This window comes from Cornus florida, unplaced genomic scaffold, assembly GCF_030987335.1.
Source record: "Cornus florida cultivar Cherokee Brave unplaced genomic scaffold, ASM3098733v1 CherokeeBrave_3.0.0_Hap2_Chr10, whole genome shotgun sequence".
NCBI classification, from domain to species: Eukaryota; Viridiplantae; Streptophyta; class Magnoliopsida; order Cornales; family Cornaceae; genus Cornus; species Cornus florida.
In genome coordinates this window covers 78,241,123-78,302,228 of record NW_026775580.1, presented here as the reverse complement: position 1 = coordinate 78,302,228, position 61,106 = coordinate 78,241,123, and the positions used below count along the sequence as shown (strand labels likewise).

The window sequence follows — 61,106 nt, the reverse complement described above, 5'->3', positions numbered from 1 at the left end:
TGGTGAGTCTCAGTCATCACATCCTTCCTCAAATCATCAGCAGAAGGTACCACTAACCGTCCCTTGTACCTCAAACCTCCATCAGCCCCAACATAGTAGAATGAAACCTCTCCGGAAGTTATCTCTGCAACCTTGTCAATGCACTGCTAATCCGTGAGTTGTGCCTTCAAAACCTTGTGAATGATAGAAGGTGTAACTACCATGCAAGCCAAAAAAGCGTCCGACAACTCATCTATATTCTTCAAAGCATTCCACTCCGCGGTGAACAAAGCAGAAAGACTACTAACAGGTCGGCGATTGAGTGCATCCGCCACCACATTCGCCTTCCCTGGATGGTACTGTATGGAGAAATGATAGTCTTTCATAAACTCCAACCATCTGCGCTGTCTCATATTCAGCTCCCGTTGAGTGAACAAATACTGCAGACTCTTGTGATCACTAAACAACCTGAAGGACTCACCCAACAGATAATGCCTCCAAATCCGTAAGGCAAAGACCACAGCTGCCAACTCCAAATCACGTGTCAGATAATTAAGCTCATGAGGCTTAAGCTTCCAAGATCCATAAGAAATCGGTAGCTCCTCTTGCATCAAAACACATCCAAAACCCTGCAACGAAGCATCCGTGTAGACAAGATACTCTATGAAGTAGCTATAACCGGTGTAGAAGTCAACTTCCTTTTCAGCTCATCAAAAGCTCACTGACAGTGCTCATCCCACACGAACTGTACACCCTTCCTGGTCAGATGAGTGAGTGGTCCTGCTATCTTGGAGAACCCCTGGATGAATCTCCTGTAATATCCTGCCAGACCGAGGAAACTCCGAATCTCAGTAGGTGATGTAGGATGTCCCCACTCAACCACTGCTGAAACCTTGGCCGGATCCACCGCTACTCCCTTTTCTGACACCACGTGACCCAGAAACTTCACTTCCCGCTGCCAAAATTCACACATCTCGAACTTGGCATATAACTGGTGCTCATGAAGCATCTGCAAGACTATGCGAAGATGTCTAGCATGGTCGTCCTCAGACCTAGAATAGATCAAGATATTATCAATAAAGATAATAACAAACTGATCCAAATAAGCCCGAAAGACTCTGTTCATTAAATCCATGAACACTGCTGGTGCGTTAGTTGTCCCAAACGGCATGACACAAAACTCATAAAAACCATATCTCGTGAGAAACGCGATCTTAGGAACATCCTGCTCCCTAACTCTCAGCTGATGATAACTAGAACACAGATCAATCTTGGAGAAGTACGTGGCTCCCCTGAACTGATCAAACAAATCATCAATCCTAGGTAAAGGATACTTGTTACGAATCGTAACCTTGTTCAATTCCCTGTAATCTATACACAGACGAAGTGAACCATCCTTCTTATTCACAAATAACACTAGTGCTCCCCAGGGTGATGTACTCCTGTGAATGAAACCCTGGCTGAGTAGCTGCTATATCTGATCCCTCAACTCACGCATCTCTACTGGTGCCATCCTATAGGGTGCCCTACCAATAGGCGCAGTGCCTGGAGCTAAGTTTATCACAAAATCGATCTCGCGACTAAGTGGCAACCCGGGAATCTCCTGAAATACATCCGAAAAATCTTGTACAATCGGTATACTATCCAATGATACAGTAGTCCCCTCCTCCACATGAAACAAATAGGTGCTAATAACTCCGCTAGAAAGCAGCATGGCGACGACATACATGTCCTGACTAGGTATGGTAAATACAATAGACCTATCAAAACAATTAACTTGGGCATGGTAGTGAGACAACCAACCCATCCCAAGTATCACATCATAAGTGTGCATGTCCAGGACCAATAGATTGGCTAGAAATCTGAGTCTGCCAATATCTAGTGTCACAGGCCCATCATTCTCATGTAAAATGGCTGTGTCACCCAACGGTGCCGAAATACCTTGAGGTCTAGTGCATACCCTCGTCCTCATCCCAGATAAAGCAACAAAAGTCCTAGCTACAAATGAGTGTGTAGCACTCGTATCAAATAAAACACGTCCATGCAAACCATGAATAGGAAACTTACCCGCAACAGCCTGGGTGCCTGAACATCCGGTGGAATGGGGTTGTACACCTTACCATAGTGCAACTGCTGCGATGCCTGTCCCTGAGTCTGCGGCGATGCCGGTAAAGCTAGATGTGTCTGTCCCTGAATCCGTGGAACCTGTGGAGCTGGTAAAGGCACTGGCGCCCTCTGCTCCTGCTGCACATGCTGTCCCTGTCCCTGTCCGTGTCTGGCTGTAGGACACTTCCTGGAAGTGTGACCATACTCTCTAAAAGTGTAACAACTACCCTGGAAAGTACCAAATGGCCTCCTTTGTCGGTTAGCCTGTGGTAGACCCTGTTCTGACTATGGTCCCCCATCCTGTTGTCGCTGAACAGGTGCAACATCCCTGGGAGTATCCGAACCACCCTTGTGCTTCTTCCAAGGTTGTTGTCCCTGGAACTTGCTCTTGTCATTCTATCGGTGATCGTTCCCATTCCTTGTCTCAGCTGACTGACTAGCAGAGTCTCTGTCACCCCGCTTCTCACCCTTGGCCTGTCTGATATCCACAGTCAGCTGGTACTGCTGTAGAGCGGCATTTACCACCTGAGCACAGGTAGTATAGGCTGGACTACCTGTAATAGCTCTCTTGATAGACCACATCAGCTCCTTGATGAAACTGTTGCGCTTCTTCTCCTCTGTATCCACCTCCTCCGGTGCAAAGAGAGACAAGCGTGTGAACTGTTGCTCATACTCTGCCACTGTCATGTTTCCCTGTTGCAGGTTGAGAAACTCAGTTTTCATGGCTGCCCTGACTGCATAAGGAAAATACTTTTCTGCAAAGCGTGCACTAAACTCATCATAGGTCAAAGCCATCCTCTCCTCTATGGTGGTAACTAACTCCCACCACTGTAGTGCATCCCCAACTAGCTTGAAAGTAGCAAGCATCTGCTTCTGAACCTCCGTGCACTGAACCAAGCGAAGATGTCGCTCGATGTCCTGTTTCCATTGGTGAGCTGCTCTCACATCGGTGGAGCCTGTGAACTCAGGTGGGCTCCCCTTTGTGAAAAAACTCCTAGCCTTCTCCCAAGTATCAGTTTGAACAACTGGTGCTGGTAACGGTGCCGGTAACAGTGCCGGCTGTACCTGAGGCTGATTCCGAAGTGCAGTCGTTACCCCTACTTCTATAGCCCGAGCAATAAGGTCACTGAGGTGAGGAGGAAACTCTGGATCTCCTCCCTGATCCCGAGCCGGCAGAACCTCCTCCTGCTCCTCATAGTACTGGCCCTCATCCTCCTGACGCTGCCTACGGGCCGCTTCCCTTCGTCGCTGATTGTTCCATCTTGTTCTTGCGTTAGCCATTCTATCAACACAGACAGACAGACATCAGCACGACTAAACCGAATCGTAAAGAATATAATGAATCTTAATACTTAAGCTCTAATCAAGAGAAAACGCTACGCGGAAGTCTTATATGATAGAATTCTAGAGACACTTGAACCTGGAGTGCTCTGATACCAACTGTGATACCCTTCGGATCCGAGACGCGGGTTGATCAGGCCCAGGCCTAAACCCGAGGGAATATCAAACAATCAATATTTTATAACGAACCCAGATGACAAAATGAATTAAAGAAATAAAGTTTAAGCTGAAAAAAACTAAAATAAATCCTTTAACAACAAATACTTAAATTCGGTAATCTAAAACCTCCATAAGTTTATAACTTGGGAATCCATCTCTAGTGGACCCCTAATAAAAATCCCAACCCGAACGAAAGTAAATAACCGAAGATAAAAATCCAAATATAATATCTGAAAAGAAGTCCTACGTCGTCGGTAGAATAGAAGATCGTCTCTGGCTCAGCTCGAACAAGCCCTAAGACTTCAAATGTCCAATACCTGAAAAATGATAAGTGGGTTAGGCCCACGAGCAAGTTCCACATTACTATTACCCAAGCAGAGACCCGATACGCATGTACATCCTAACCAATCCAACAATATCTAAATAGTCCGTAGATATATATATATATTTACACTACAGGACTCTCACTGGACTATAGGCCCGTCTCAAGCTGACTAGAAGGCACCATGCAAAACGTACCTGAGGTGGGCATGACTACCTAGGTCTAGTAGGGTACACATCCAACCATCATAGCCAGCTATGCATTCCAACGCATATACGCTCCCTAGCCAACGACTCTGAGACTCAGGCTCATATCGTGGCACCATAAAAATATATTTAAAATCCATTCCAAACCAAAAGTGTCACTCAACTATTTAGTGATCTGACACAAAATACAGGTAGGACTTAACTTTTGTAGTTAATCCATCCCTTAATCTAGAGTAGGTAGAACTTAGCATTTTTGAGCTAATCCCCCTAATATGTCACCGTCCCATACCGGTGCATACAATACATCCATCCAGTGTTGATATTATAAATGACAGTAAATATCAACATAACCAATTTAAGCATTACAAGATTGTATAAATAGCATGCTTGTTCAATACATCCAGTATACAATTCTCCACAATTTAGAACGCAGAGAAAGAAATAAGTATAATCATTCTGTAACTCACAATAAGCATAATAATAACAATAACAGTATATACATGCTTACTTGTAATTACTCCACAACATCCCATAAGTTGATACAAACAATGCTTGGTAAACATCAACTAGTTTCTTATTAAGCATTAACTGAATTTATATTAGTTAATAGGCTTAATCTCATACCGCTGTTACATGACTTACATGTCAAACTCCTATTTCAATTGTTAATTTAAAATTAAACAACTTGAATCGTCTACAACATTGCAACCATGTAAATTTCCTTAAAAGTTTCTTACTGTCCCTTATAAATATATAATCATTCTGTAATCTAATATGCTTAATTTAAATTACAGAAACATGATTAAACAATATTTCCATTCCCCAATAAATAGCAACTCATAAAGTTATGCACTTAAAATCCTCTGCCTCCAAAAACAGTCTACCAGTTCTTTTGAAACTATAACGGTTCAATCTACCGATTTCTTTGTAATTTATTATGTATTAACACACTTCCAGAAGTTTTAATAGGACTTAGATGCTACTGAAACATCCCTGTATAGCTCCTAACTGCATCTGGAGACACCCAATTCTGAAACCCGTAGCCAAAACCATCACCGAAAAAGCGAAAAACTGAAAACTGTTGAAGGAGCCGGCTCCCTAAACATTGGAGCCGCCTCCAATTGTGATGGAGCCGCCTCCACCCATAGTGGAGCCGCCTCCACTGATCCTTGAGCCGGCTCCACTATTGGTGGAGCCGCCTCCACCCTTTGTGGAGCCTACTCTACTCAAAACAGAGCCGGCTCCTCCCCTGTTGCGTGATCTTCTCCAACTCCGGCGATATCCAGCAACCTTGTTCCTCCAAACCAAGTTTCTAACTGATTAAAACTAAGTCCTAAGGTGTTCCAGAGTTAATTAAATTCTTTACTTATTAACCAAATTCAATCGGAACAAGAATCAAGCAAAACAGATTAAAATCGAATGAAAAACACATACATGAACACATACTGTTTTGAAACAATTAATTGTGCAATCATATTAATTTAACTTTATTACTTCCTGGAACTGAATTAGCGATGCAAAGAACATAGGCCAAAGAGATAGAGTTAGTTATAGAACTTGCCTGTGAGATTCGGTTCAAAAATCTCAACGTCTTTCTTCTAAGTTTTCCGATGAACTACAGTAATTCTCCTCTGTTCCTAACTCCCCTGATTCTTCTGCCACCAATACGTGGTTAGGGTTCTAAACCTTTGGCAGCCTTATACAGATATATATATATATATATATATATATATATATATATATATATATATATATATATATAGGCCAACTAAACCTAGGTGCTGTTAAACCCTAATCCTAATACTAGACAGAAACAAGTCGGCTAAATACGTGGCTTCCCAAAACTCCTAATTTAATAAATAAAATATTTAACTTAATTCAAATAAATATTAACTAACATAAGCAACCAATTTAAAATAAAACAATTTAAAATAAAATAAATAATCAATTTAAACAATTAAAGCAAAACAAAAATTCAACTAAATAACAATTAAATAAACAAACAAACACAACAATTACAATAACCAATTAAATAAACTGAAAACACAATTAAACATTTAAATAAATTTTAGAACTATCCTTTTTAAAATTAGGGGTATTACAGCAGATACAGTCATTCACTCATCCGACTGCGTAGGATTTCCTTTCATATTTTAGTGTTGGATTTTGATTCTGTATTTCACTTTCATTTGGGATTATTAGGGGTCCACTAGGTGGATTCCTAAGTTGTACGGATATTAGAAAGTTTAAATTGTATTAATTTATAATTTTGAGGATTTTAATGTTTAGAACTCTTTTCAGCTTTTATTATTTTATTTATTAATTCATTTTTGTATTCCGTGTTCAATTACATATTAGTTGTTTGATATCTCCCGAATTTGTGCTCGGACTTGATCTCCCGTGACTCTAGAATCGAGGGGTATCACAGTTGGTAACAGAGCACTCCAGGTTCAATGTCTCTAGGATTCTATCGTATAAGACTTCCGCGTAGCGTATTCTCTTTTAATTAGAGCTTAAGTTTAGGATTCGTTGTATTCCTTTACGGTTCGCTTAGAACGTACTGATGTCAAGTTTATTCTATAATTTCAAAATGTTTGGCACTGGGAAAAGGATGTGGTCCACGATGAAAGCAAAGAAGGACCCAAGGAAGAAAAAGGTTATTCCGACGATTCCCCTACGAAGGCCGACCAAGAAGGCAGAATTGGAGACCAAGGAATTAGTTCCAATAGGTGTTGCTTTGGAGTACAAGTCAAAGAAGGTTTCTAGTGTGCGAGATTGGCCACTATACTGTGGACCTAACACAACTTTGGTGGTGCTCGAAACTGAGCCAAGTAGAGAGGAGGACCCCGAAGAAGATCATGATGGAGAAGATACCGGAGCGTCCAAGATTGAGGGTACCAGAGTTCAATGATGAATGCTCTTTTAAGAGTAATTTTAATTACTAGTAGTAGTGGAGGTCTTAGTAAAAGTGTAGTACGGATTTAATCATGTACACTAGTAGTATGTTAAAGAATATTTTACGATTATGCTTTTGACAGTTTATAGTTTAATGAAGTTCTTAATAAAGTGAACTGGTGGTTTTGGTTTTTCTCTAGTGTTTTATGAGAGCATTTTGGTGATAGTTACACATATGGTTTTATTAAACTGTATTGAATGTGTATGTTGCGATAATAAAGGATTATCACAGTGGAGGGATTGGTATTAGGACAAGCAAACAAGTATTTGCTTGTAAGTACGTTGTGTTGAGACAGGATGATTACCAAAGAGTTTATAAAAGAACTTGTATAAATCAACAGGATGATTACCAAAGAATTTATAAAAGAACTTGTATAAATCAATATGGTAGTTTGATTTCAAAGGAAGAATTCTTAGGATAGAGCGATAATCTAAAAGTGAGTAGATTTCGGAGCAATTTGTATTACTTTACGTATTTTACTCTACGGAGTATTCCGAAATTTTGGGTTTTTTATGGTTAAGTTAGTGGCATAGGTAAGCAATAGACCTCAAGGTATATCTATACCTTTAGGCGATACTACTATTTTGCATGAGAGTGATGGCCCTGTAACACTAGATATTGGTAGACTCAGATTTCTAATCAATCTACTGGTCCTGGACATGCACACTTATGCTGTGTTACTTGGGATGGATTGGTTATCTCACTGTTATGCCGAAGTTAATTATTTTGATAGGTCTATTGTGTCCACCCTACCGGGTCAGGATATGTACGCTGTCGCTATGCCACATTCTAACGGGGTTACTAGCACTTCTTTTTTTATGTGGAGGAGAAGATTAATGTGGTATTGGATAGCATACCAATTGTATAGGAATTTCTGAATGTATTTCAGGAGATTCTAGGGTTGCCATCTAGTCGCGAGATAGACTTTGTGACTGATTTAGCTCCAGACACTACGCCTATTACTAGGGCATTATATAAGATGGCACCAGTAGAGATGCGAGAGCTGAGAGATCAGATTCAACAATTGTAATACCCCTAATTCTCAAAATGATATAACTGGAATTTTATTATTTGTTATATGTACATTTTAATTGATTATTTGTTGTATGTGCATTTAAATGTGATTATCTGGCTATGTGTTTAATTGTAATTGTTGTTTATTGTATTATTTGCTTAATTGATTAATTGTGAATTTATTAATTTGTTTAATTATAATTGTTTATTTATTTTCATTTAATTGTTTCATTGTTGTTTAATTTAATTAGTTGATTAATTGGTTATAATTTGGACGTGTCGTATATAGCTTTGGTTTAGGGTTTTACTTTATGGAGTTGTGGTAGCCGACTATAGTTTTGGGTGAAATTAGAAGTAGGGTTAATACAAGCCTATATATATATAACAATATACCTCTGTTTGGGTTAGAAAATCCTATGCACGTAGTAGTGGTTTGAAAGGCAAAATAAAAAGGGTCTTGAGAGGCAAGGAATTTATAAAGGGAGTTGCTCGTGGGTTGAACCAAGAAGCAACACAAAAAGAGAACAGTGGTCAAAGAAGGGGAACAGTCTTGGGGTTACCGGAATTTAGAGACGGTGGTTTAGGTTTCAAACCGAAACCTAAAGGCAAGTTTCATTCTATCTCTTTCCTGTAAACTTGTGTTCTGTGCATTTTATATAGTCTCCAGGAATCTAATTAAACTTTTAAAATGGACGTTTATGTATGTTAGACTAAACTGTAAACTGTTTTATGTTCTTGTAACTAAAACTGTGTATCTTGCATAAACTGGTTTAATTCGGTTTTAAATTGTTGATTAAGCAATGTTGTTGCAAACAGAGGAGTCTTTAGGACTGTTGAGACTTAATTGAACCCTAAGAACTTTTAAAAAAAATTCGGAACAGATGGTTAAACTTCGCCGGAGGCGAAGAAGAAGACCAAAGGCGGAGAAGTTGAGCTTTCAGCGAGAGAACCGGCTCCTTAAGTGAGGGAGCCGGCTCCCTAGGTGTGATACCCCCGGATTTTCGGATGCGGGTTGGCCAGGCCCACGCCCGATTACCCGAGGTTATCAAACCAATTAGCAATAATCGAACACATAATATAATTCAAACAAATGAGATAAATAAAATTTGTTGAAATGAAAACTAAAATGATAATCCAATAATTGAAACCTCAGAATAATTAATTCCATTGATAAATAAACTGTTCTGTTACAACTGATCCCCCACAAATACAAATCGTTCCCCAAATTATACAACTCAGGAATCCATCTAGTGGACCCCTAAAATATCCCACTGAACTCAGATGACTGGAAAGAAAACCCAAGCCTAAAACATGAAACAAAATCCTACAGTATCGGTGGAGTGAATGACTGTATCTGCTCAGCATAATCTAACTCTAAAACTGGAACTAACGAACACCTGTAAAAATAAGAGTGGGTCAGGCCCACATGCAAGTTCTTCTCTAACTACAATCCAAATAGTGACCCGATACGCAGATACACCCTAGATAACTCAACAATATCTATATAGTCCGTAATAGATAAATATATATCCAAACTACAGGACTCTCACTAGACTATGTTGAGGGTCTCAACCTGAATAGAAGGCAACATGCAATACGCACCTGAATGGGCATGACTACCTAAGCCTAACAGGGTATACCTCAACCAACATAGCTAGCTACACATCCTACTGCATATACGCTCCCTAACCGTCGATTATGAGACTCAAGCTCATGTCACGGTACCATAACAATATATATAAAATCCGTTCACATTCATCCATAAGAAATCCAGTAAGTCGTTCGGCGTATTCAACCGCTCCGACTCATATATATAAAGAGGATTTTATTTAACGACCCGTACCCTTATTCCAAAATAGGTAGGACTGAGTATTTTGAATCAGTCTGTCCCCAGTATGCCCCCATCCCATACCGGTGCATACAATCCATGAAATCCATATAATTGATTGAACAGGTAGAACTGTTCACCAATTAAAATCCATAAGGTAAGAATTAACGTTTTGAGCTAAACCATACCTAGTATGTCACCGTCTCATACCGGTGCATACAATCCTCCATATCCATGTAAATTACAACATATAAATAATAAGCAAGTAATTTATAGTCCAAAACCAAATATCCAAATAACTGCAGAATAGTTTATGCGATACTACAACATGTACAGTTCAAACTAATAATCCAATTAATTGTAGAATAATATATAAGATTCCACAATTAACATCCAAATTATGTAAATTACAACATATAATTAACAGTTTAGCAATTTACAATCCAAAACCATCCTAAATAATTGCAGAAGAGTATTTAGTATTTCAGCAATTTAAATCCAAGAGTTAAACCATATAGTTGCTGGAAACAATTAATAATTCGGCAACTACCATCCAGGGCATGCATAGTTCAAATCTAATTATCAATGACTCTATCAAGCATTAAAAATAAATTCTATAATCATATTATAGTCCAATAAATCGCTACATTAATTTAAGCAATTTAATTCCTTCCATCCGTAACAGCGTACTAAGTTATATACTTGTATTCTGTCTTATCTTTTAGCACAGAGCCATGCCCTATGCCCCAAGTCCAATTTATTAATTTAAAAGACTTCACTGTGCTTTTAAGCTTAATTTAGAATCATTATATAGCACCCTAAATTGCCAAATTAAAACTAGACAACAAATCTCCTTCCAGCCGTTAACCGTACGCACAGTTGTTAAATTAGCGCACTGTTAATTTCATTCACTTAAAGGTCAACCTTACTCAATTTAAGGACTTAATAACACTCAAAGCCAACCTTCTAATCCCTCTGTAAAACCCCAGAGTCAACAGAAACGTTCTCATGCTCCAACAATAACCAAACAATTCGTAGAAAAAAAAATTCAGAAACCACTATTTGAAAGAGCCTGCTCTAAATTCCAAGAGCAGGCTCTTTTTGAGCCTGGAGTCGGCTCTATGGACTTTAGAGCCGACTCAATGAGTGTGGGAGCCGGCTCCCACATCCATGGAGCCGGCTCTCACCTCCTTTGAGAGCCTCTGTCCCCGTTCTGCTCCGTTCCAACTTTCTGCTTCTTCTCTGGCATGTTTCTACCCTTCAGTTGGTTTCAAAAACTAATCCTAAGGGTCTTATTAATACCAAATAGCATCCCAAATGTTTGATAACAACCATTGGAATCAAATCTAAAAATTAAATTTGTTACCGAACTAAACATGTTTTAGGAACAGACTGAAATTATTTTGCAACCATAGCTCCATTCCAACCCCTCTATTCTTTAATAATACTGAACCTAAGGTCTTCTATCACCCCATTAACATCCCCATGGTTCGTTTATAGAATATGGAAGCAAGTACAGTAACAAACATTACAATAGAACTTAATATGCTTTAAAGAACAAAACTAGGAGCAACCATACATGAACTGTAAACAGATTTTAAATCTACGGCAAACAGATCATTCATATAACATATATTAAATATATAACTTCTTGTTATTGATTGATTAAACCTTAGAGATTATCTAGGTGTACAGAACACGAGCCAAAGAGAAGGAGAAAGAGAAGAACTTGCCTCTTTAAAGGTTTTGATCTGAAACCTGTCACCATCTTCTTCAAAAGTTTTTCCGGCGACCTTAGTTCCATTGAACCTCCTCTTCCACCCTTGGTTTAGCCCACAAACATCCCTCAACCTTCCTCCTTGGTCCAGCCTACAATCATTGGCTAAAAACTCCCAACTATGTCTCTCAGTTTCTCTCAAAACTCTCTATATTTTCACTGTGCCGTGAATAGGGCTATCAACCCTAGGGAGACGTATGATATATATATTTATAGACTTTACTCAAAACCTAATTCCAATTAACCCTAGTCGGCCCAACATAAATCTCAAACGAATTAAAACAAAACCCTAGATGATAATCACATACTTAATTTATTAAAACAGTTACCCCCATGCTAGAAAAATAATTAATAATTATAGAAAAACAAAAATACAATTAAAGACAACAAGCTATTTAAATACAATAATTAAATAAAATATAACAATTTGACACATAAACATACAATCACAAAATCAATAGACAAAAATGCACATAGAATGAAATTTAAATCCTAATTTTATCCTTTTTAATTTTAGGGGTATTACACTAGGTGAGATAGCTGGCTATCCATGAGGGAGAGCCGGCTCTTGGAGCTTAAGAGCCGGCTCCTATGGTAGGGGAGTCGGCTCCCTTGATGAAACACCCCTACGGGGTGATTTCTGATATTTTTGTGAGTGCAGGGGCTGAACTGAACTTCTGAAATTAAACTAGGGGGTTTTTAAAAGATGTTCAGAACTTATTTAAGACCCTGAGATGTTGGTTTAGGCTGGGGTAAAAGACATCATGAATTATACACATTTAATAAACATGCTGTCAAGGAAGGAGGAAGACTTGGATTGCTAATTTGTCTTAGCAACTTAAATGGACTAGGATGAAATTACTTATGGGATGTTATATGAATGATATATATAATGTAATAAAAGCCAGAAAGGTCAGTTTAGGATATAGTTATAGACATCATGAACTTTAGATACTAAATTGTATGCTGTTAAGAGATGTATAAATTTTAGTTGCTAGATTGGTTTAGCGAACTAAATGGACTAGTATGGGGATACTGTTGGGGTCTCATATAATATACTTCGTGTAGACTTCAGAGTGTCGTCATATCAAGCACATGATTTATAGTTGAGGATGAAAGAGATGCCATGTAATCTAAACATAATTTGCATGCCATCAATTATTGAGGAGAATTTAATTACTAGTCTGTGCTTTAGTAATTTAAAAGAACTGGTATGAGAGTATCGTTGGAAATTTTAGTATAATGTGCTCAGTGTAAAATTCTGAAAATCATTATATCATGCTATAGATGTAATTGATGAATTGTTATATTTTTCTGTTTTATCAATTGGATGGATATGGATGGTTTAAATTGTTTATCAATACTTTAGCATTTTAAACGGAAGTTCTATGATTATAATCATATATTGGATGCATGATAGGATCTTATTTATATCTGATTTCTATTATGCTGGTTTCTGGATGTACTTAATGTTCATTTAAGTGTGCATCATTTATGGATCATATGCATTATATGCATCGGTATGGGACGGTGGCATATTGGAGATGTATTAGATCAAAAAACTAAGTCCTACCTCTTCATACATACGGAATGGATTAACTAAAATAGTTAAATCCTAAATGGATGCATGTTATGTCAACTAAAACAGTTGAACGACATAACGGATAGTTGTTTTATTTTTCTGTACTAGGAAGGATTTATATATATATTTATGGTACCGTGATATGAGCTTGAGTCTCCTGATCACGATTAGGGTGCGTATATTGCCTTGGATGGATAACTGGACCTAATGATGTTCCCTGGTAGGTCTAGGTGTGTATGACTACGCTACATGCGTTTTGCGTGTTACCTTCTACTCAGGTGTGATAACTATAGGTTAGTGAGCATCCTATAGTGTGCATTTATACATATATGGACCACTTTAGTTATTACCGAGTTATCTAGGATGTATCTGCGTATCGGGTTTATGTATGGATTGTAGTAGGATGGAACTTGCATGTGGGCCTGACCCACTCTTATTTTTCAGGTATTCGTCAGTACCGGGCTTAAAGCTTGATCGTGATGAAGCAGATATAGTCACTCACTCTTCCAACTACATAGGATTCCCTTTCTTATTTTAGTTTTGGATTTTGGTTTTGTAATTATTGTTCATTTGGGATTATTAGGGGTCCACTGGATGGATTCTCGAGTTGTAAGGATTGAAAAATTAAATTAAATAAATCTATAATACTTTATTTGGAGGATTTTCGTAATTAGAATTCTTTTCAGCTTATTATTTTATTTTTAATTCTTTTGTACTCTTGCTTGTTTATATATTAATTGTTTGGTATCCCTCGGATTTGTGCTCGGACTTAATCATCCGTGGCTCTAGAATTGAGGGGTATCACAGCAATTACTTAGCCAGGGTTTTATTTGTAGGAGTACTTCACCCTGGGGAGCACCAGTTCTGTTTGTGAAGAAGAAGGATGGTTCGCTTCACCTGGGTATAGATTACAGGGAATTGAACAAGGTTACTATTCGTAATAAGTATTATTTGCCCAGAATTGATGATCTTTTTGATCAATTGAAGGGAGCTACATACTTCTCTAAGATTGATCTGCATTATGGATATCATCAACTTCGGATTCAGGAGCAGGATGTTCCGAGGACAGCGTTTCTCACTAGATATAGTTCTTATGAGTTTCGTGTCATGTCGTTCGGGTTGACTAACGCACCAGCAGTCTTCATGGATTTAATAAACAGTGTATTTAGGGCTTACTTCGATAAATTTGTCATTATCTTTATTGATGAAAGTTTGATTTATTCTAAGTCGGAGTACGATCATGCCATACATCTTTGCACAGTGTTGCAGACGCTTCGTGAACACCAGTTTTTTTGCCAAGTTCGAGTAGTGTGAATTTTGGCAGGGGGAAGTGAAGTTTTTGGGTTACGTGGTGACAGAAAGGGGAATAGCAGTAGATCCAGCCAAGGTTTCAGCAGTGGTTGAGTGGGGACAGCCTACTTCACCTACCGAGATTCGGAGTTTTCTTGGATTGGTAGGATATTATCGTAGGTTCATCCAGGGGTTCTCAAAGATTGCGGGACCACTCACTCATTTGACTAACAAGAGTGTACAGTTCGTATAGGATGAACACTGTCCGAAAGCTTTTGATGAGCTCAAAGGACTAAGTTGACTACTGCGCCGGTTCGGTCTACTCCACAGAGTGGGATAGAGTATCTTGTCCACACAGATGCTTCTTTGCAAGGTCTTGGATGTGTTTTGATGAAGGAGGAGTGATCGATTTCATATGGATCTCGTAAACTTAAGTCTCATGAGTTTAATTATCCAACACATGATTTGGAGGTGGTAGTTATGGTCCTTGCCTTACGCATTTTGAGGCATTATTTGTTGGGAGAATCCTTCAGGTTATTTAGTGATCACAAGAGTCTGTAGTATTTGTTCACTCAGCAGGAGCTGAATATGAGACAGCACAGATGGTTAGAGTTTGTGAAAGACTATCATTTCTCTTTACAGTACATCGAAGGAAAGTGAATGTGGTGGCAGATGCACTCAGTCGCTGACCCGCTGCTAGTCTTTCTGTTTTATTCGCCACTGAGTGGAATATTTTGAAGATGGTAGATGAGTTGTCGGATGCTTTCATGGCTTGCATGGTAGTTACACCTTTTATTATTCACAAGGTTTTGAAAGCACAACTCACGGATTAGCAGTACATAGACAACATTACAAAGATAACTTCTGGGGAGGTTCCATTTTACTATGTTGGGACTAATGGAGGTTTGAGGTACAATGGACGTTTAGTGGTACCTTCTGCTGACGATTTGAGAAAGGATGTAATGACTGAGACTCATCATTTTAAGTTTTCTGTTCATCTAGGAGGAGACAAGATGTATCAGGATATGAAGCAGCAGTTTTGGTGAGCAAGTATGAAAAAGGAAATTACCAATTTTTGTCTCTCGGTGTAGTACTTGTCAAATGGTCAAGATTGATCATCAGAGGCTGCCAGGAGCTCTACCGCCACTACCGATACCGGAGTGGAAATGGGAGAGCATTTCTATGGATTTCGTAAAGGGATTGCCTAATTTCTATAAGGATCACAATTCCATTTGGGTCATCATTGATAGGTTGACTAAAACAGCTCTTTTCTTACCTATTCGCACTGACTTCACTTAGGAGCAGTTGGCGAAACTTTACATTACAGATATTATAAAGCTGTATGGCATTCCGTTGTCTATTATATCAGATAGGGATTCAAGCTTTGTGTCAGGATTCTGGGAAGAGTTTTCAGCAAGCTTTGGGTACAGGGTTGCATCTTAGCACTGATTATCATCCTTAGACTAATGGACAGACCGAGAGGATTAATCAGATCATGGAGGATATGTTTCGTTCGTGCGTTCTTGATTTCAAGGGCCATTGGGAGGATTATTTGCCACTAATCGAATTTGTGAATAACAATAATTTTCAAAAGACTATTGGTATGACACCGTTTGAGGAATTATATGGCCGACCATGTCGATCTCCTGTTTATTGGATGGAGGTTGGAGAGAGCAGATTCTTGGGTCCTGAGTTTACTAAGGATACTTTTGAAAAGATTTCTCTTATTAGGGATCGCATGCGCACTGCCCAGAGTCGGTAGAAAAGTTATGCTGATCATCGTACTCATGCTTTGGAGTTTCAGGTTGGGGATCAGGTTCTACTTAAAGTATCTCCTATGAAATGAGTAATGCGCTTTGGGAAGAAAGGGAAGTTGTCATCACTGTTTGTCGGTCCAATCATGATTACGGATTGTGTTGGAGTTGTAGCTTATTGGTTACCACTTCCGGATAATTTGGATCGCGTGCACAATGTGTTCCTTGTTTCCATGTTGCAAAAATTTCTGCGAGATGAGGTTCGGTATCAGCGTATCGATGTTGGGGAGATTTAGTTGCAACCGGATGCAATATATTTGGAGCCACCGTGTCGTATTGTCGATCGTAGGGATCAAATCCTTCGTAATAAGGTTATCCCTTTAGTACGTGTTCCGTGGAGTCACCACAATGAGGCTGAGCCTGCTTGGGAACGAGAGGATGTCATTCGCTCGCAGTTTCCTGAAATATTAGAAGAAAGTAAGAGCGAATTTCGAGGACAGAATTCCTTTTGTTAGGGGAGAAGAATGTAATACCCCTAATTTTAAAAGGATAGTCTCGGCATTTTAATTATTGTTTAGCGCATTTTTCTTTGATTATTTGCTTATTGGCCTATTTGTTAATTGTTTTCATTTAATTAAATTCTTTGTTAATTATTTTATTTAATTGTGTTGTTTATTTTAATTAATTGAGTTATTTGTTTTAATTCTTTGTTTTCATTAATGTTATGGCTATGTGGCAGTGTATAAATTATGTGCGTTATTTCTTTATTTGTTTAATTGAATATTAGATTATAATTGTTTTCGTTATTTAAATTAAATGTCTTTAATTTAGGATTTTTACGGATGAAGTAGCCGACTTATAATTAGGTTGGAATTAGGAGTAGGTTTTATAGAAGCCTATATATATATAAGTTATGTGTCTGCCAAAGGTTTTAGAACCCTATTCACGTACTGTGAGGCAGAGAGAAACAGAGAGGGGATTGGGAGGAAAAGAGAGAGAAACTTGAGAGAAACATAGAGGGCTCAAGGAAGAAAGAAAGGGTGTTGCTTGTGGGTTGAACCAAGAGGCAACAGAGAAGGAGAACAGTAAATAGAGGAGGAGAACAGTCTTGGGATTTGTCGGAACTCAGAGACGGTGGTTTAAGGTTTTAAAACTGAAACCAAAGGCAAGTTTTATTCTAACTCCTTCCCTTAAACATGTGTTCTGTGCATGCTATATAGTCTCCAGGAATTAAATTAAACTTTAAAATGGATGTTTTATGCATGTTAAATTAAACTGTAAACTATTGTGGTTTTGTTTAAACTGAAACTGTTTTGTCCATAAACTGTTATCAATTATGTTTTAAAGCTTGTTAACAATTCGTATTGGAATTTGAGGAGTTTCTGGAACTAGTAAGACATGATTGGAACCCTAAGAACTGTATTAGACATCACAGTAGGTTCGGTAAAGTTGTCAGAGGCGAAAAAGACGAACCAGAATGGGTAACGGCTCTCTGTGTGAAAGAGAGCCGGCTCCATGGATTGAGGGAGCCGGCTCCCAAGGTGTGGGAACCGGCTCCCAATGGTTGAGAGCAGCCTCTCAACTTGTGAGAGCATGCTCTCATGCCAAACTTGGTACTGGACGGTTTGATGGACTGTTTTGGTATTTTTGAAATTCCTAGACTGTTTTGGGTGATTAGTAAGGATTCTAAATATTATATTATGCTATATTAGAACTCGCATAGCATAATTAATGTCTTTATGCTAATGGATTTAATAGTAGGGAAGTTTAAACAATCTGGCATGCTGTTAACGGATAGAGGATATAATCGCTTAATTTTTATTCTAGCAATTGAACGGACTGTAGCATGATTTTAGACATTGTTTTGGACGCACCATAGGGTCATATACATATCAGACTTTAGCTATGCTTACTCTTGATTTATAGTTGAGGATTAAATGGACATCATGAAATTTATTTATTAATTTGCATGTTGTTAAGGATTGTGGAAGATTTAACTGCTAGTTTTGTTTTACCAAATTAAATGGACTAGTATGAATGTATTTCTGGAATTTTAGTATAATATGCTCAGTTTATATTTCTGATTATCATTATATCATGCTATGAATTTTAATTGATGAACGATTATAATTTCTGTTCAGTCAATTATATGGATATGGATGATTTAAATTATTTATCTTTACTTTAGCAATTTAAATGGAGGTTATATGATTATAATCATGTACTGGAATACATAAAAAGATCTTGCATATATCTGACTTCTATTATGTTTGTCTCTGGATGTATTTGATGTTTAAATGAGTGTGCATCATTTATGGATCATATGCATTATATGCACCAGTATGGGACGGTGGCATATTAGGAATGGATTTATTCAAAATGTTAATTCCTACATATTCATACATACGGAATGGATTAACTAAAACAATTAAATCCTACATGGATTCATGTCTTGTTAACTAAAACAGTTGAACGACATATTTGATGTTTGTTTTATTTTCTGTATTAGAAAGGATTTGTATATATACTTATGGTACCGTGATATGAGCTTGAGTCTCAAGATCATGGTTAGGGTGCGTATATCGTCTAGGATGAGTAACTAGATATAGTTGATGTTCCCTGGTAAGTCTAAGTACACATGCACACCGTAATGTGTGATTTACATGTTACCATCTATTCAGGCTGAGACTACACTATAGGCTAGTGAGCGTCCTATAGTGTGTATTTATATCTATATGGACTACTTTAGTTATTGCCGAGCTATCTAAGATGTGTCTGCGTATCGGGTTTCTGTATGGATTGTAGTAGGATAAAACTTGCATGTGGGCCTGACCCACTCTTATTTTTTAGGTGTTCGTCAGTTCCAGGCTTAGAGTTTGATCGTGCTGAGTAGATACAGTCATTCACTCCTCCGACTGCGTAGGATTTCCTTTGATATTTTAGTGTTGGATTTGATTCTGTATTTCACTTTCATTTGGGATTGTTAGGGGTCCACTAGGTGGATTCCCGAGTTGTACGGATATTGGAAAGTTTAAATTATATTAATATATAATTTGGAGGATTTTAATATTTAGAACTCTTTTCAGTTTTTATTATTTTATTTATTAATTCATTTTTGTATTCCGTATTCAATTACATATTAATTGTTTGATATCTCCCGGATCTGTGCTCGAACTTGATCACCCGTGGCTTTAGAATCAAGGGGTATCACAGTTATCGATTCAGTTTTCGGGTTAACCGTTGACGTACCGAGTTTTGAGAATCTGAGCCGTTACAGCAATGAATTCCAACTTTGTCAAGTTTGATATTTTCAGAATAACTAGATGTGATAACAATATAAGAACACGATTTTAGCATAGTATAAAAATAAGCGTATATCTTAATAATAATATGGCATTAAGTGAAATAACAAGATAATATGAACTATTATAATTTAAGACGATATAACCAGCCATTAAATCATTAAATGATAAAGGCGGTTAAACTGACCATTAAATAATAAAGACGGTCAAACCGACCATTAAATTAGTAAATAATAAAAGCAATTAAACCGACCATATTGTGAACACATATATCATATAAGTGGACAAATTAATTAATGAACAATAATAAATAAATAAAATTTTCTTACCTTTCGGAGTGAGAAATACAATATTCTTCAGTAAAGCAAGCAAATTCAACAATCTATCAAAACTAATATCACAAGATAGATATATAGAGTTGAGATAGAAAGAGGGAAATAAAGCGCCTTTTTTTTTTTTTTTTTTTCCTTCCAAGTCTCAGATTGTTAGAGTTCGGGCTGATAACTTAATTTAAATATAAGAAAAAATATAATCTAGGGCGAAAAAGAACTGCAAACAAGGAAGAGAGAGAAATCTACTATGATTCAATTCTTTTCATTCAAGTATATCCATACAATACAACATTACCCCTATTTATAGGGGATGATGCCGACTATAGCAGTTAGTTGCACCAATTGTATTAGGTTCCTTCCTCACTTCAATTTGGGCTCCATCATTACTTTTGCTCAAGTTGCCTTCCAATTTACAATCTAAATGCATGTACTGACAGTGAATTTAAAGAATGTGGAGCCCACAAATATGATAACATTTTTTATTATAACAAAATAACAGAAAAACTCATTACAAATATTGAGATAGGCCTCATTTTCGAGAGTGTGTTGCATGGTTCGTAGTATCTGTTGTGGTAACGATTGCAGTTACGGTGCAATGGATTCAGATGAATATCGGTGTAAATCGACTAAACTGAATGGTTAACGATATTGAACCCTTAAAAAATTATTACGAACCAGACGATACGTCACGTGTCGGCTTATACGATGAACTATGGTGTGTTGTGTTGTTTTATTCTAGTCTACAATCTACGTTCTTCTTTCCAACTAGGTGAAAGGAAGTTAATTCACCATTTTTTAAAAAAGAAAAATGGTATGAAGCAAAGTCACAAGATGTTAAAGTAAAGATAAGATGTAGGCATTTTTTTTTTTGGCGTTTTATTTCATTCTAAAACAAAACAAGTATTTTGAATAATAATCGAAAACAAGTTTGGTAACGTTCATTTGTTACAAGAATTTTTTAACCAAAAACATGAGATATGTTTTGTAAAAAAGTGATGTAAGATAGAAAAATATAATAGTAGTTTAAAAATGTCATTTAAAAGTTTTTTTAATTTTTTTTAATTATTATTCATCGTTACATTACTCGTTACTACAAGGCTGAAATATGCAAAAATATGAAATTAATGTTTCAATTTTTTATCACTATTTATGAAATATTTTGGTACTATACAAAACAAAATATTTTTTACTAAATATATTTTTTTCACCTATAATACTTAACAAAAATAAAAATACCAAAAACAAAACGCCTAAGAAAAAAAATAAAGAAAGAAAGAGACAATACTGCAGCAAAGCTGAGTAGAAAACATGGTTGCACGTGGGCAAAGGGCAATGAATGGCACGTGGGCTGGAGTGGGAGGCCAACACACACAGTCCTCTTGATGGGTTTGGGACCTACCTAGTACCCTTACCTTGACCACTTGATTTGATTTTGATACATACAACCAACGATCCATATGGCGCTTTTTTTTTTCTTCTTTTTACAAGGGGAGACTTGTCCCATATCGGATCCGGATGGGAAGTGATGTGGGTATAAATGGGTGGGTATGAAGCACTCTCCAACAGTTCGAACTTTTGGATAAATGAGTAAGCGCCCACCCGTTACAATTGGTATCAGATTCAGACCCAGTCTTTAATTCGGTGCCACGCCAAGCGCCTGACCAAGAAGGCGTTCGGGTGACCTACCCCGGGTATGCAGGGTGGTCCAACCGCAAAGAGGGCGTTGCGAGTTCGGGTGAGGGATAATGTTACAAGGGAAGACTTTTTTCACATTGGATCCAAATAGGAAGTGACGTGGGTATAAATGGGTGGGTATGCAGCACTACCCAATAATTCGAGTTTTTGGGTAAATGGGCAAGCATCCACCCGTTACACATGACTCGTTGGGGTTCGAGAAACATGTGACCAATGGTTGTTGCAATTTCCAATGAATATTGATTGTATACTCAGTAATTCACAAATACGGAGTACTCGTTAGTGGTGAGTTTCACCGGTCAAAATAATTTTCTCTTTTTATCCTCCTTCTAGAGAATAATTTTTATTATATTAAAAGTGAATAAATTATTAAATTTATTTTTAATACTTTCACCTTGATGTGATAATTTATCTTTATAAGTTTAATACAAGAAAATTAAATTAATAATATTATTAAAAAAATACATTGAGATATTTATTTTAAAATTGATAAAAATAAAATAGTAAACAATTATTTTGAAACGGATAGAATATTTGTTAGTGTCTCAAAATGTATTTGAAAAAATTGAAATAAAATAATTACTTCTTTTCGAAATAATCTTTTTGAATATATAGATTTTATTAACTTAGACAATAGAAATATTTAAAATTTGAAAAAAAAAAAAACTTAATAATTTCAGAGAGATAAAATGCATTAAATGCATATCACCTTCTTTACTTACAATTTTACCAATTATTTATTAATAAATTCATATCATATTAATTACTAATTGAATGTCTGATTCTATTACTCGATTCTTTAAGGGTGTGATTTGTGGAGAACACAAAAAAAAAAAAATTGGAAAAGACAGAGAGAGAAGAACAAATGGAAGATAAAAGAAAAAAAAAAAAAAAAAACAAAATAAGTCTATGCAAATGTTATTAACTACAACAGTAGATAATAAATTTATAACATATTACGTATATATTATCTTATGTCAGATTATATTATTCTTAGATTAAATCCATCATAATCCCTATCTAATTTAATTGGCTAACAGATTATTAAATTCGAATGATTATTATAATTAAAAGTTTCAATTAATAACTACTTTTTTTTTATCACTAGGAACTCCGCATTAAGGGATCTCGTGGTTAATGGTAGAAAAAGAATAGAGAGAAGAAAAATGATTCTAAAAATATTTTAATATCATGTAAATGGAATATACAAGTAGGGAGCTGTTATTTGCGCTCCAAAATTATTAGCAGGATGTCACGGGCCTAGAGATTTGGCGCAGCGGCACGGCCCGTGCGGCACCAAGGCGTTGCTTCAGCTCGCGCAAGCGCCCTGGTCAGCCACCACGACCTGCCCTCCCAAGGATACATGCTGACTGGTTTCGGCCTGCCATGGCCTCGTCAGGGGAACGGCTCCAGCTCCCGACCAGTTTGTGCAGGGATGAGAATGTCACGAAGTGATTCCTAAGACGCTTGGAGGATGGAAGACACGCATGCTGGTTGGCAAAGAGCAGAGTTTGACTGGGAATGGTTCCAGGGAAGGGGCGTGCAGGAGCACAGGATGGTACCTCTTCAGAGTTCAGGCAGGTCGACTCGGTTCAGTTCGAGGTGCTTGTCGCTGGTCGTGAACTTGACTATGAAGAAGGGAGTTGGCCATCCCTGCACAAACTGGTCGGGAGCTGGAGCCGTTCCCCTGACGAGGCCATGGCAGGCCAAAACCAGTCAGCATGTATCCTTGGGAGGGCAGGTCGTGGTGGCTGACCAGGGCGCTTGCGCGAGCTGAAGCAACGCCTTGGTGCCGCACGGGCCGTGCCGCTGCGCCAAATCTCTAGGCCCGTGACAAATGTCACGATCCGATTCCTAACGACGCCATGAGTATAGAAGATACGCATGCTGGTTGGCTAAGAACATTCATTGACTGGGAATGGTTCCAGGGAAGGGGCGTGCAGGACCACAGGATGGTACCTCTTCAGAGTTCAGGCAGGTCGACTCGGTTCAGTTCGAGGTGCTTGTCGCTAGTCTTGGACTTGACTATGAAGAAGGGAGTTGGCCATCCCTGCACAAACTGGTCGGGAGCTGGAGCCGTTCCCCTGACGAGGCCATGGCAGGCCGAAACCAGTCAGCATGTATCCTTGGGAGGGCAGGTCGTGGTGGCTGACCAGGGCGCTTGCGCGAGCTGAAGCAACGCCTTGGTGCCGCACGGGCCGTGCCGCTGCGCCAAATCTCTAGGCCCGTGACAAATGGTATCAGAGCAGGACTTGGGGAAAAGCACAGGTGTGCCCCCTTGTCGATCCGGGGGTCTTGAGAATGAAGACGGTGCACTGAAAAAGCGTCGGTGGGTAATCAATGCTGTTGGAGGAGAGCCTCCATCTCCCCATGAAGACGCGTCCTTGAAGGGCCGGAGGGCCGCGCGCATCGGATGGCCGGAGGGCCACGCGCACCAAAGTTCTTGCAAGTTCAAGAGGCGTGCAAACCGTTGTGAAGGGCGGGTATCAAGTCAGCCGGAGGGCGCTTGTTTGCTCGGGGTGTCGCGGAGGCGGCATAACGTGGGGTTGCGTCCCGAAGAAGTGGGCGTCCCTTTAGCCCGAAACCCTATCATTGGGCGAGTGCAGCCAGGGGTTGTACAAGGAAGCGATGGTGGGCAGGCGAGCATACCACTTGGAGGAGACAGGCTTTGGAATGTTGGACGCAGCGGAGTCAGCGCCGCACTGCGACGAGGGCGTCGCAGGATTTGGGTGGGGGAGAATGTCACGATCCGATTCCTAACGACGCCATGAGTATAGAAGATACGCATGCTGGTTGGCTAAGAACATTCATTGACTGGGAATGGTTCCAAGGAAGGGGCGTGCAGGACCACAGGATGGTACCTCTTCAGAGTTCAGGCAGGTCGACTCGGTTCAGTTCGAGGTGCTTGTCGCTAGTCTTGGACTTGACTATGAAGAAGGGAGTTGGCCATCCCTGCACAAACTGGTCGGGAGCTGGAGCCGTTCCCCTGACGAGGCCATGGCAGGCCGAAACCAGTCAGCATGTATCCTTGGGAGGGCAGGTCGTGGTGGCTGACCAGGGCGCTTGCGCGAGCTGAAGCAACGCCTTGGTGCCGCACGGGCCGTGCCGCTGCGCCAAATTTCTAGGCCCGTGACAAGGAGCTCTATATTTATTTATTCATAAATTAAATGACAAAATTAACTCTCAGTTATTGTAATATGTCTCTTCCTTTTTCTCTACTTTTTCATCTCAACTACTCTTCCAAGAAAAAAAATATCTTTCATTTCCGTTTCTTTTCTTTCTATCTTTGTATGCTTGCTTTCCTTTTCACTCCAACTTAATCACGAAAACCTACCATCATCAAATTAGTCTTGTTTTCATCTATTTTCTTTCTCTTTTTGTATGCTTCCTTTTCACCACAACTGAATTACCAACCCTTACTATTTACAAATACCTATTTATCAAATATTAATTATTTTGTATACAATTGTGAATAAGAATATTCATAATTTTGACAAATCAGTGTCACTTAGATTTTTACTGTGAATTTTTAGAATTAGATGAAGGAAAAAAAAAATTAAGAACATTAGTGTCCATTTCTATCAAGAAAGGAACTTATCAAAGTTGGAAAAAAGTATACTTACCTCACACATACAAAAAAAAACAATTAAAAAAAATAAAAATAAAAATGAAGACCTTTAGAGATAATATCAACACTATACAGTTTTATGATTATAAGTTTTGAAGTTTTTATTTAGCCATTTCTGTCTTGTTGTCCTCATCTTCATCGTCTACGATTCTTTTTCACTTTCTCTTCTCTTTGTATTATTCGGATGTGAAAAAAAAAAAAAAAAAAAAACAAAAAAAAACAAAAACGTAGTTTGGTTAGTTTTGAAATTCTCCAATAGTACCTTAATTGGTTGTGAGATGAACATTTTATAATGATCAAAACCAACCCCAAGAATTGTAATGATCTGCATAGGAAATCAACCCCTAAAATCTTGGATTTGGCTTCCTAAAATCACGTTAAACAAAATACAATATATATATATATATATATATATATATATATATATATATATATATATATATATATATATATATTGTTACGTACGATAAGCTGCTTTATCACTAATTTTGTGAGTGTTCTTAATCAAATTGTAATGAATAACCTAAGTCACATAAAGTAAAAGCGGGACCGAAAGCGAATTTGAGAGCGGAAGTGTGAGAGCGGCAAAATTAAGTCATAAGTAAAGAGAATTTGAGTAAGAGCGCACTCGGAACGTAAGAGCGATACCTGTTGAAAATGACTATGTGACTTAGTAAATAACTGAGTTGCATCTCATAATCTTCTTTGTGTGCATCAGTTTTGCATTGTTAGGTTAACTTATCACAGAGCAGTGCGTGATTTCTTCTAAATGAATCTCTCTCTTCTTTATTTTCAGTTGATAGTTTGACAATGATTTGTCTTTAATATGTTGAGGGCAACCTATATATAGAAGAGGAAAGATGGTAGGGATAGAGGAGAGAAATGAATAAAATTCAAGATTATTTTTGTCATTTAATTTAAAAGACATAATGGTAGAAAGCTTTAGTATAATTTTGAAGCTCGAATATCAACTCCCAATATAAAATTAAATACGTACGAGTAATAAAATTGCGTTGGATTAAATTATTGTTGATTAAATATAATTTTATCTCTCAGCTGATGTGACCCAATACAATTTAGATACATGTCCAAATTTTTATAATTTTTAAGAATATTTCAAGCGGTCTGTTAAGACACACTTTTGTGTAAAATATACACTATCACGTATGATGTGTAATTTTTTTTTTTTTTTTTTTTCAGCAGTCTGTTAAGATACACTATCACATCACGGATGTGTAAAATTGTTATGTACTTTACACAACCTTTTTACACTGCCACATCAGCATATTTCTTTTCTCCTCCCTCTTTCTAATTCTATTAACAAATCAACCCTATATTAATTAGGTTTGTAAAAATTATATGGATCCAGGCATGACAATGGTTAGTTGTTATTGGGGGATATATTTTTACATAAAATGTATAAAATAACCGCTAGAGCTAATTCAAAATTTGTGTATAAATCTATTTTGACATATCAAATTTAAACAATACTTAAGTCATCACTAGTGAGGATCTACACCATCCTCTCACTGTTAATATGAACCAATAATAAATAGATATATCATTTTTAATTACCAAATTTAATATGGTGGGTAGTATCGACTTGCCAAATCTGGTGATTGATTACCATCCCTGATTTGGTAATTAAAATAGAATGTGTCTATTTATTATTAGTCCACAATGGTCAGTATAGTGTAGATACTTACTAATGAAGACCTATGTATTGTTCAAATAAAATATACACAATGATTACAGATGCTCTAATAACAGTTATTATCCAACCGATAAACCCAAATATAATTTCTTTTCTTTCTTTATTTAAAATTTTTAAAATCCGTTAAACCCAAACCCAGTTTTTTTCTTTCCTTATTTAAAATTTTTAGAACTCTTTTTTTAGCCGGACTCTCTTTCTCCCTTTGCCCCCTCCCTCCCTCTTTCTTTTCTCACAAATCTTCATACTCAACCTCAATCTGAAATCCTAATCATCTGCATCAATTAAACACTCAATTTTTATTCAATATGTAAAACAATATACAAACTAATAAAAGCTCATAAGTGATACAAAACTGTACCAATCGGAATTTGCAGTATTCACAAACTTTTAATCTTTCTTTTTCATATTTTTCACCAATGAAATAATAATAATAATAATAATAATAATAATAATAAAATAAAAATAAAAAATCAACCCTTAGACCTATCAATTAAAGGTGTTGGGAACTTGAGAGGAATGCAAAAGATGAGTTAACTCTCACTAAGAAATAAATATATTAAAAAAATCATATAATATTTTAAGTTCATAGTCCTCCGCTATTCGATACTTGATATAGTACATTCTTTAAATAAATTTCAATTTGGGTATAAAAATAATCATATTATTTTGGAAAAGAAAAAAATATATATTGGGATTCAATTTGACTTTTGAGAAAATGGGTAATGATTGTTTTTAAAAAAATTAAAATTTTAAACATGTGTCTAATAAAAGAAATGATTTCTGAATTGAATTATTGCAGTAAATTATTATACCTATTATTTTAATTGGTTAATTATGTAGCAAATAAGAAAGTGAAATCTTCTCTCAATTGTATTTGATATAAATAATCAATTAAAAATTATTTGATTGAATAATTTAGTGAAGTATTCAGTGTGAGTATTTGGTTTAATAATTGTATTAATTGGTATTGTGTTTAATTAGTTACCAAATTATTAAATGATTTACACGTGTACAGTATAGGTTTTAGCGGTGGCAATTTCATTACAGGTGTGTGGTTGGCAGATGTCACGTGCGGTCAACGAGTCAAAGCAAAAGTGTGGAGAGAGAGGTGTTGGTGTCAGCCACTTGGAGGTTGTCGGGACATCGAAACTTGGTTAACCCTATCTTAATCTACTGCCACTACTACTCTCTATCAATCAACTGCTACTCCAACCGAAGCCCCTGAAAACCCGCCTGTTTTGCGGCAACTCTGTCCGCCTTGATAAAGCTGTCCACTTGTCCCCAACCATTTGCCGTCACTCCTCCTCCTGTTTTTTTTTTTTTTTTTAAAAAAAAAAAAATACAAGACTTATTTTTTTTTTTAAATTATAGTCACTCCAATTCATTTTTCTATTTTTAGCAAAAATAATTATCCTAATTGAAAAGTCCATGTATTACTATTTATAACATTACTAATTTAACATTCTTATATTTAATTTATAAAAAATAAATCATCACATGTATAAATTTAATAATTCATTTACTAACAACACAATAAATAAAAAAAATTTTAATTACTACTTTAAAAAGTTAGATTTATAAAAAGAGACAATTAAAAAAATATTTCCTCATTTCTAAAATAGTTGGATAAATACGAATAAAGTACGTAATTAGTATTGATTGTGAAGTCTAGGTGACCGAATTCTCGTAAGGACTCACACGAACACCTGTGACTAGTCAATTACCCTTACAGTAGCAATAAATCATATACTAAATATTTTAAAGTAAATTTTATTTAAAGAACACATGACTCAGAACTCAGAAGACGTTTGATTGAAAATTTTGTTATATAACCAAATATATATATATTATTAGGTAGTATAAGACAAAAACCCTCTAATAGTAGGTTAGTAGTATAAAGGATCTACGCCAAACTCGACTTGATGCAAATTGAGATGGAGTCAAAAATTAGGAACCGTTTTATTATTGGTATTTATTAACAATTAAAAACTTTAAATAAAGTAATAAATCAGAAGAAAAAAAAGGGTACAAGAAAGAAAACCCCAAAAGGGGGAGAATCATTGGATGGTGAATTAAAATTGGTCTGTGACATAAGCACCCGCCATATATATATTATATACATATTATATGCTTGAACGTTCACAGATCTTGAGACCTTTGAAATGGCCAAAGGCCAAGCAGAATGGAAGATTCATGGAACCAGGTCAGCATCCAACTCATTAATCAGGAATTAAACACACCATCCAAGTGGACTTTGGACACACACGCACATATATATATATATATATATATATATACACACATATATATGAATGTAGACCCTCTGATTGGAGAAAATTATGAGCAAAATTTAATGCAGCATCTCTCCCAGGTCTTCCAGTTTTTATGCCAATTCCATCACATCCCAATTTTTATAGTCAGTCTTACTTCTAAGGTATTTGAATCTTTTAGCTTTTATTGAACGCGAAATTCGGATTGAAAAAGTGTTGTGTACAAATTAGTGGGTATATAATACTTTTTCATAATTAAAATTTTTAATTTAATACAAAAAAAAAAAAAAAGAGGTTCAATCAGTTATGATCGGTGTCAAAGATAACTTCGTTCTTAATTCATTATTATATCTAATCCAACCGTAACAAGGACATTGGATACCTTTAGGTCCACCTTACATATTACAGACCATATTATAATATAAATATCATTTCTTCATACATAATCTGAATTTTCATTTAAAATAACAATTATAGGACTTAATTAATTTTTTAAATAGTCCACGAAAGGGTGATGGTAACAAAATGAAAAAATAAAAACAAAAATTTTAATCCATTGTTTCGAGTCTTGAAATGACTGATTTCACCTGAATCCATTATTTTATAGCATAAAGAGTCGAGCAAATATGAAATTATTTCTGTAATGATTAGATCAGATGAGTTTGACAACCGCACATTTAATAATTTATCCATTTATTTGTTATTCAATTGTAAATATTCTAAACCACGCGTAGACAAGCTAGTATATACAAAGTTTGTGACCAATCACATAATCTAGTCTTCGTGAAAATATAAAAATAAAAAATAAAAAAAATCATATAATCTACTCTTTATCTGATTCTAAATTCACTTGATTAAATGTCAATTTTTTAATAATAAACTACCTTACAAACATCCTTCTTGTTCCATAAATCATATTGCATTGGGTTCTTTCAAACACAAGAATATAGGTTTATATATATGTATATAGATATATATATATATATATGACATGTAAACATATATAACTATAAAATTATAAGGTTGAATTTGTTCATTAATGCTGAGAATCTAATACTAAAAAAACACAAATTAATAATTCATGCATAGATCTTGGAGACACACAGGCCCCATAAAAACAAATCAAAGCCAGAAACATTGAATGAAGGCCACTATCTTAAAATAATTATGGGTTCATATAAGTTTGACAAATGATTCCGAGCACCCACTACATGTCTTAATTATTAATTGAAAAGCATAAGCAAGTTGCAAAAAATAATTTTATAATAGTGCATGCGTACTGTTTTGTCAAGACAATCAATTATACAATTTACCTAATGTTATTTGTCGTCTTGTTACATTTTTCTTCTTAAAAAAGATTATCTTCATTACTCTTTACTTCTTTATTTTTCGGTACTAAACAAATTATTCACGACACTTCAAATATGTGTTCATTTTTCACAAAACAAGGTCGGATTTATTAAAATGTCAGTTGAAAATAACAATTTAGTTTTTCCTAAGTATGAATTTTGAGTGTGTTCCAAAGATTTGTTTGGTAAAAGCAGCGACCAAAAATGCAATTTATGGGTGGACAAGCTGACGTGAATTGATTCACGTGACTAGATTTCCAGTTAGACAAGTGAGCGTGGGGTTGGGGGACCAAAAGAAATCAGGAAAATTAATTGGGGTATCTGGCGGGAATGGACCAGGATTGTGTGTGGGTGTCCACAACATGTGATCATATCATCTCATGGGCCCGCTTTGTGGACCCTGTTTGTGCCCTAACCCTACAAATTTGAACACAGAGGCCATTGCCAATAAGACAACCAAACCTTGCCATGTCATCAAGATTTTCCACATGGCAATCTCATCTGACCTGTCCAATCACCATATCACAATACTTAATTAGTCTTTTGAACAGGTGGGATCGAGACCCCACTCAGTGGAGCCTACTTTGTCAAAGTCCAAGGATAAAATCAGGAGAAATTATTGTATGTTAGTCTCCACCAATCTCTAATTGAAGAAGGTGAATAAAATTAATAGAAAGTTGATTGACGGACCTGCCTATTAATAATTAGTTCAAAATCAATGATCGAAATAATTTATCAAAAAACAAAAATTGATTTAGTTTTGTGTTCAGGTTGAAATTTAGATAACAACTTTTTGAGTTTCTAACATTGTTATCTATTTTCAAAGAAAAAAAAAATTTATTTAGTGAGTCTTATTATTACATGTCAATATTCAATTAATTAGTGATATTATACATCAATTAAAATATCACAAACATATAAATATTTTTCCACGACCAAACTCTTTACAAACAATTCGAGTTTGATTCGATAAAATTCGGATTGAATTTGAATAAAAGTTTCAAACTCAATTATTCAATGAGAAAGGGACAAACACCTCAACTTGGCTTACTTGTTCATGAAAAAGTCGTGAATAAAATCTCATAAATTGTCCTCTTGCTTACATAATCCCAAAAATTTTGTGTTGATAGGAAAAAGGTTAAAATTTTAGATAATTATCACATCAACATCAATAGCAGATGGACTTCCTGGTGCAAGTTGGCTTCTGACTCAATTTGTAACAATCACAATGTTCAAAGCTTTGACAAGATGAACAGCAGACATCAAAGTTGAAATGGTTCCTCGTAATCATATACTATAATATCATTTCCCTCAAATTTCCATCTTATTTTTTGTATCAATTAAGAAAATAATAATGTAATATGTCAAATTAAAGAATCATTAATCAATTTTGCTATCATCACAACCAAGGAAGAGAAAGGAAGATGATGAAGAAAATCATTTTTTTATTTTATTTTATTATTATTTTTTTTTTATGCGGGTCTAGAATCGGCTTCTAAGTCAATACTCAAAGCCTTCTAAGTCAATACCCAAAGTCACCAAGACAGAGGTAGACAGGTGAAGTCTGATTTCTCGTGACATAGTCTGAACTGAAGCCATAACACTAAATGGATGTAATAAGTTCAGTAACTGCATATGATTGAACATTGTCCACCCAGAAAAGCCCGTAAACATTTTTTCTCCAGGCAATAAGCAACTCCTACCGTGTGCCACTCTTGCTGTGTCCAAATAATTCTCTTCTTTATTCCACAAATGAGAAAGATTTCCAGAAATAAGACCTAACCAGCAAGTCTAAATGGTATGCTAATAATGTCAGTATGTCACACTTCGATAAACAATAAATGAACACGGGACATCGTGACGTAAAATAATTCCTGTGTTGAATAAAAAAGTTAAAAACTAGTTCACATGATTGTCCTGCATGGTCGATATGTGTCAATATTAACTTAGAGATACAAAAATGGTATGCAAATAGCCGAGCCTTTTTCTTTTTTCCCCTGGCAAAGAGGGAGAGAATTTATAAAATAAACTCACCGAGTGAAATCCATAAACATACGGAGCCTCCCTCAACCATACATGAATTCTATCTACAAAACAGCTATCAGATTTCTTCATCGAAGCAACCTGAGGTACCTTATGGGCCACACCATTGCTCTCTCTAGGACCATATGAAATAAATTTCGGTTGGAGAATTGAACGCATAGATCTGACGTCATCTATGACTAGTGACCACTGCACAACAATAGCCACTTCATCAAGAACTGCTCGGATTACCACTTGAGTATCACCTTCCAAATGCAATTGTTATATTCGGAACTCCTTTGCAATTGCTAGCCTCATCACTCTCATTCTTGGCACGTAGATGTTGAGCTGACTGTCTCAGCCTCACTCTAATCTTCGATATGTCTTCACACTAAAGTCATGGACAAAGCCTCCCAATTCGACTCTGAGAATGAAGTAGTTCAGATTAGGGCAGAATTACAGTCCCTTCCTCCCTCATGCAGCATGCTTACTCGGTAAGGCATTTGAACATGAGATTGGCCTTTCCAAATGGATAAGCAATCTTAGCCCCCATTTCTTTCAGTTTCACAAGAATAGAATTCTATTCTATCTGGTAGAGTCAACACAGAATGGAATTCCTTGTCTCGAACTTCATATAGATGGATCGAAGACAACAAGAAGGTTCCCAGATTAGAAGATAAGCTTTTGATTGGCAGTTTTCCTTCGGCCTTGGCTTCTTTGTTGGGCTGCTCCTTTCCTTGAATATCCTCTCCAGATCTATCTGCCCTCTTCTTCAATAGTCACTTCAATCATCTTTTCCTGAGGAGAACCAGGAACTACAGTAGCAATGGCACTGTCAGTACCTTCCTTAGCATGGTTAGAGACTTAAGAGTCATACAGTTTGGAGCATTCACCTTGCTGGTAGATGCATAAGTCAAGCTTACTACGTGCATGGCACATTCATCAACACGGGAGGCCCCATTGAAGTGACACACTAGAGATTCGACACCTCAGATTCCCTATAACCTCAAAGGCTAGTCGATATCCTCCACTTCAAAGGGGACTCTCCCTACAATCCCTTGCTCATTGAAACCACCACAGCCACTGCCGGGACCCTTCTTTTGAACCTGTGAAGCACACCCAGAGTCCCATGAACCTCCAGGAGCCTTTCGGAGCATGTGATAGTCTTTCCTTTCTGTTATGAAAGTGGAAGGTTCAGATGTTACTGAATGTGAACTTCTTTATATACACAGAGCGATGGAAAGGAGCAAGTGCCGGTAGAATTGTATTTTGACCATAAAGAGAGTGAAAGGTGAGATGCCAGTGGCAGATCGAGGAGAGGTCCTGAAAGCCCATAAAGCATCGAACACGGGAATCAGGTCATTAAAACTACTGCAAACGGGGGTTGGAGAATAAGAAGATTAGTTGACATCAAAACTGCCTCTATGCGTTCACTGGATTGGGATTTCATTACCGGGATCCGCAAGAATCACTTTCCATTCAGATCAGAAGCCCAATTCAAGTGTGCCTTTCTTTGGATATTACCGTGTAAATCAATTTCTGGATCTTAACAAGCACTGAACTGGACTGGTCCAAGGCGAGACTTGCTCTATCTTTGATAAAGGTTCGGGCTGCTCTTGTTCTCTTCGATTGATAAACCTGGAATTCGAGCCTGCTTGGCGGTAACATCCCTACCTGGTCCCGGGCTTTAGTATCACATCTCAGTAACAGCTTCAGCTAATAACGCAGAAACCGAATGACATAGCCCTCCTAAAAGTTAAAGCTTCAGCAGTTGCCGTGTCTGAAACCATGGGGAAGGAAAAAATGAAGCAACCAGGAGAACACAACCCCCGCTGTCTGAGACTAAGAAACCTCCACCAGCTTCGCTGTAAGATTGGCAAAAGATTGCATCAAAATTTCCTTTAACTTACCCTAGAGCCAGAGGACACCAAGAGCAGTAACTCCTCTGAACAGACCCACAAGACTGCCCTATAAAGCACAATTTTTGAGTATCAAAGTATTCGAAGAATTGGCAACCGATTGTTTTACCACCTCCAAATCTGACCACCCTTGTGATTCAATACTCAGTCATTTCTAGATTTCCAAAAAAAGCCAAGCACATGAGTTCACCTCAATTATCATATTTACCACAGTTTGCCAACAAATCAGACCACCATTCTCCCCAAGAATCTGCACATTGGACCTCTAAATCAATTCGGAGAGGAGACAACTTCCACACCCTCACAGCCCTCTCACATTCTAAAAACAAATGACCAATAGCTTCCACCCCATTGAAGCAAAGCTTGGAAATAAAGTCCACATCAATTCCTCGTCTATGAAGAGAGTTTGCCACTGCCACTCTATCAAGACTCAACTGCCAAAGAAAATGTTTGGCTCAACCTTCAAAGCTCAAATCGACTTCCAGACCTTAGAACCAATGCTAGCCCTCCTTTGTCAGCATTATTCCTTTCCCGATTCTGCTTTAGCTCTATTCCAAGAAGATAGGCTGACCTCACAGAGAAATCACTATTACTAGGGTAATCCTCACACTAGCTTAGCATCATTTCCAGAGATGTTTATCGTCATTTTCAGAATGACATTACTCACCTCAGCGGGAAAAGATACCTCACTAAAGGCTACTTCCAAACATGCAACACTGATCAATAAGCTGAGCAACTTTGTGACAGTAGGATCTTGAAATGAAGACTTCTAAGCTTTAATTCCAGAGAACCAATTATCATTCCAAATCCGTATTTTCTCCCCATTATCCACCTCCCATTACAATCCCTCTAGTAACAAATACCTTGCTGCCAAAAAACTACGCCAAGCCCACCAAGGATTTCTCCCCACACCAGCCTCCAGAAAAAGCTTGAGTTGGGGAAATATTTTGAGCAAAAAACTCCAAAAAATAAGTTGCTCCTCTAGTCATAAGACGCCAACCTTGTTTGGCAAGCATTGGGTCATCGAAGACTCAAACATCTCGGAAACCCAAACCATCCATTTCATTTGATAAACACATTTTATTCCATGCTACTCATTCTAAGCACAACACAAAAAAAATATCTTGTACGAAAATTTAATTACTATAAATTCACAATTGGTAAACTGAAATTCCGCTATCTTAAAGATGTAAATATTACATACTCATAAGACTCAACAGTTTAACACAGAAATCCACAAAAGGGCATAAAATTTTGCCACGACAAAACTAACTTGCAGATGGTTTTGCAACTTCACTTAAATCATTCCTGGGATTTGTTACTTCTGTTCTTGTTGCCATATATCAAACCAGTCTCCTGGAAATAATTATACAGAAATGAAAACCAATTTGACAATTTAACTAAAATTAGAGAATTATAAGTCAATATACATTATAAAAAGATATTGGGAGTGGTAATACTAATTAAAACCTGAGGATCAGGAATGGGTTTTCGTTTCTCAACGTAGCGGTTTGGGTCCGCAGCTGCAGCCAAAGCTGCCCTTTCCTGAAATTAGCACCCCCAAAAAAAAACACACTTTTCAATTGAGAACATTAAAATCAATGGAATATATATGTTTTTTAATTGAGATCAAGAACTTATAAAGTATGAAATATGAAATTAATGGTGAAAGATGAGAGTAGTACTTGTTCTTTCCTGCGTTCTTGGGAGGGCTTGACCCAAAGGAAGTAGGCTAGGGTTCCAGCGACGACCCACGAGGCCAAATTGCTTCCTCCTCTCAGACCTCCCGTTGAATTGCCTATGAAAGACCTCACATTTCCCAACGTTCTTCTCCAACCGCTTGACATTTGAATATATATGTGTATGTGTGTGTATATATATATATATGGAGATTCAAGGTGAATCGATTCTTCTAGGGTGGATTTTTTTGTTTGTCCGGCTAGGGTTTTGAACTCTACAGTTTTTTTCTGTTTTGTGATTTAGATCGATATGAAGACATGGCAACAGAGTGACGCCGTTCAGCCACGAAATTTTAGAATTCATTTCTTTGCCAATTTTTTAATAAAATTACAAATTATACCACCAACAATCTTCAAATTAAAATCCTTCTATCCATCCAAGCATGAGATGAAACAAGCTTAGGATGTGAATTTAAACCAATGGGAAATGATTGTTAGGGATGTGTAAAGAAAATCTTTTTAAGTACGTGGATTAGGAGAAGTTACACTTTTATAGGTAATACTATAAGAATTTAAATAATTAAAATTAATGTCAGTAGAGTTAGTAAAAAAAAATAAAGTATTAAAAGAACAAAATGAAAATATGATATTCATATATTTAATTTTTTTAAAAAATATTTAGTAGTTATTGTTAAAAAATTATTTTTGGACAAAAGTTTTTCTGTCCAAAAATACTTCTCTAATCAAGTAACAATATTATTCCTCATTATGTTAATTATTATATTTTATCTCTCAATCACGTAACAATTGATTTGTCGTGCGTCAATTTTTCATTTGTACTTTTTTTATGTCCTAATAAGATTAGGATCATATATATTTTTTTTGATAAAGTTGAAATCACACACGTGCAAGTGTTTGGAATTATTCGATGTGGTACAACAAGCCTACAAATGATCCCAACTCTTCTTAGCAATGATTTCTCAAATAGTTGGATTAGAATAACTTTTACATGATAAAGTTCCCCTAATAAACTTATTGTTTGATAATTGAAAATTAACTCTAACATAATTGTTGGTAATAATTTTATTTATTTATTTTATGACAATAATATTTGTGCTTCTTGTTTGCCGGCCTGTCCATTGCACCATCTTTATCATTTGTGACTTTTATCAACATGGTTGTTGATCTGTCCATTTCTTGACCATGGAAATTAATTACGCATTTCTGTTTGTTTGTAGTATTTGACTTTGCTACCTTTCCAAATTACGGGAAATTAATCTTTTCAAAATTAAATAATTTTAGTGGGGCCGTGACAAGTGAAAGATTAGGATAACTTTTTCCTTGCAGCAAGTAGTAATATTTAAAAACAAGGAGTGTGGGAGATTAAGTGGTTTGTGTATGTGCGTTAATGGCGGAAAAAAAGAGGGTGTGTGTGACCGGAGCCGGAGGCTATATAGCTTCGTGGCTGGTGAAGCTTCTCCTCTCCAAAGGATACACTGTTCATGGAACCGTCAGAGATCCCAGTAATCTATTTTTTTCACTCTGTTATTATTATTATTTTTTTCCCTCTAATACTCATTTTCTTCGAAGTAATTTAATATATAATCTCCTTATTTTGTTTCTATTATTTTCTTTTCTTTTCAGAGTTGGGTTTTTTATTTTTTTCTTTATTGAAAGATATATTTGCTTTTGTCTTCCACCTTTGCTTTACTCAGTAAAGTTATCGGTTAAGAAAAATTGTGCCTCATTAGGATGTTTTTTTTTTTTTGAAAGGTGAAGGTTGTATCCATGATGAATACACATCTTTTCAAATTTAAAACACCAACCATCTTTATTTATTTCAAGAGGAATATAATCCTAATTAGACAATTAATTTGAAAATATCCCACATAACTTGTCTATTCAAGTCACAATCTTCCACTTTGGAAAATTGAGTAGACACTTCTGTCTTACAACCTTGATGGTAACAAGCAGTACGATTTGTGTAAATCAAAAGTTAGAATTATGATTAAAAAAAAAAAATCAAATATGGCCTAATTTAAGATAATTCTCTTTTGTAGTTCTCCAAAAGTTATTTTCTTTTTTCAGAATTCTCGAAACCTATTTTCAAAAAATTGAAACAAACAGTACAATTTGTGTTTATAGACTTGTGGGATTGCTTGGTTTAGATTTTCTTTGAAAATAATGTTATGGACTATGATAACTTAAAAAAAAAAAAAAAAAAAAAAAAAAAAAAAAAATTCTAAATTTAGTATAATCGAAAGTTAGAATTATGATAAATAAATAAATAAAATCCAAAATGGCCTAATTTAAGATGATTCTCTTTTGTAGTTCTCTAAAAGTTATTTTCTATTTTCAGAAAATTGAACCAAACAAATCTCATTCTCTGTCACCTTTGGTTGGTAACACTGTGAGGCTATAAGCAACTTGGTTACATTTTCTAGAGGTCCATTTTAGGGTAAAAATACATGGTTGTTTTCTTGACGTCTTCGATCACCACCAATGCTAAGGGATTGTTTGAGATAAGAGACATAGAGCTTCTGCAATCACCTTCAATCTCAACTTCATAGTATCCCCAATTAATTAGCATCAAGATTGCTTCTCCGAGCATTACAATTTCAGCCATAAATGCAGGGCTTACACACTCAGAAAAAATAGAGGGACTTGTGAATGTGAAACATTATCATTCAGGCAATCTAAATACATAAATGTTTATTACGATTTTTTATTTTAGAGGAACACATTAATGAAATATCGATATGAATCCTACTCATTCAGCTAAGATTCTGGTCAAGCTTCTTTTAACTTCCCTCAAATATATTTTGCAGGTGATGAGAAGTACTCACATTTGAAGAAACTTGAGAAAGCATCTGACAACTTAATACTCTTCAAGGCAGACCTGCTGGATTACAACTCTCTCTATCCAGCCATCACAGAATGCAGTGGAGTGTTTCATGTTGCCAGTCCAGTTCCCTTTAGCAGTGTGACAAATCCTGAGGCAAGAAAATATCGAGATGCCACTTGTTCATTAGAATCAAATGCACTCATAAATATATAGGGCGTGCTTGGTTTAGTTTCTTAGAACGGTTTTCTAGTTTTCTAATAAATGCAAAAAAAAAAAAAAAAAAAAAAAAAGTAGTACAGAAATCAGTTTGGTTTTCAAAAAAACTGTTTTCTGAATTATGCATTAGGCGATTCGTTTATCTCTCACATTATCTAATAATAGCTTTGTTGTAGGTAGAATTGATTGAGCCTGCAGTAAAGGGTACGCAAAATGTACTTAAGGCATGTTCTGAAGCAAGTATTAAGCGAGTTGTGGTTGTGTCCTCGGTAGCTGCTGTTGTCATGAACCCTAACTGGCCCAAGGGTCAAGTGAAGGACGAGACTTGTTGGTCTGATGTAGAATACTGCAAAACTACTAATGTAATTACTTAAATAAATCAAGGATAAACTTAGAGTTCTTATAGATACATTGCCATTACAGTAGCTTGTCTATTGATTTTGATTTTGACAGCCTTGGTTTTCTGTTTGTTCCAGAACTGGTATTGTGTTTCCAAAACTGTAGCAGAAAGTGAGGCTTTTGAGTTTGCAAAAAGAAGTGGACTTGATGTTGTAAGTGTGTGCCCATCCGTTGTTTTGGGGCCAATGCTGCAGTCCTCAATGAATGCTAGTAGTCAGTTTCTCGTTAATATTTTGAAAGGTATCTGCCTGTACCATATCTATCTACTTATCCCATCTATGTAGATGTATGTGGTCTGCCATACACACACTCACGCACAATATCCTAATCGAATTTCAATAGTATTGGACCTCCAAAAATGAAGCTGAGTTTGGGTAAGCTCTAAGGCCATCGATCTTTGGACATATTAATTGAGTTCTTTCAAATGCACTTATCATATATTGGTTTTAACTTAGTGAGTTCGGAGCTGTTGCAATAGATCTTAAGGATCAAAACAAGAAGAAAAAAAATGCAAAAATTGCAATCACATGAAGCGCACAACAAATAAGTTATCTTCTACCAGACAAAGCCTTTCAGATTATGTATTTCAACATTTTTCAATCACATTGCAAAAGTCAGTAGATTTTTTACATAGCTTGGAGTTCATGTCTTCCATTTTTGCAGGGTATTGTCTTCATTTGTAATACAGATTATTAGACAATTGATCTCAGTAGTTTGTTTCAAATTTACAAACTGATTATTAGTACAAGTCATCTTCTTCTTTTTCCTAGTCATATTGGTTTTCCTTAGCATATTTTACAGTGAATCACATAACATTTACAGTTCTAATACTTTCTGAGTGGCATTTTTACTACATGACCTTACAGAAGGATATGAGGAAATGGAGAACAGGCTTCGGATAATAGTAGATGTACACGATGTTGCTGAAGCGCTGCTATTGACATATGAGAAGCCTGAAGCTGAAGGAAGATACATATGTGCTCCTCACAAGACCAAGATGCAAGATTTGGTGGAAATTCTCAAAGGAATATATCCTAACTACAATTATCCCAAGAAGTAAGTGTCTGGCATCACACAATACACACACATTCAAAATTCATTATATGGCATTACCAAAAATAATTGAAAAAATACTCATAAGAGGATCTTTTACCCTGTAAGCATTAATAAAATTAATTAATAGATGAAGCAATACTAGATAGAACATTAGCACGATTAAATTTTAGTTATGGTTTTATATTAGCATGATTCACTTGTTTATTTATTGGCAGGTTTTTTGCGTGGGACGAAATAGAAGAGTTGAGTTACATGAGTTCAAAGAAACTGCAGATGCTGGGTTGGAGTTATAGACCATTGGAAGAAACTCTTGTCGATTCCATTGAAAGCTACAAACAGAATGGAATTCTGGATTAGAAGCATTTGGCGCTTTTGCATTGGAGGTTAAGTTTGTTTCGTCAAGCATGCCCCAAACCCGGACCCTTGTTAATGCTATGGAAAGGATATATAAATGTATGGTACTTGTTATGTAGGCTCTATCTAAGAGACATATAGTTGTTTTGGTTGCTTCTATGCATGATGGTGGTGTTTGTATCTCTTTAGGGGCTTATGGATGATTGTTCATGAGCTCTTTAATAGAAGTGGAGGTTACCCTTTTTGGAACACTCTGTTCTTGTTTTCAAAACCTTGGATGTGCTGTAAATGTCCATTGCAAGCAACCATATATCGTTAAAGCTTTGTTTGGTTCACATACTTAGTGAGGTAAAGGAAGACAAAAGAAATACCAATATGAATGTGTGTGAGACATAATTTTATTGTTTGTTTCGCCTTAATCCTATATGAATGTGTGTCGAGGCTAACTGCAAGAATTTGGAAAATTCACTGCTGGTGTGAATTGTAAACAAAATATTCAAGACCCATAAAATAAAAAATGCCATCATTGAGTTACTCGATGATTTCTCAAATTGTTAGATTAGATGTCTTATCATTATTAGTTTCTTGTAACATAATTGTTGTAAGCAATCTTTTTCACAACAATAATATTTGCGCATCTTCATATGATATTTTCTTAGATTAGGAGTTTGTGTTTATTATTATTTTTTCTTTGTGCCCCCTCATCAAAGCAGTAAAAAGGTTTAGGACGTCATCTAAACATATAGGAAAGAGTTTAGTGGGGCCACAATCAAATGCAACTTCTGGAACGATGTAGCAATATGTTCTACATAGTATGGTATTATCCGCTTTGGACTAGGTCAGACCATTTGTAACGACCCGCTTCCCCACATGGTATGATATTGTCCGCTTTGGGCCTGAGCCTGCACGGTTTTGCTCTTGATCTTTATCCAAAAGGCCTCATACCAATTGAAAATGACACACTTATATATAAACACTTCACCTTTTTCTTTCCCAGGCGATGTGGGACTATGCATCCATAACTCACCAGTGTGATAGTTCGACAGTGTCTTTCACACCCGCCCACAACACACCCGCACACAGGGTCATCACACTTACTGAGCCTGTGACGTGAGAGTGAGTGAGAAGATTAGGATGGGTTTTTCTTGTTACATGGCTAATATATATGGAGTATTTAAAAGGAACACGAAGAAGAGAGAGGTTTATTTGTGTGAAATGGCAGAGAAGAAGATAGCGTGTGTGACAGGAGCGGGAGGCTTTATAGCTTCATGGCTAGTCAAGCTTCTACTCTCCAGAGGCTACACTGTTCATGGAACCGTCAGAAATCCCAGTAATTTTTATTTCTCTCTCTTTCATCATTACTCAAGTTAATCTTATAATTATGAGTCACAGTTCTTCAAACAAAAGATTTTTTTTTTAGGACAGAGCCAGTATAAATCAATGTTTTCCACTTTATATAAATTTTATTAAAATCTTCAAACATATGTTGCAGGTGATGACTCTGATTACTTAAAACTCTTCAAGGCAGACCTGCTGGATTACAACTCTCTTTTTCCAGCCATCAAAGATTTCAGTGGAGTGTTTCATCTTGCCTGTCCAGTTCCCCCTGGCAGTGTGACAAATCCCGAGGCAAGAAATTTAACTAATTTTTTTCCAAACTAAAAAATTGACATGAAATTTCATTCTGTTGGGGAATTTTCGTGTATTTTATTACCCAATTTGAACATAATACGTAGAGAATTTATCATTTAACATAATGACAATCAAAATTAAAATTTGAACTTTATTAGAATGAGAATGAACATCAATTTTACAATTTATAGGAGATTAAAGAAATAATCACATAGAGAATTATATACACAATTTCTAAACATCAAAATTGATAATAAGACAAGCAAATTTGAACTTGAACACAATAAACAATATGATAATATTATTATAGAATTATATATAACAATATTATTATATTAAATATAATTTATATTTTTATTAAAATATCAATAGCAGTCTCTCTCTCTCTCATTATCTAATAATAGCTCTGTTGCAGGTAGAATTGATTGAGCCTGCTGTAAAGGGTACGCTAAATGTACTCAAGGCATGTTCTGAAGCAAGTGTTAAGCGAGTTGTGGTTGTGTCCTCGGTAGCTGCTGTTCTCCTGAACCCTAACTGGCCCAAGGGTCAAGTGAAGGACGAGACTTGTTGGTCTGATACAGAATACTGCAGAACTACTAATGTAATTTGTTAAATAAGTCAAGTATAAACTTACATAGTTATATATACAGTGTTATTACAATAGATCGATTTTATTTTATTTTTAATAGTTATTTCGTGTTTATAGTTATACTGATCACAGCTTGGTTATCTGTTTGTTCCAGAACTGGTATTGTCTTTCAAAGACTTTAGCAGAAAGTGAGGCTTTTGAGTTTGCAAAAAGGAGTGGACTTGATGTTGTAAGTGTGTGTCCATTCGTTGTTTTGGGGCCATTGCTTCAGTCCACAGTGAATGCTAGTAGTCTGGTTCTCCTTAAGCTTTTGAAAGGTATCTGCTTGTACCATATCTATATAATTATCTTATCTAAAGTAGATGTCTGTGGTCTGTCATACACACACACAATGTCCCAGTTGTTTTCAATAGTATTGGACCTCCGAAAATGAGGCTGAGTTTGGGTAAGCTCTGAGGCCATTTGGACATATTAACTGAGCTCTGCTAAATGCACTATATCATATATTGATTCTGACAGTGAGTTGGGAGTTATTGCAACAGATCTTAAGGATCAAAACGACAAGAAAACAAATGCAAATATAACAATCACATGAAGCTGCAACAAATAAGTTCTTTTCTACCAAAATCCCAAATTATGATTAAAAAAACAAAGAAGAAGAAGAAGAAACAAACCTCATAAAATAACCCAAACAAAATACATACAAAAAGGTTCCGGGTTGTCCATGAACAGCTCGATTCATTTGCACCCTGACAAAGAAGGAAAAGAAACGAAAGAAGCTACCAGATGGTCAATATGTTGTGCACAATGCTTTTTAGATTATATATTTGAACATTATTCAATCACATTCCAAAAGGCATTAGAGCAAATTGCTAGCAGATATTGTACATAGCAGATATGAGGAAGTGGAGAACAAGGTTCGGATAATAGTAGACGTACGTGATGTTGCTGAAGCGCTGCTATTGGTATATGAGAAGCCCGAAGCTGAAGGAAGATATATATGTAATGCTCACACAATCAAGACACAGGATTTGGTGGAAATGCTCAAGGCAATCTATCCTAACTACAATTATCCCAAGAACCCAAGAAGTAAGTGTCTGGCATCACAATACACACAAACACACACATATAAAATTCATTAAAGGATATTACCAATCTTTTGTCCTGTTAGCATTAGTAAAATCAAATAATGGATGAAACAATACTAGAAATAGCATTAGTACAATTAAATTTTGGTTATGGTATATCGCCAATGTAAAAAACTAAATTACTTATGCACTGTTTATATTAGCTTGATTCACTTGTTTATTTATTGGGTAGATTTCGTGAGGGGAGGAAACGGAAGAGTTGAGTTCAAAGAAATTGCAGAGGCTGGGTTTGAGTTATAAAGCATTGGAAGAAACTCTTGTTGATTCCATTGAAAGCTACAAACAGAATGGACTTCTGGATTAGAAGCACTCGACACGGTTTGCAGGTTAAGTTTGTTTCATCAAGCATGACTCAAATCCAGACCCTATGGAAATGATATAAAAGTGTATGTTAGGTGCTTTCTAAGAACCATGTAGTTGTTTTAGCTGCTTCTGTGCTTGTTCGCCAGGGCGTTTATGGCATGTTGGGGGGTGTTTGTGTATCTTAGGAGCTTATGGATGGTTTATGAGCTGTTTAAATAGGGCAGTAAGTTGGGCTGGCCCAACCCAGCCCAGCCCCAATCCAACCTCAACCCGAATCGGATTGGGTTGGGCCAGTTCGAATTGTATCCAAGATGAGTTGTGGTCATAACTCGGACCGAATATTTTCGGAGGGGTTGGATCGGGTTGACGGGTTGAGTTTTTTTTATCATAATTTTTTTCCTTTTTTGGGAAATTTATATATTATATATATTTGATTATATTATTATTAAAAATATATATATTTTTTTAGGGCAAATCATTTGAGCCTCCCCAATCGCCTCCATCTCTATTCTCATTCTCAACTCTAAAATTGCCCCCCCCCCCCCCCCCCCCTCTCTCTCTACGCAACTGCAAACTACAAAATCAACAAGAATAAGAAGTTGAAAACCCATATATTTCAATTTATCTATCTGTCTGCAAGAATCAAAAGTTCATATATTTCAATAAGAAGTTGAAAACCCATATATTTCAATTTATCTACCTATATCAAAACCCATATTGGCATATCATTTCAGATTGTTCAAAAAATCAAAACCCATATCGGCATATCATTTCAGATTGTTTAAAAAATCAAAACCCATATCTTTCAGTTTCCATCGCCCGCTGTTTCAGTTCGAGTTCGCCGTTCGCAAGCTTCAGCCGCTGTCTCTCAACTCTCAAGCTTGCCCCCTCTCTCTGTGCAACTGCTAACTTGTATGTATGGGTTTTGTTTTAATTTTTGGAAGTGACGAAAGCGGCAGCAGAGGCAGAGGCGGAGGGACGGTAGCGGCGGTAGATCGGCGGCTAAGGGCGAGGGATGGCGGCTAAGGGGACGGCAGCAGAGAGAGAAAGAGAAAGAAGAGAAAGTAGAGAGAAAGGAGAAAAAAAATTATTTTGGGTTTTGGGTTGGGTTCGAGTTGAGCCAGAGCCCAACCCGAATATGTCTAGGTTTAGACAAAACCCAACCCAAACATGAACCCAATTTGTGAATTTTAAGCCCCAATTTCAACATATCTTGGTTGGGCTAGGTTGGCCCGCCCAAGTTGCAGCCCTTTAATATGAGTGAAGGTTACCCTTTTTCAACCACTCGATCTGTTCTTGTTTCCAAAACTTTTGATATGGTCGAAATCTCCTGTGAAATAGAAAGAAACTGTTTGATTTGTCACTAGAAAACTGTATTAGATAACTCTCTTTTATAAAGGCAAATTACACAAAGGACCCCTCAAGTTTTCATCTTATACATGTAGATAGAAGATGCCACAATATAACATAAAGGCCCCTAAATTAACTGTTTGTGATTAGTGAATTAATATGAATTTACATTTTTGTCTTTAGAGTTAAACTATTTGTTTAATGAAAAAATCTAAATTTTTTCATGTATGTTAAAGTTACAATTTTGCCCCTTGGAGAGGGTTTTGACGGTGGAGGAATCAGTGGTGGTGACGGTGACAGCGACGGCGGCGCCTCCATTTTTTTTCTCCATCGATTTCTGCTGCCGATTGTAGGTTTAGGGATAGTGGGGATGGTGGCATTGCAGTGGTTGTAAGGTGGTGGCAGTTAAAACAATGGGATGGTGGCACAGTGGAGGCCCGGTGGTTATCTCTTCAATTGATTTCTACTGCTAATTGTGGGTTTGGGGTTAGTGGTGGAGGCGACGTCGGTGTGGTACTATGGTGTGGTGCTATGGTGCCGCGACCCCCACATACACCTCTCCCTTCTTCTTCTTCCTCCTCCTCCGACAACCATCAACCAATTCACCCCTCAACTTCACCCATCAATCTCATCCACACAAGGGCGGAGGGAGCATGTGCCCAGGGGGGGCACATGCCCCCACTCAAAAAAAAAAAAAATAGTATTATTATATATATATATTCTTAAAAGTTTAAATATGCCCCCACTAAAGAAAAAAATAATAATAATAAAAATAAATAAATTTAATACACCTGATTCGTCTCCAGGCTCCATGTGCTTTCATACTTTTTATTTTATATTGATATAAATAATATTTTAATAATTGAATGACTTTTTCTCCACTCAATGATACATTAATACTTGTGATACTTTTTGCTTTATTTGGAAAACAACTTTTGCATTCTTTATTCCGTAACTCCAGATAGCAGAAAGCATAAGTTAACTCTGTTTTCATCTAGTTTTGGAAAGAAATTCTAGATCTCAGTGTTTGCGATAGAGTCAGGACTCGGGAGGTCCGGGAGGAAAGATCAAAGATCCACTCTTTGATTTACATCATTTACAAGTAAAATTTATTTTATTTTATTTTATACAATTTAGATACCTAATTTGTTTTATACAATTTATAGGTAAAACTTTTTTATATATATACAATATATACAATTATACAATTTACATAATTTAGTTCGTTTTTTTTTTCGTTTTTATTATTATTATTATTTTTTTTTTTTTTTTTTTTTTTGCAATATGTGGTTTTTTTGTGCTATGTGTCAACGATTTTGGGTTTGAGGGTTTCAATTTCAAAAATTATGGTTCCAATTTACTAATGTTTAGGGTTTCAATTTCTAAAAATTATGGTTGCAATTTACAATGTTTATTGTTCATTTGTCCCATAAAATATATTAAAGGGGAGTCAGGAAACTAAGCAGTTGATTTGCACATTGGAAAATTGACATGTATGCAGTATACAATATGTTGTATGTTTAATAGTTATTAGTTAATATGATATATGGACTCAGTAATTGCAATTTACAATTACAAGTTTACAACCAATTTTTTGCGTGATTCGTGAATAATATATTTCTTTTTAAAACAATTATGCAGAAAATTGATCAAATATTTAAAAGAAAATCACAGTTGACACCCCTTGTAGAGAGAATAAATGATGAAAGTTTAAAGCAAAGTCGTATCGACGTCAACTTTGATGATCTTCCAGCAGATCTAGGACTGCGAACTCGAATAATGAATTATCATCCTAATATTCGAGACAAGCTCCGTAGAGCATATTATCTAAAGGGCCCTTTTCAGCCTGTGACTCATAAATTTCCTTGTAGAAATTTCGGAAAAGGGACACGTCGTTTCAACCCTGCTTGGTTTAGTGCTTATTCTAATTGGCTAGAATATAGCATAGGCAAAGATGCGGCATTTTGCCTATGTTGTTTCCTTTTCAAGCCTGATATTGGAGAACAATCGGGAGGTGACTCCTTTGTGGGTGAGGGGTTTTCAAATTGGAAGAAGAGTGAAAGACTCAAAATTCATGTTGGAGGCCCTAATATTCTCCACAACCAAGCTTGGAGATCTTGTGAAGCTTTGATGAACCAAAATCAACACATTCCAACAATTTTCTACAAGCAAACAGACCAAGCTAGAATTGAATATCGAACTCGTTTAACTGCATCAATTGAATGTATCCGATATCTTTTACACCAAAGACTTGCATTTCGTGGACATGATGAATCTGAGGATTCAAACAATCAAGGGAACTTTCTTACACTTTTGAGATTTCATGCTGATCACAATAAAGATGTAAAAGCCGTTGTATTGGAAAATGCTCCTGCAAATTTGAAATTAACGTTACATGAGATCCAAAAAGAAATTATTAATTCCATTTCAACAGAGATCATCAATTTTATTATTAGAGATGCATTTTTCTCTATTTTAATTGATGAGTCTCGTGATGTATCAATAAAGGAGCAAATGGCTATTGTGTTACGTTATGTGAAGAATGGGAGTATCATTGAGCATTTTATTGGTATGGTACATGTTAGGGATGCAACTGCTCTCTCACTTAAGGCAGCGATTGATAATGTATTTTCTACACATTGATTGAGCATTTCTAGACTGAGTAGGCAAGGTTATGATGGGGCTAGCAATATGCAAGGCGAGTTCAACGTCTCAAAACGCTTATTTTGAAATAGAACGAATTTTTTTTTTTTTTTTGTTCATTGCTTTGCTCACCAACTTCAGTTGGCTCTTGTTGCTGTGGCAAAGAATCATAGCCAAATTTTCACTTTTTTCTTATTTGTTACTAATGTGGTGAATGTAGTTGAAGCATCTTGTAAACGCCGTGATATGCTTCGAGAGAAACAAATTGTTAAAGTTATTGAAAGACTTAACAATGGCGAGCTTTCAAGTGGGCAAGGCCTAAATCAAAGCACTTCTCTTATACGGCCGGGAGACACTCGTTGGGGGTCACATTATGGTACTTTAATGAGTTTAATTACAATGTTCTCATATATAATTGATGTTCTCGAGATTATCGAAGGGGATGGATTTAGATCCGACCAAAGAGGTAAAACAACTATTCTACTTGGGACAATACAATCCTTTAATTTTGTATTCAGTCTTCATTTGATGACGACAGTGTTGGAAATGACAAATGAATTATCAAAAGCACTACAAAGGAAAGATCAAGATATCGTGAATGCTATGTCTTTAGTCAAAGTATGTAAGCAGCGACTACAAATGACGAGGGAGGATGGATGGGATTCTTTACTCGAAGAAGTTTCTTCATTTTGTGAGAGATATGGGATTGATGTTCCCAATATGGATGATAAGTTCTTTGCTCAAGGACGACGACGACGTAAGATGGAAGAAATGACAAACTTGCGTTACTATCGTGTTGAGTTGTTTTATTCGGTGATAGATATGCAACTTCAAGAGCTAAATAGTCGTTTTAGTGAGGCTAGTTCTGAGTTACTTCTTTGTATGTCATGTTTATGTCCAGATGATTCATTCCTTACTTTTGACAAACAAAAAATAATTCGTTTTGCTGAATATTATCCAAAAGAATTTTCTACAGTCAAGCTTAGAGAACTTGATAGTCAACTTGCGAATTATATTATTGATGTGCGCTCTACTAGTAGCTTTGAAGGATTGAAAGGGATTTCTACTCTTGCAAAAAAAATGGTAAAGGCAAAAAAGGACAAGGTGTATCCGTTGGTGTATTGACTTGTGACATTGGCGTTGATCTTACCAGTTGTGATTGCCACGGTGGAAAGAACATTTTCTGCTATGAATATTGTAAAGAATGAATTGCGTAATCGAATGGGAGATCAATTTATGAATGATAACTTGGTTGTATATGTAGAAAGAGAGATATTTAGGAGCATAGATAATGAAGCTATCATACAACGCTTCCAAAAAATGAAATCCCGTCGAGGACAATTGTAATGTATTGAATGGAAATACTATCAAAAATCTATATTTTGTTTCTTATATTTGTCAAACATTTTAACTTTGTCCTTTTTCAGTTGAACAATAAATTATTTTATTAATTTGAATTTTTCTTTCTCATTACCGAAAAACATCTTGTTAATTTGCTTGTTAGTTTAAGATTAAAATAATTAAACAAAATCTTATTTTCTTTGGTTCTAGGATTCACAAAGTGCTTGGACTTGGAGATGGAGTATGATTGCTTTCCGATGGCTCAAAATTCAACCGTTATCTCAGCATGCGTAGGTAATTTTTTGTTGTACCTTAAATCAATATTCATATTTAATTAAATCACTACTTGAAAATTTTGTGATTTTGCTATGATTTTTTTTGTTTGCCTTTTGATATGAAAAAACAAATTAGAATGTTAGTTGAGTTTTTTTTTTTTTTCGTCAAATACACTACGCCCCCTCTCAAATGAAATCCTGGCTCCGCCCCTGCATCCACATATAATTACACACATAAATATCTATCTATATATATACACACACACACACACACATCAATCTCATCCATCCATATATATATATATATATATACACACACACACACACACGGTGACTGCGAAGGGTGAATCAGGGTACGTCGGCCGGATCGTTTTGGGTTGTGTATTGGAGTTGGAGGTAGAGGTGGAGGTGGCAGTGGCCAGGCGAGTTCGGATCAGCGGCTACAAATCACAAGCGACGATGGCCTCAAAGGCCCAGTTCGAGCACCACCGGCAGTATCACAAGGGTCGGCCGGATCGACTTTTGATGAAGTACCAGTGATGGACATAAGAATATAGGAGGCAGTGGCCGGAGGGATACATGAGAACGAGTTGGGGCTTGGTGCTGTACGAATGAACTCGAAAGATGAGGTTGCCTTTCGGGTTAATACAGAGAGATAAGAGAGAGAAACATGTTTTTGTAAGAGGAAAGAAATTGAAAGAGTTTTAGGGGTAAAATCGTAACTTTAATAATACACAAAAAAAATTTAGATTTTTTCATTAAACAAATAGTTTAACTCTAAGGACAAAAATGTAAATTCATATCAATCCATTAACCACAAACAGTTTCTGTTATATTGTGGCATCTTCTGTCTACATGTACAAGATGAAAACCAGAGGGGTCCTTTATGTAATTTGCCCCTTTTATAATTGAATTTTTCAAAAATAGTTTTCAAAAAACTAAAATCAAACAATTTTTTTTGTACTGAAAACAGATAATTGTTTTATAAGTGAAACATATTTTTGAAATTCCATTGCAAGCAATCATCCTCAAAGCTTTGTTTGGTTCACATATTTTGTGAGGAATATGAAGATAAAAGAAATACCAATCTTATTCATAATTTTATTAAAATAGAATAAAATTAGAAAACAAAATTGGTTGGAAATATGGGTGCGGGTGCGGGTGCGGGTGCGGGTGTGGGTGTGGGTGTGTGTAGAATTTTCACCCTTCCCTTTCATAGTTATTAATTTTTTCTGATATTTTCGTTTGTTCCTTGGTAAAATATTTTTTTTAAGTAAAATATATTGACAACCAAACACAGAAAATAAAAATTTTATATTCTTTTCAAAAAAATATTTTACATCAAAACAAACTGAACCTAAGTGATTTTTATTAAATTGTATTTTGTATTATTTGTATAGTATGCGAATTGATTTTAGAGTAGGAAGTTCCAAATTCGTTGGGCACCGTGGCACATTCACCCTGCTAATTTTATGTAATACAGGGGGTGAATGGCAGTACGAAAAGGGAATGTATATAGATATGTCAAATATAGGGGTATGAAAAGCTGATTGAATGTATGTTAATGAAAAATGAGGCTTAAATTGTTAATACTTAAGCATTTTCAGATGGTTTGTGACTAACTGCAGGAATTTGGAAGATGCATTGTTGTTGTGAATTGTAAAACATCATTTTCAGTAATTAAACTGGTGGTTGGGTTGGGCTTGAAGCCTGGAACCTTTCTGGTCAAAATTGGGCCCAAGATGTAACTTGAAAGACAAGGGAAACTGCTATACTTTGGACCGCATTTTGTATCTCATAAGGCCCACTTTGGGGCAATATTGAGTTCTTTGTCGCTCTCTGTGTTTAATGTTGTGTAGTACTGTATTAGTTCTCTGTCACTCTGACCGTCCAAATGATGCTTTATATGAAAGACCATTGATTCCTGCAACTTTCTGGTTCGGGCGGTGATTTTGATTTAAAAATTTTATTAATTCTCCTCCCTGTATAAATATTAGCCTTTCATATGCGATCAGTAACTTTTTGGTTCGGGCGGTGATTTTGATTCAAAAATTTTATTCTACTTCCACGTAATGAAAAAAAAATTATTTAAATTGATAAGCCAATTCAGCTTTGTCAATTTTTTTAATATTCTAGAATTCTCCTCCTTTCAATAAATATGAAAGTCTGTATAAATCTTACCCTTTCATATGAAGGGCTAGAATTCTCCTCCCTGCATAAATCTTAGGGTCCGTTTTGATTTTTCAATTTAACGCTGAATGCAGAAGACAGTAAGTGTTTTTTAAAAATAAGCATGTTTGATAAAATTTTAGGACACCACTTAATATGGTAATTACCGCTTAAAAGAGGCCAAAATTTTAAGGGTTGAAAAGGTTGCTTATATGTTATAGCTTATCGCAGAACACCCTAACTGATTGGGTTTAAATAATAAATTTCTAATGACTGTTCTACCCTCATATAATTGCATTCTCTCTTCTGGGGTTTTTGTCTACGATTTCTCTAGGGCCTCTCTACCATTTCTTTAGACTCCTCTCTGTGATTTCTCTCTGCGTCTGAAAATAAGGTGAGTTCTCTCCTTTGAAAAACTCTTCTATATATATTTCGTGATTGTATTTTATTATTTGTTTTTGTTACTTTTACATGATAGAATATTTTACCTATAATATTTTAAACACGACAAATGGCCTTTTGGTTATATTTAAATTGATTCATATATATTTAGTTGCTTATTGTTGCTAATGAAAATGAATTACATGAAACAAATTCCAAAAAAATAAAAAACATAATTCTACCTAATGTTGATATTGATATATTTTAAACTATTACCATTCATATTGATTCACTATATATAGAAAATAATTATTTATATAAGAATTTTATTCAATTTCACATACTTTCTTTAATATTGTTAACACCATTTTATACCCTACATAAATATTATGTAATTATTTATATTTTAAACTGTTACCATTCATATTCATATTGATTCACGATAAATAGAAAATAATTATTTATATAACAATTTTCCATATCCTCCACCAAGTTAGGTGTTTTTACTATTATTTTTTTAGTAATAATATTTTTGAATATTTATTTATCATGCAGAAAAAAAAAAAATTTACTTATCATATACTTTATTAATCATTTTAAACATATTACATTGTAGATAAATATTATTTGTGTGATGCTACATACACACACACCCCGAAGATTTATGGTACCTTATCGTACACCTTATACATTTGAAGTGCAAAGGAATATTATGAACTTTTTGAACAGTATGGGATTGAGAATTTGCAATTTGAGACTCCACCTAATATTGCTCGAAATTTGACATCCTCTGAAATTCACACCACAGAAAGACAATCCGGTCAAGTGTTTATGGTTAATTTGCGTAAAGAAATTGAAAATGACTCGTTTAGATCTTGAATTTAAAATTTTATATGTTTAGTTTAATGTAACATTTTTGAGACATTTACATTTTTTAATGAGTATGGCTTGAAAATTGTTAATTATTTAAGTTTGAATTTATATTTTTTTATGATTATATTTGACATTAGTATTCATTGTTAAATTGATATATTTCATTGACTGAATGTGATTGTTTTATTAATATTTTTGTATTATAAATATAAAACTATTATGAGTATCAGATATTAAGAGCAAAAATTTAATATATACAATTTTACTTCAACTTTTGTATATAACAAACAATCTCAATGAATTCAGTATTTAAAATTAAAACGTTATCAAACAGGTTTTCAAATTAATACATTAAATGCTTTCTCAGTTGGGTATAAATCCTAGTCTTTCATATGAAAGAAAATTATTCAAACAATTGTAGTAGTGCATAAAATAATGATCTTTATTGAAAGCCAAATAAGTCCTGTATAAATCTCAGCCTTTCGTATGAAAGATCAGTGCCTTTCGTATGAAAGATCAGTGCCTTTCATATGAAAGGAAAATATTCATAGTAGTGTAGTAGGGTGTTTTGAAAAGAAAATTCAATAACAAAAGTAGCCAAAAATAAAGTAACCCATATTATATATGGGTTAAACAATATAAATTAAAGCACAGGCGTAACAACACTCTCCAAACTCTCCAAACAAGCCACCGCTTCACCATCGCCGGAGGAAAGATAGAGAGTATTGTGATAGGGGCTATTGTGATGATCCACGAACCGAAATGTTGTTTCTTCTTGTAGATTGCACATAACAAACTCGGCATTATCGATGACAAACATATTTTCATCATTGTATATGAAATCCAAAGACTTGAAGGTAAAACCTGTCTCAAGTCTCAACATAAAATTCAAATTTAGTCCAAGACTCTTTTACGCCATATTCCTGCATCACCCAACAACACTTGATGCCATTAGCGTGGTAGGAAAGGCATCCTTTCACTATTCCAATCAAAGCTTCTTTCTCATATGAGAATATCAAGTTGTCAGGTAATGGAACAGACCCGAATTTTTCTTCAGATAAACTAAAAGAAGTCAATTTAGTACTATCTTGACTGTGCTAGTGTAGATTTCCATTCAGGAATACCCCACCTGGATTGGAGAAGATCCTATTTTTAGAAGTATAAGCGAAGAAAGAATGTAGGAGTGTGTTTTAGGTCACTGTATAAAGGGACCAAGATTTCAGTTGTTCTCCTAAAGAAAACAATCGAGGAATAAGAGTCCGAAGAGGATTCTAGTGGAGGAGTTTTCAACATACCCAAGAAAGAGAGTATTGAATTTTGATAATCAGGGATCGCGTATTGATCACTCGTGTTCACTAAAAGTGACTGATGTTGGTGGAGTTGGTAAGGATCGACCTATATACCTTTCGTACCTTTAAACGAGGTAGAGAAAGAAAACTCTTCAAGAATTTAAGATCGGATGGAGTTCCTATCACCACTAGTTGCTCATTTTTCGTCTTTCTACAGCTTCACCACCATAGTTCGAAGAGGAGACGGAATACGTGTCACGTATTCCTTATGCTAGTACAGTTGGAGTTTGATGTATGCAATGGTTTGCACTCGCCCTGATATTTCACATACAGTAAGTGATATAAGGATGATCCAGGAAAAGGACATTAAGAGAGGAACATCTGGAATTGTACTCCACAAATTTGATTTATGTGAATATAAACTGGTAATGATTTCGCCGGGAGAAGGGTTGGAGATTTGAACAACCTTGTAGTCTTCATCGGATGAATCATAGCCAAATCCACGTGCTGCAAAAGTAGGCGGGTTAAATGGTGAGTCTTGCAATCTGATCACTTCTCTGGTTGATGGATTCACCAAGTATTGCGACTATGAATACAAACTATAACATAATAGCAAGCCACGGCAAGAGCCGACGATTCTGACCAACTATTTCTTATGATTATGATCAAAGATGTCAATTGGTTTATCTCCATCATCACACGATGAAGCTTCACCGCTGCGGCCAAAAGACAAGACATAAAGGCTCCTCTTTGGATGAGGACCATGGGCAAATTGGGCGAAGGGGTAAGGACGATTTTGAATTTGCTAGATCGAGCAAGGTGAAGCTTGACGAAGTGAGGATGTGTGAAGACGGTGAGCCAAGACTTGGATACAGACTTGAACCGTGCAATAGACTTGACCGGTAGCTCGACTGTATCTCCATCATCAGATCGGACGGAAAGATTGGTGATAACTCGTCTACCTTCATAGCCATACCTCAACTTGCACTTCAAAAATGGGATTTTGCAGTCAAAACATTGATTTATTTCTTCATTAACAACAATTGTGTTGAGATCATGATATCACTGCACCGAGAGGTAATTAGGGTGTTAGGGTTTCATATATATATATATTGTTTGGAATCAATTATTTTAGGATTTGAAAAAGTAATCGGAATTATAAAAGGAATTGGAATTAAAATGAATTCTGAGTTGGATTTAAAATAGGATTTCGAATAAAAATAATATTATATTATTTTTGTCTTTGTTTAAATAATAAATAAAAATATTTAAAAGGAATTGGAATTAAAATAAATTTAAAGTTGGATTTAAAATGAAATTTCGAATATAAATAATATTATATTTTTTTTGTCTTTGTTTAAATAATAAATAAAAATATTTATTTTATTATCAAATATGCTTCAAAATTACATCAAATACATTATATAACTGAAATATAAAATTTATTTGAGCAATTATTTATTAATTAAAAAACTAACTTATTAAAGGAGGAATAAGTGCAGAAATAATCCCTAAAATATACTCTGCATAGTTTTTACCTCCTATTTAAAAAAAGTATGCAAAAATATCAATAATTTTTTCACGTTGTGCAAAAATATCCACTCTGACATAAATTAGTGTTATAATACCCCTTCTGCTCTCTTCCAAAAATACCCAAAGAGGTATATGATACAAAGGAGTATATGATACTAATAACATGACATATTTGGCGCATCCAATATTTTTCTCAAAAAAAAATGAGTAGGACCATTTATTTTTTATACTTCAATATTAGATCACCGATGCACAACGTAGTAATTAACACGACAATAGTTCTCGTTGAAGATTGAAATTCGGAACATATAAATGGAGGTGTTATTATTAAAAAAAAGTCTTATCTTTTTATTCTTGATTATTTCAAAATAATTGTCTAAATTAAATATCTAATATACTCTCTCTTTTTTTTAATATTTTTAATTTACTCTTCAGTGCACCCAACATCCGAAAATTCATTCCCTATCCCTGTACTATAAAAATATTAAAATTAAACATTTAAAAATTAGATTCTCAAAAATATATATATATTGATGGGGCAGGGGCCATGGGAAATATTAATTAAAATAAAAAATTACATAAATAAAAATGGTTGTCGGTCTGTCCTATTCTCTGACGATGATGTAGCAATATGGTTTGTTGGCGGTCTGTGATTTTCTCTTTCTTAATGAATCTATGACGTGGCACAGTAACAATATTAGAATATATATATATATATATATATATATATATATATTCATTAATACGGAGTAGCTTATACCCCACTCCGTATTTAAAAGGAACAAAAAGGAGAGAGATCTACTGAAGTTTGTATCAATGGCGGAGAAGAAGATAGTGTGTGTGACAGGAGCGGGAGGCTATGTAGCTTCGTGGCTGGTGAAATTTCTACTCTCCAGAGGCTACACTGTTAATGGAACCGTCAGAAATCCCAGTAATTTTTATTTTTCTCTCCTTTTATCTCTAATTCTCACTTTACTAAATAATCAATCAAATATCTATAAAAAAAAAAATTAATAATAAATAAATAAATAAAACCTAAGATTCTGATCAAGCTTCTTTTAATTCCCTCAAATATATGTTGCAGGTGATGAGAAGTACTCTCATTTGAAGAAACTTGAGAAATCATCTGATAACTTGAAACTCTTCAAGGCAGACATGCTTGATTACAACTCTCTTTCCCCACCCATCAAATATTGCAGTGGAGTGTTTCATCTTGCCAGTCCAGTTCCCATTGGCACTATCACAAATCCGGAGGCAAGAAAAATATAGGCCTTGATTTAGTTTTCTATAACTGAAAATAAAAAAAATTGTACAAAAATCTGTTTGATTGACAATTTTTGAAAACACGTTTTTCGAATTAATATACGATTGAGTTCGTTTGTCTCTCACATTATTGTTTTAGGTGCAAATGATTGAGCCTGCCGTAAAGGGTACACAAAATGTACTCAAGGCATGTTCTGAAGCAAGTGTTAGGCGAGTCGTGGTTATGTCCTCGTTGGCTGCTGTTACCATGAACCCTAACTGGCCCAAGGGTCAATTGAAGGACGAGACTTGTTGGTCTGATATAGAATTCTGCAGAACTACTAATGTAATTACTTAAACTAGTCAAGTACAAACTTATGGTTCTGATAGATACATTGTCTATTGATTTTGAATTTTTTATTTATTTTTTTTAAATTTCTGTTTATCGATAGCATTGGTTTTCTGTTTGTTCCAGAACTGGTATCATTTTGCCAAAACCGTAGCGGAAAGTGAGGCTTTTGAGTTAGCAAAAAGAAGTGGACTTGATGTTGTAAGTGTGTGTCCAGCCATTGTTTTGGGGCCAATGCTGCAGTCCTCAATGAATGCTAGTAGTCTGGTTCTCCTTGAGCATTTGAAAGGTATCTGCTTGTACCATATCTGTATAATTCTCTTATCTAAATAGATGTATGTGGTCTGCCATACACACACTTTCCCAATTGTTCTAAATAGTTTGGGTACGCTCTGAGGCCATCGGTCTTTTAACATATTAATTGAGCCCTTCCAGATGCACCATATCAGATATTGATTTTAACTTAGTTCGGAGTTGTTGCAACAGATCTTATGGACCAAAACAACAAGAAAAAAATGCGAAAATAACAATCACATGAAGCTGCAACATATAAGTTATCTTCTACCAAAATCCCAAATTATGATCGAGTTCAAATACAAGAGAGACACCTCATTAAATAACCCAAACAAAATCCAAACAAAGCTTATTATATATTTCAACATTTTTCTGTCACATTCCAAAAGTCAAGACAGGCATTAGAACAAATTGCTAGCAGATATTGTAGCTTGGAGTTCATGTCTTCCATTTTTGCAGGTATTATCTTCATTTATGATACAGATTATTTTGCCACTAAAATTTTGCCACTAAATATTAGTAGTTTGCTTCAAATTTACAAGCTTTATTGATTACTATTACAAGTCATCTTTTTCTTATTCAAGTCGTATTGATTTTAAATTAAAATGCTTAATTTTCAGTGAATTACATATCATTTAAAGTTATAACATTTTGTGAGTAGCATTTTTTTTCCTATATGACCTTCCAGATGGAAATGAGGAAATGGAGAACAAGGTTCGGATAATAGTAGATGTACGTGATATTGTTGAAGCGATGCTATTGTTATATGAGAAGCCCGAAGCTGAAGGAAGATACGTATGTAATGCTCACACAATCAAGACAAAATATTTGGTGGAAATGCTCAAAGGAATGTATCCTAACTACAATTATCCGAAGAAGTAAGTGTCTGCCATCATAATATATACACACACATATATAATATTCATTCAAGGACATTGCCAAAAATAACTAAATAATAGATGAAACAAATTGAACAATCCTAGATATAACATGAGTACATTTATATTTTGGTTATGGCTATTGGCAGATTTTGCGATTGGGAGGAAATTGAGGAATTGAGTTACCTGAGCTCAAAAAAATTGCAGAGGTTGGGTTGGAGTCATAGACCATTGGAAGAAACTCTTGTTGATTCCATTGAAAGCTACAAACAAAATGGACTTCTGAATTAGAAGCACTCAGCCCGTTTGCAGGTTAGGTTTGTTTCATCAAGCATGCCCCGATCTGGACAATCTTTATTTTCAGACTTTCTGTACTATAGATGATATAAGTGTCTTATTAATTAGTATTTGTGGGGGTTGAATAGCCTAGGAAATGATATGAAAGTGTATGTTACTTGATGTTATATAGGCACTCTCTTAAGAGTTATATGATTGTTTTAGATGCTTCTGTGCATGTTGGTTGTGTCTATGGCTCTTTAGGGGCTTATAGATGGTTCATGAACTGTTTAATATAAGTGAAGGTTACGCTTTTTGAAACACTCTGTTATTGTTTTCAAACCTTGGATGTGCTCAAAATATCCTGTGTGAAAAAGGAAGAAAACATATTTTCGTAAGTCCATTGCAAGCAACATTCCTCAAAGATTTGTTTGGTTCACAGATTTAGCGAAGAAAAGGAAGATAAAAGAAATACCTGATTCACTTATTAATTTGTTGTCCTGTTAGCATTAGTACAATTAAATATCAGATGAAACAATACTAAATATAACATTAGTACAATTAAATTTTAGTTATGGTTTTATATTAGCTTGATTCACTTATTTATTTATTGGCAAATTTAGTGAGGGGGAGCAAATTGAAGAGTTGAGTTCAAAGAAATTTCAGAGCCTGGGTTGGAGTTATACACCATTGGAAGAAACTCTAATTGATTCCATTGAAAGCTAAAGAAGGAAAGGACTTCTAAATTAGAAGGACTCGGTGCGTTTGCATTGGAGGTTAAGTTTGTTTCATCGAGCATGCCCCAAATCCTGACCCTTGTTAATGTTATGGAAAGTATATAAAAGTGTGTGTTACTTGTTATCTATCATAAGCACTTTCTGAGAGTCATGTAGTTGTTTTAGCTGCTTCTGTGCTTCTGCGCATGTATTACACAGCATTTATAGCATGTTGGTGGTGTTTGTCTCTTTATTCTAAGAAATATTTTTGAAACTCCAATCTTCTTCATAATTTTATTGTTGTATTAATTAAATTAGAAATCAAAAATTTTCAGAAAGGGTTGGAAATATGGAGGGAAAAAAGAAAGGACATTTCCAAATTAATATTTTCACCCTTGTTTTTCCACTAATATTATAAATGGTGTATATGTGTGTTCACTGTTGAGACTCTTAATCATCCCCTTAATCCCAAATGAATTATGTGGTTCGAGACTAACTGCAGTAATTTGGAAGATGCACTACTGGTGTGAATTGTAAACATTGTTTTCAATAATGTTCTGTTGAAGTATGAAATCCACGTGAGACCTTGGAGAGAGATAGAATCGTACTCACTACAACAGGTTTTGATTCAATCCCTTTGGCTTGTTAGCCCATGACAGTTTTAAGGAAATAGTACTGAAGTTGTAAGTTCTGAGAAGTACCAATGTTGAAGTTTTGGCTATTAGAAGAGG

At 35.6% G+C, this 61,106-nt stretch overlaps 5 protein-coding genes across 6 annotated transcripts; 4 read left to right on the top strand and 1 right to left on the bottom strand.

Annotated features, from left to right (window-relative positions):
* Positions 1 to 32,462: 32,462 nt before the first annotated feature.
* Positions 32,463 to 36,556, bottom strand: LOC132278505 (uncharacterized). Its single transcript, XM_059780301.1, has 3 exons — positions 36,231 to 36,556; positions 36,016 to 36,090; positions 32,463 to 35,901 (listed from the first exon to the last, which is right to left on the bottom strand). Exons 1-3 carry the CDS (start codon positions 36,390 to 36,392, stop codon positions 35,848 to 35,850), a joined length of 291 nt encoding a protein of 96 aa, XP_059636284.1. The 5' UTR covers positions 36,393 to 36,556; the 3' UTR covers positions 32,463 to 35,847.
* Positions 36,557 to 37,579: 1,023 nt separating this feature from the next.
* Positions 37,580 to 41,345, top strand: LOC132279175 (cinnamoyl-CoA reductase 1-like). Its single transcript, XM_059781109.1, has 6 exons — positions 37,580 to 37,747; positions 39,053 to 39,222; positions 39,462 to 39,647; positions 39,762 to 39,924; positions 40,551 to 40,740; positions 40,956 to 41,345. The coding sequence occupies exons 1-6, from the start codon at positions 37,633 to 37,635 to the stop codon at positions 41,095 to 41,097; spliced, it is 966 nt and encodes a 321-aa protein (XP_059637092.1). The 5' UTR covers positions 37,580 to 37,632; the 3' UTR covers positions 41,098 to 41,345.
* A 964-nt stretch (positions 41,346 to 42,309) lies between these two features.
* LOC132279177 (cinnamoyl-CoA reductase 1-like) lies at positions 42,310 to 44,767 on the top strand. Of its 2 annotated transcripts, none has more exons than XM_059781111.1 (7): positions 42,310 to 42,460; positions 42,587 to 42,723; positions 43,142 to 43,327; positions 43,470 to 43,632; positions 44,074 to 44,093; positions 44,227 to 44,404; positions 44,661 to 44,767. In XM_059781111.1, the coding sequence occupies exons 1-7, from the start codon at positions 42,310 to 42,312 to the stop codon at positions 44,765 to 44,767; spliced, it is 942 nt and encodes a 313-aa protein (XP_059637094.1). The 2 variants fall into 2 exon arrangements, with proteins under 2 accessions (XP_059637094.1, XP_059637093.1); XM_059781110.1 differs by having other exon boundaries at positions 44,646 to 44,767.
* Positions 44,768 to 47,895: 3,128 nt separating this feature from the next.
* Positions 47,896 to 49,884, top strand: LOC132277914 (uncharacterized). The gene is made up of 3 exons (XM_059779755.1): positions 47,896 to 48,741; positions 48,901 to 49,135; positions 49,298 to 49,884. Exons 1-3 carry the CDS (start codon positions 47,896 to 47,898, stop codon positions 49,882 to 49,884), a joined length of 1,668 nt encoding a protein of 555 aa, XP_059635738.1.
* Positions 49,885 to 57,377: 7,493 nt separating this feature from the next.
* LOC132279127 (cinnamoyl-CoA reductase 1-like) lies at positions 57,378 to 60,655 on the top strand. The gene is made up of 7 exons (XM_059781056.1): positions 57,378 to 57,551; positions 57,705 to 57,874; positions 58,023 to 58,208; positions 58,338 to 58,500; positions 59,194 to 59,383; positions 59,533 to 59,695; positions 60,283 to 60,655. The coding sequence occupies exons 1-6, from the start codon at positions 57,437 to 57,439 to the stop codon at positions 59,672 to 59,674; spliced, it is 966 nt and encodes a 321-aa protein (XP_059637039.1). The 5' UTR covers positions 57,378 to 57,436; the 3' UTR covers positions 59,675 to 59,695; positions 60,283 to 60,655.
* Positions 60,656 to 61,106: the final 451 nt, after the last annotated feature.

Bases quoted from the DNA above. Each gene is read 5' to 3' on its own strand.
- LOC132278505 (XM_059780301.1), bottom strand. From the start codon at position 36,392: ATGTCAAGCGGTTGGAGAAGAACGTTGGGAAATGTGAGGTCTTTCATA. The intron at 36,091-36,230 runs GTACTACTCTCA...TGCTAATTTCAG, and splicing joins AAGAACGCAGGAAAGAACAA to GAAAGGGCAGCTTTGGCTGC. The intron at 35,902-36,015 runs GTTTTAATTAGT...AATTATTTCCAG, and splicing joins AACCCATTCCTGATCCTCAG to GAGACTGGTTTGATATATGG.
- LOC132279175 (XM_059781109.1), top strand. From the start codon at position 37,633: ATGGCGGAAAAAAAGAGGGTGTGTGTGACCGGAGCCGGAGGCTATATA. The intron at 39,223-39,461 runs GCAAGAAAATAT...GCTTTGTTGTAG, and splicing joins GCAGTGTGACAAATCCTGAG to GTAGAATTGATTGAGCCTGC. The intron at 39,648-39,761 runs GTAATTACTTAA...TGTTTGTTCCAG, and splicing joins AATACTGCAAAACTACTAAT to AACTGGTATTGTGTTTCCAA.
- LOC132279127 (XM_059781056.1), top strand. From the start codon at position 57,437: ATGGCGGAGAAGAAGATAGTGTGTGTGACAGGAGCGGGAGGCTATGTA. The intron at 57,552-57,704 runs GTAATTTTTATT...TATATGTTGCAG, and splicing joins TGGAACCGTCAGAAATCCCA to GTGATGAGAAGTACTCTCAT. The intron at 57,875-58,022 runs GCAAGAAAAATA...TTATTGTTTTAG, and splicing joins GCACTATCACAAATCCGGAG to GTGCAAATGATTGAGCCTGC.
- LOC132277914 (XM_059779755.1), top strand. From the start codon at position 47,896: ATGAATTATCATCCTAATATTCGAGACAAGCTCCGTAGAGCATATTAT. The intron at 48,742-48,900 runs GTATTTTCTACA...CACCAACTTCAG, and splicing joins TTAAGGCAGCGATTGATAAT to TTGGCTCTTGTTGCTGTGGC. The intron at 49,136-49,297 runs GTACTTTAATGA...TGATGACGACAG, and splicing joins TCGTTGGGGGTCACATTATG to TGTTGGAAATGACAAATGAA.
- LOC132279177 (XM_059781110.1), top strand. From the start codon at position 42,310: ATGGCAGAGAAGAAGATAGCGTGTGTGACAGGAGCGGGAGGCTTTATA. The intron at 44,094-44,226 runs GCTACCAGATGG...GAGGAAGTGGAG, and splicing joins AAGGAAAAGAAACGAAAGAA to AACAAGGTTCGGATAATAGT. The intron at 44,405-44,645 runs GTAAGTGTCTGG...AGATTTCGTGAG, and splicing joins TTATCCCAAGAACCCAAGAA to GGGAGGAAACGGAAGAGTTG.